General features: G+C 41.8%; 1 protein-coding gene across 1 annotated transcript; it reads right to left on the minus strand.

The window, feature by feature from the left end:
- Nucleotides 1-27272: 27272 nt before the first annotated feature.
- LOC148044606 (vitamin D3 hydroxylase-associated protein-like) lies at nucleotides 27273-53656 on the minus strand. Its single transcript, XM_087720798.1, has 15 exons — nucleotides 53426-53656; nucleotides 51640-51753; nucleotides 49614-49757; nucleotides 49172-49302; nucleotides 47036-47242; nucleotides 45414-45451; nucleotides 42884-43008; nucleotides 41634-41759; nucleotides 39935-40032; nucleotides 35280-35379; nucleotides 33574-33617; nucleotides 32714-32753; nucleotides 32406-32514; nucleotides 31340-31485; nucleotides 27273-27775 (listed from the first exon to the last, which is right to left on the minus strand). Exons 1-15 carry the CDS (start codon nucleotides 53654-53656, stop codon nucleotides 27641-27643), a joined length of 1788 nt encoding a protein of 595 aa, XP_087576924.1. The 3' UTR covers nucleotides 27273-27640.
- Nucleotides 53657-72089: the final 18433 nt, after the last annotated feature.

Consider the following 72089-nt stretch of genomic DNA (forward strand, 5'->3'; position numbering starts at 1 on the left):
TCTTCCCGGCAGGCCACACATACCATTCACTCTAGGGTGAGGGGCAGATCCAGGCCCCCTCCACTTCTGTTTCTGCACTCAGTGGAGGGGGCTCCAGGTCACACCACCAGTCCTATCATGTTCACCCAACAAACATTCTACTCAGGCGCACCTCACAGTAGTCATTAAAAATACAATACAATGATAAAAATAATTAAATTAATTAAATTAAAAGTGGGCACATTCACTCTCACAGTCGTACTATCATACACTCAGCACACTAGTTAAAATGCCGTTCTTGGGCTTCCGGGGAGGGACCTGTTGCTGTCGGCAGCTTAACAGAGCTGCCCCCAGAGTTCTGGTTCGTTATCTACTCAATATCAAGAAGATAACTCTTTTTTCAGACAAGAAAAAAGCAGTGAGGAATCTCAGCTGGTAAGAATCTTCTTTGAAGTTCACAGTTTGTTTCTTTTTGGGCTGTGGACGGAGGGGGAGGATCAACCCAAAGCTGAGTCATTCAACTCCGACCTGAACTTCGCAGCTGTTATTTACAGCACAAGACAGGAACCCCTCCCCCTTAGGACAATCTTTAGAAAACAGACTATTGAAAATCAATACGAGCAAAGACCAAACTTGTGAACTTAAAATTTTTTCCCTATCTGAAATACCAGCTTCAATGTTATAAAAATCTCTTTTGTTTAATTGTCTTCAAAATGGCATTTACAGCTTCTGCATTTGTTATCTCCGGCTTCCTGGTACAGAATTAAAGGAATAACTTCTTATAATCTAATTAGATCTACTCCCTTAAAGCCTTCAAAGGCTCTTTGTTGTTGATACAGAGACATTCCAAACATTCCAAACGGACTTTCTCTTTTGAAAACCTCCGTAAAACCCTTTGTAAAAAAAAAAAAAAAAAGGGTGGGTGGAGGAATTTCTTTTTCTCCAAACAGCACAGTGGATTAGCAATTTAGAATAAATAATTAAAAGCAAAATATAATGGCATCCAAATCAACCTCTGTGAAATTACTTCCGAAAACGTCTCCCATACCAGGCACAAAGGTGCAGCCCCCACCATCTATGCCCCCTAGTGGAGACGTACTAACAAAAGAATTTTTCTTGGAAATGTTCAAAGAATCCAGAGAACAGAACTTAGAAATGTTTAGAGAGTCCAGAGAACAGAATCTAGAAATGCTTAGAGAGTTCAAAGATGAAATAAGGAATGAGATGGAAGTTCTATATGACAAATTCGATACTAGGGTCACTAAAATGAATGATAATATGATGGGAATTGTAAATGTGATAACAGAATATATTTCTGGAATGGAAGATAATTTAGAAATTCTCAATGAAGCTAAAAATAACCTGATATCCAAAACTGAAGTGGTGGAACAAAAAATTGATAATGCTGAAAAACAAATTATTATGATACAGTATAAGCAGATGGAACTTGCATTAAGAGTGAGGGGGCTGCGTGAAGAAAAGCAGGAGAACTTAAAGCAAATGTTTTCTGAAGCTTTTGACCGTTTGGTGGGAAAACCGGGATCCAATTTTGATTGGCAGATTGACAAGACTTTTCGTGTTAACTCGTGGGCGGCAAAACAAAGGCAACTTCCCCGAGATGTGGTAATATACTTTGTTACAAGAGAATCTAGAAATATAATATTACAGGAGTCTTATAATACTAAGCTTCAAATTGGTGGACAGGATCTGATTGTTTTGAAAGAAATACCACCTCAGATGCTAAGATCCAGAAGAGATTATGCTTTTCTGGTGGAAGAGCTCAGAAAGCATCAGATACAGTACAGATGGGATGCCGCATTCGATATTATAGTTACAATGGACAAACAAAGATATCGTCTCAGTTCTGTATGGAAAGCTCGTGATTTCTATCATAAGATTCTGAAGATGGGATACCCTGAATCTTCGGGATATGGTGAAAAACCACGAGACGAACAAGATAAACAGCAAACCACACAACCATCAGATAAAATGTATCATCTCCCTCTCCCGGAGGGGCAAGGAGTCAAGGAAAAAAGATCCAACCGTATGACCACCAGACAAACGGATAAACAAACTACCATGCAACAATCTCAACAATCGTTGGCCACTGATCAAGGAGCTACTGCAACAAGCTCAGAAGCTGTGGGAGGAGCCAAACCAAAGGTGAGACAGGCCTTGCGGGAGGCTCTAAAAAAGCTTCAGGCAACCAAAAATGACAACTAAGATTTTGACATGGAATGTTAACGGACTGAACTCTCCACAGAAAAGAAAGAAAATATTTCATTATCTCAAACAGTTTAAGAATGACATAATTTGTTTGCAAGAAACTCATATCAAATCAACCGATCAAAAATATTTGTTTAACCCCAAACTGGGCCAACATTTTGCGACCTCAGCCATGGAAAAGAAAAACGGCATAGTAGTATATTTAAGAAAAGACATTAAAGCTGAGCTAATTGAAGCAGATCTCTTCGGAAGATATATTGCATTAGATTTAATCTTAGAAGGGAAAAAGACGTTACTTTTGGGAATTTATGCTCCTAACCAACAACAAGATGGATTTTATAGAAATCTCCATGCTAAATTAGTACAGTGGGACTTTGAGTCTTGTATATTATTGGGTGACTGGAATGGCGTGATTGACACCAAAAGAGATAAGAAGACATCTCGCCCGAACACCAAATTCCGAGCTAAGTTACCCAAACCCTTTTTTGACATGCTGGACGACTTTGAATTGCGAGACGCTTGGCGCGAGAGGCATGCAAAAGAATATGACTTTACCTTTTTTTCCAATAGACATCAATCTCTTTTAAGGATTGATTTTATACTAATTACAAATGATTTACTTTGCAGGGTGAAGAAGACAAAGATTATGGCGAGAGTTCTTTCAGATCATAACCCAGTCTGGATGGAATTGGGAAGGGTAGCCCAGGCAAGAAGGTCCTGGAGGTTGAATGAAAACTTATTTAGATATGAAAAGTATGTTAATGATTGTAAAAAATTGCTATCGGAATATTTTGTTCTCAATATGAATAAGGGTACATCTATGGAATATGTATGGGATGCAAGCAAAGCGTATATGAGAGGAGTATTAATGAATATAAACAAAATACATAGACACAAACAAGGGCAAAAACGAAAAGAATTGGAAGAGGAAATTAAAGGGAAAGAGTCAGAATTAACATTGAACCCAGGAGATACAAAGATTAGGGAAACAATTGCTATATTAAAATCTCAGTTTGATATGCTGATCTCTGACCAGGTAGCCACCAGTTTATTATATGCTAAACATAATACTTTCTGCAATGCAAATAAACCCGGTAGGTGGTTGGCTTATCAGATTAGAAAAAAAAGGAAAGCTCGAAATGTATCCAAATTGTGTTACAGAGGGAAGGAAGTGTTTCAACAGGAAGAGATTCAAAAGGTATTTCGGGAATTTTTTACAGAGTTGTATAAAGGGGATAAAATTAAGGACGTAGATATAGACAAATACTTAGATAAAGAGAAAATTCCCCTAGTTAGAGAAGAACATAGGCATAAGCTGAATCAACCTATAACCTCTGGGGAAATTTTGCAGGCAATTAAACAATTAAAGTTAGGGAAAGCACCAGGCACAGATGGTTTAACAGCTGTTTATTATAAAAATTTACAGTTAGAAATGGTAGAACCCCTCAGAGAACTATTCAATAAAATTCAATCGGGAGGGAAAGTGCCCCCCTCGTGGAAGACTGCGTTCATATCGTTGATACCCAAAGAAGACCAAGACCTTACCCAACCAAAAAACTATAGACCTATTTCATTACTCAATGTAGATTATAAAATTTTTACTAAAATATTAGCAAATGGGCTAATGGTGGTAATTCAACAATTGATACATACCGATCAAACTGGTTTTATACAGGGCAGACAGATGAAGAACAACGTTAGATTAATTATTAACGCTTTAGAATACCTGGGAAAGAACAATCAAATTCCAGCCGCATTCATATTTTTGGATGCGGAGAAAGCCTTTGATCGAGTTAATTGGCAATTCCTGCTGAAGACATTGCAAAAAATGCAGATAGGAGATGGCTTTTTACGGTCAATTGGTGCAATATATCAGCAGCAAACAGCCCAGATCATTGTCAATGGAAGTCTGACAGACTCCTTTCAAATTGAAAAAGGTACAAGACAGGGCTGTCCTCTGTCCCCATTATTGTTTATTATAACTTTGGAAATACTGTTGAATAAGATACGGGGCTTGGGCGGTCTAAAAGGGATTAAAATTAGACAGCAAGAATATAGAGTCCGTGCATTTGCGGATGATCTGGTCATAGTATTGGAACAACCGCAGGAATCTAGTAGGGTATTATTGAACACGATCAATCAATATGGTCAAGTCTCGGGATTTAAAATAAATCTAGGAAAAACTAAAATATTAGCTATAAATATGACTATCAAACAGAAGGAAGAACTGGGGGCGTTGCTAAGATGTGAGGTAGTTAAAAAAGTTAAATATCTTGGAGTTAATATTTTAATCTCAAATGGGAAATTATATAAGCATAATTATGAACCACTTTGGCATAGTATACAGTTGGAGTTGAAAAGGTGGGAAAAACTGCATTTGTCCTTGCTGGGTAGAATAGCGGCAGTAAAAATGAACATTTTACCAAAAATTTTATTTCTTTTTCAAATGTTACCAATACTTAAAAGAGATGTGAATCTTTCAGAATGGCAGAAGGGTATTAACAAATTTGTGTGGGCAGGAAAGAAGCCGAGGGTAAAGATGAAAATAATGCAAGATGCACGTGAAAGAGGAGGATTGAAATTACCTAACTTAAAATTATACTATGATGCAGTGGCATTATCTGCAATTAGTGACTGGACTCATCTAACTAATGACAGAATTTTGAATATCGAGGGATATGACTTGTTATATGGTTGGCATGCTTACCTGTTATTTAACAAAAAAATGGATAAGAAATTTAAAAATCATATCTTAAGAAATGCTTTATTGCGGGTTTGGAAAAAATATCAACATAAACTAAATGATAAAGTGCCCATGTGGGCAATTCCTAGACATGCAATTGAAAATATGAATATAGAACAAAAACACGATAGAACCACCTATAGACAACTTCTTATCTCAGAAAGAGGGGTGATGCAACTAAAATCTTTAGAGGTACTTAAAGAAGAGAAGGTAGTTCAAACGTGGTTTCAGTATGGTCAACTACAGGCTAGGTGGAAAACAGATCAAAAAATTGGCTTTGTAAAAGTTGAGGATAATTTGTTTAAACAAATAAAAGATCAAAGCTCAATGCACATAAAGAGGATATATAATGTACTAATACAGATGGATTCTGAAACGGAACTGATTAAGGATTGTATGATAAAATGGGCTCAGAATATCGAGGAACCAATAATGCTTGAAACATGGGAAAGAATCTGGGTAAGAAATGTGAAATTTACACAAGCACAAAACTTGAGAGAAAATTTTTATAAGATGTTTTATAGATGGCACCTAGATCCTAAAAAGCTTGCCTCTATGTATCCAAATGTTCAACCTAAATGTTGGAGATGTGGTTTCTGTGATGCTACATATTTTCATATATGGTGGACATGTCGTAATGTCAAGGCATTTTGGATAAAAATATGGTGGATCCTGCAAAACATCCTCAAAAGAAGGATAAAATTCACCCCCTAGTTGTTCCTACTGGGTATATGTATTGACTTTACAGCAGCAGAGACTAATTTGGTTCTGTACTTAATAACGGCAGCAAGACTCTTGGTGGCGCAGTATTGGAAGAAGAAAGATTTACCTACAATTCAAGAATGGACTTTGAAAGTTATGAACTTAGCCGAAATGGCCAAAATTTCAGCATATCTCAAAGAACATTCAAACAAGAGATATAAACGAGACTGGAAAAAATGGATTGATTACATAAAAAGTAAATATGGGACTAAGAAACTCCAGATAGCTTATGCTTAGTATCAGTAACAATTTAAATTGTTTAAAATTTGGGTAACAGTAAGGAGCTGAGTTCAATGTAGAGATATTTTAGACTGTGATTGTCCAAAAGTTATACCACGTATGGTCTTTGGGAAGTCGGGGGGAGGGAAGGGAGGTGGGGATTTGGGGGGAGGGGGGAGGGGGGAAATACAATATGTGTTAAATTCCATGATTGCATTTGTATACTGTGGCTTTTCAATGTTAGTGCGAAAATAGAACAAACCGAATATACTGGAAGATAATAGAAATATACCGAAGGAAAGAGTCGAGTGAAAGAAGAAGGAGGGTGGAGAGGGTGAGAGAGAGGAGGAGGAGAAGGGAGGGAGGGAATGGATTAGAGGGAGTGACAGGGTTAGGGTTAGAAAGAAGGGGAGGGGAAGTAGGCGTAGAGGGGTGTGTGAGAAGGAAGAATGAAAGTTGGAGGGGGTTGAAAGAGGGTGTATGGTGGGCCAAGGTGGTATATTGGGTTTGTATTGTAGAGGGCATTTTCTATATAAGTGAAGGCCGTGTTTATTACTCAATGTTATATGCCCTGATCAAGCACAGTAAATATGTGATTGTATAGAATGAAAACATAATAAAATATATATATACAGAGAAAAAAAAAAGGAAAAAAAAATGCCGTTCTTGAGGCTGCAAAACAAAGGCGGTCCAGGCGGTCCAAAACAAAGGTGGTTACCTACATGAGTTCTAGGATTAGGGGGGGTTCAGAAATCCTCCTCGCCTCCTCTCCTCTCAATCACCCTTTCCATTTTAAAGTCCTAAATTAGATTCTCCTTTTCACTTGTGCTTTATTAGTGTATACAAAATATATTTTGTTGAGGCGGAGCCTGGATGCCGTGACGAGACAATGTGCGATCTCAAAGCTCTGAGATCGCACTCGATACTTTTATTGCTGGGGGGTTCTAAGAGATGGTGAATAGGAAGATTACATCTTGCTGATCTCAGGGATATCGCAAAATCTCTGAGAAAAGCAGGTTTAAAGTCTTCGGCTGGCAGTAAAAATTCCAGTCTTTCAAGGCTGACAAAGTCAGGGCAATTTGGAGAAGAAATGTTTAACTGGTAAGAAACTTTTATTGTTTAAAGAAAAACGGACTGCCTAAAAAATCTTAAAACTAACTTAAATCAAAGAATAGAAGAACTTAGCGGCGATTTTGATCTTTCTAATGGTTTTGGACAGTGGTTATCTTACTTTTTAAATGTTATTTACATGGATTGATTCTAAGTAAACCTTTTCAAATGGATGGATTACTCTAACATTTCTTCTGACTCTCCGTAAGCTAATTGACTACAAATTGACTGTTTACATCTTGGAACTTTTATTGCTTGGCTGTTCTGGGTTGTAGGATTGTACAGCTGTTCCCTTTGTAGTCTGCTTTCAATTGCGAATCAGTCTTGCTGAGCTTTTAAGAAAAAATACAACTGCATATAAACATGGCGTCTCTCCAAGTGATACTTTCAGCTTTGAAGAGGGTGTTTGATACAGAGGAAAGAATTCAGAGAAAATTGGATTATTTGGTGTTTTGGGCAACAAATTGTGAGGAAAAAATTGAGGATGTTTACTAAATGCAAAATAAGAAGATGGAAATCCAAAAAATGGAAATGGAAAACAGAGATAAAGAATTTGAGCTTGTTGATATTCGTTACAATTGGTTTATTTCTGAGGGAGGAAAGAATGGAATATTTGAAGAGGAGTTAAATGGAGAGAAAATTTACTTCAAAGGACAGGACATAGAAGGAGAAGAAAATACTAAAGAATTTATGGATTATGAAATACTATTTGCAAAATATTTGATAACACTGCTGAGAAGTAAAGACAAGCTGATAAAGGAAACAAAAGGTGGGCGTCAACATTATATGAGAGATACTATAAACAAGAAGGTGCAAAGATCATTTCGTACAAACTTGTTTAAAAAGATGTTTGGAGAATTGGATCCACAAATGGCAGTAGATATAAGACTGTTCTGTTATTGGAGAGATACAGGTTGATAGATGGAAGAGTATAATTCAAAATTAGCTAAACTTGGTAATAGGTATAATTAAATAAAAATTGATAACGATAGTAATGTATACAATGTTAAGTTGTTATGATAAGTAATAATTGGATATGAGAAGGGAAGTTTAGAAATATTTTTGGACTATATATAAAGATTATTAATAGCAATAATAATTATAATAAAAAACAAAACTATATAGAGTTAAGTTTTAACTAATAAGGGGAAAATGTTATGATATAGAAATGTTATGAATGCAAAATAATAGTTAAACATCCATAATAGTTAAATAAAGAAAGGATAATGATAATAAATTATATACATGGAGGATTAGAAAATTTTGGTATTAAATATTATGGATGTTTAGCTAAAACAGAATATGAGGACTTAATGTTAATGGAGGATTTTACAAATAAGTAAATGAAATGCCAGCATGTGGATGTCAGAACCTTTCCATTAGGTAATTAGGAAAGAAGACCACGAGACTCCATGAATAGAAATCAAGTGTACTTTTACTAATTATAAATGATTAAAGGCATAGCGAAGCGAAGTCTGATCATTTAGGCGCGAAAGCGATTGATATATAGAATAGCCCATTCCCCACCCCTTGGCATCACAGTTACAGTCCAATCATAATTCTCCCAAGTGTCAGGTGTGAGATAACTTCAAAAGGCAACACGAAGATGGAATGTCGGTGCCGTTAGTCCTGGCGGGAATCTCCTACGCATGCATAGTCCAACAGGCAGCTGAGCTCCAGAAACTTCCTCCAGCACAATTAGTAATCCCTCCCAAATACCATGCCCTCCCTCCCCGTTTCATGGCAGCCGAAGCAACAGCAAAGCAGAGGCTGACATCCATCCGTCCTCCGGAAAAAGGGGTTCAGGCCTGGAAAACGACAAAACACAAACAAACAGACGAACAACAAAAACAGAAGAGAAAAAGAGGGGGGGAGAAAAAGTCAAGGCTTGTCAGGATAAGCAGAATAAAACTGTCGAAGCAGTCGGGGAGCACAGACATGGGACTTGTCCACCCATTCGGTATGAGATGGAGGAAAATGCTTCCAAGCGACTAGGTACTGTATCCGATTCCGCCGCCGTCGAGAGTCCAATATTTCACGAACCTCAAAGTGTCGTTCACCATCAATCAACAGGGGGGCAGGTGGTGGGTCCACAGGCGGACGTAAAGAGGAGACACGAACTGGTTTAATGAGGTTAACGTGGAAAACTGGATAAACACGGTTGAGATGTTTGGGTAGCTGCAAATGAACCGAAACAGGATTGATGACCTTGATGATGGGAAATGGGCCCACGTACTTAGGCCCCAATTTCTTAGACTTTTGTGTAGTTTGAAGGAACTTCGTGGACAAATAAACCTGGTCACCCACTTTGTACTGGTAAGGTTGCGCACGCTTCTTATCAGCCTGTTTCTTATGAGCACGATGCACAGCATCCAAAGTACTAAGTGCCAAAGGCCAAACATGGCTCAATCGCTCACTCCATTCAGAGACAGAAGAAACTTGTGGCTGCTCAAGGGGAATTACAGGAATAGGAACAAAGTCCTGACCAAACACAACACGAAAAGGAGTGAACCCAGTGCTGCTATGGACAGAATTATTATAGGCCACTTCAGCGTGCGGCAACAAGTCCACCCAATCATCTTGTTGATAATTGATGAAACAACGTAAATATTGTTCCAGAACAGAATTAGTCCTCTCGCAAGCCCCATTAGTCTGAGGGTGGTGGGCGGAGCTTAGACCCTGGGCGGAGCCAATGCGCTTAAGAAATTCCTTCCAGAAAACGGAAGTGAACTGGACACCTCTATCGGAAATGATGCGATCAGGCACCCCATGCAAACGGTAAATGTGAGAAATGAAGAGCTTAGCAAGTGCCTTCGCAGAAGGAATCTTGTGGCATGGAATAAAATGAACTTGTTTTGAAAATAAGTCAGTAACCACCCATATGACGGTGTGTCCCTGGCTCTCGGGAAGTTCGACAATAAAGTCCATAGAAATCTCCTTCCAAGGGGCAACAGGGCGGGCTACAGATTGGAGTAGGCCTTGTGGTTTCCCTGGTGGCCGTTTAGCGGCTGCACAGACTGGACAACTGGCCACATAAAGTTCAATGTCTTTTTTCAAAGAGGGCCACCAAAACTGCCTCTTCACCAAATGCAGCGTCTTCACAAATCCAAAGTGACCCGCCAACTTGGAATCGTGAGCCCGTTGGAGAACAACGAGACGAAGAGAGGCAGGGACGTAAAGTTTAGCCCCAATCCACGGTAAATTGTCCCTCATTGTGCATTCACCCTGATGCTGTTGGAACCAGTCATCCTGGGGAAGGGCCCGTTTGAGGTCAGAAAGGAAATCTTGAGGCACTTCTACTTTCGAGCGTGCCTGCTGCTGAGTGACAACCGGAGCAGCAAGGCTGGACGCGGGAACTACGGGTTGAACAATACTCAGCTTAGAGCAGTTGTACTGAGGGAGCCTGGACAAAGCATCAGCCATGAAATTCTTCCCTCCCGGGATGTACTTGAGTGTGAAATTGAAACGATTGAAATGCTGAGCCCAGCGCATCTGCTTAGGGGAGAGGCGTCTTGGAGTCCTCAACGCCTCTAAGTTTTTATGGTCAGTCCACACCTCAAACGGGTGCTTAGCACCCTCTAGAAAGTGGCGCCACGTGGCCAAAGTCCAACGCACTGCAAATGCTTCTTTCTCCCAGATTGCCCAACGCCTTTCTGTGTCCGTGAGCTTACGGGAGGTGTATGCGCATGGTTGCAAATTACCTTGGTCGTTGGCCTGAAGCAAGACGGCCCCAACTGCCACGTCGCTGGCATCAGCTTGAACGACGAAAGGCTTGTCCATGTCCGGATGCTTCAGAACTGGTTCCGCCGCAAAGAGTCATTTCAACTTCTCAAAAGCAGCCTGACACTCCATGGTCCAATCCAGCAGCTTGCTAGGCTTAGGTTTAGGCCCACCTTTGGACTTCAACAAGTTAGTGATGGGAAGCACAATTTTGGCAAAAGAAGAGATGAACTGACAATAGAAATTGGCAAAACCCAAAAATTTCTGCAATTGTCTGCGTGTACAGGGCGCCTCCCACTCAGTGACCGCCTTCACCTTAGCGGGGTCCATCTCAATACCAGCGGGGGAGATACAATACCCCAGGTAGTCAATCTTCTCCTGGTGAAATTCACACTTGGACAACTTGGCATACAGTTCAGCAGCCCGGAGCTTTTTCAGGACAGTGCGGACCAATGTGACGTGTTCGTCATAAGTTTGAGTGTAAATAAGAATATCGTCCAAATATACGATAACGCCTTTGTAAAGATGGTCATGCAAAATCTCATTAATTAATTGCATGAAGACTGCAGGCGCCCCCTGCAGGCCAAAGGGCATCACCCGGAACTGGAAACAACCGAGGGGGCAGTTGAAAGCCGTCTTCCACTCATCCCCCTCCTTAATGCAGACTCTATAGTACGCTTCTCTGAGGTCCAATTTAGTGAAAATGCGGCCCTTTCCCTATTGGGCCAGCATGTCCTTCATCAACGGTAACGGGTAGAGGTTTTGAGCTGAGATACCATTCAGGTTTTTGAAATTAACACATAATCTCAGGGAGCCATCTTTCTTCTCTCTGAACAATAAGGGTGCAGCTACCTTGGGTCGTGCTGGCTCGATGAAACCCCTTTCCAAGTTTTTATCAATGAATTTTCTCATTTCCTCCATCTCCCTAGGGGACATTGAATATATTTGGGGCTTTGGAAGCTTAACCCCCGGCAAAATATCGATGGAGCAATCAGTAGGTCTGTGGGGCGGAAGCTTATCTGAAGATTTTTCACTAAAAACTCCTTTCAGGTCCCAATACTCTTTTGGAATCTTTTCTTCCCCAATTCTCTCCTGGCCCCTGGCGGCCAATGCGGGGCTGAAGCCAGCAGGCTCTGGGGTATCGCCCTCCCTGTCTGGAGCTGTGCTGGTGCAAATGCGCAGCCACCCCTCCCTCCAATTAATGCAAGGGTTCCATTTACGAAGCCAGGGGAGGCCCAAAATCAGGGGTCTGTCCATTCCAGGAGCCACAATAAAAGAGATCAATTCTACGTGGGTGCCCATTTTCATCTCTAGAGGTTCAGTATAGAAATGGGCTGGGCCACCCCCTGCAATGGATCCATCGATTTGGCAAAACACAATAGGGGTTTTCAAAGTTCTTAATTTCAGGCCCAGTTTCTCCACCATTGCAGGATTGATCATACATCTCGAACAGCCTGAGTCAAGGAGGGCAGGAAGCTGTTCTGACACCCCATTGGGTGGTACCCTTAATTCTATTGGGATCAACATGGGGCCTTTATTTGAACTCACCCAGCGAGGCGAGGCGTCGTCATCGGAGTCATCAGAGGAGCTGGGGGTGACATCCGCTTCTTCCTCCACCTCCTGTCTGAAGCGCTGGGGGGTGTTATCAGCAGCGAAAGCAGCCTCTTTCTTCTTCTCTGGGGCCTTGTTCGTCTTCCCTTCCCTCTTGGCAGGGGGCGGGGCGGTTGCAGGAAGTTTAACGCGGCAATCTGTGGCGCTGTGACCTCTCCTCCCGCAACGGAAACTTGTGAGCGGCTTGCCCTTGCCGGTGGAGCTTTCCTTTCCCTCACTCCTGATTCGGAAAGGGGGCTTTTGAGCTGGGGGTGGTGGTGATCTTCCTGCTTTCTCCTCTCTTGCACGTTGAAGTCTAATCAAATCAAGCTCAAGGTCTGCTGCATTTTCATACCAAGCTGTAACTCACTTGGGAAGGTGTCTGTTAACGCATTGTTGGTAAATGTCCTCATTTAATCCTAATGCAAACTGGTCCAAAAGGGCATCTTGAGACCAGCCTCTCATATAACAAGAAAGCTGCTGAAACTCCTGAATATATTGAGCCACCGGTCTATCTCCCTGCTTGAGGGCCATAAATTTCATCTTTCCCCGTTTCTCAATTAGAGGGTCATCAAATCGTCTTTTAAACGCAGTCATAAAAGCATCAAAATTCCTCAGGAGGGGGGAATTGCTTTGGTGCAAGCTGGTCATCCATTCGGCCGCCTCTTCCTCCAAAGCAAGTAACACCATTCACACTTTCATTTCATCTGTTTCTAAATCGGGCCCATAAATTTCCATATAGTTCCAAATTTGTATAACAAAGAGACCCAGCTTCTTGGAATTCCCGTCATATTTTACAGGTAAGGGAGGGACTTTTGCCATTCTGCGTCTTCTGGAGGGCCCCCCTACTCTGGCAGCCGCCCTGGCTGGGGGGGGGGAGAAGCTGTTTCTGGGTTTGTTTGCTCCCATCCTCCCTCGGCCCCTTCACCCTCCCTAAATTTTTGCATAGAGTACCTTTGTTCAAAGTCTTCCATTTGGTCTCTTTCTCGGGGTTTCCGTTCGGGCAAGGTTTCTTCCAAGTCGGCTGGCTTTGCCCTTTGTTTTCTCCTAGTAACTCCAGCATCCCAACTTTTGCTGTCCTCTTTTTGCCCCACACTTAGGGACCATCGGGGGGGAATCGCAGGGTCCGCTATTCCTAGGCCAGCCATTCTCCCAGGTAATGATGGGTCTGCAGTTTCCCTTTCAATCTCATCTTCATCGCTTGCTCACAAAGACATCTTCCTCGTTCCTTCTTGTAAGTACACCCCCCACGGAAGGTTGAGATCTCCTGGTGGGGTGTGAGTGAGACTTCGCTTACTGTCAGAACCTCTCCATTAGGTAATTAGGAAAGAAGACCACGAGACTCCATGAATAGAAATCAAGTGTACTTTTACTAATTATAAATGATTAAAGGCATAGCGAAGCAAAGTCTGATCATTTAGGCGCGAAAGCGATTGATATATAGAATAGCCCATTCCCCACCCCTTGGCATCACAGTTACAGTCCAATCATAATTCTCCCAAGTGTCAGGTGTGAGAAAACTTCAAAAGGCATCACGAAGATGGAATGTTGGTGCCGTTAGTCCTGGCGGGAATCTCCTACGCATGCGTAGTCCGACAGGCAGCTGAGCTCCAGAAACTTCCTCCAGCACAATTAGTAATCCCTCCCAAATACCATGCCCTCCCTCCCCATTTCATGGCAGCCGAAGCAACAGCAAAGCAGAGGCTGACAGTGGCTTTGTATTGAATCTTGGTATACTTAAGGATGAAGGATGTTTAAATAACTGTAGTCAAATAAAAGTGGAGGTATGATGATGTTAATATAGTAAATATTTGAGTTAAGATATTTGAATTAATATGAATTATATTTGATGACGATGGAAGAGATGCACAAAAGCTTTTTGTAACCAGCTGATATACTTTCTACAATACCGTATATACTCGAGTATAAGCCGAGTTTTTCAGCCCACTTTTTGGGCTGAAAAAAGCCGCCTCGGCTTATACTCGAGTCTACAACTGGATCCGGCAGTGCTGTTGCCTGTTGGAGGAGGAGGAGGCGAACCAGCCTGCCACCGCCAGCCACCGCCACCCCGCCGCTCTTCCCGCCCCCTTCCAAGCCCCACAGTCCAGCGGACGCAGCAGAAGCAGCCCCGGGGCTCCGCTGCCGCTCCCTGCATTTTGTGGACGGGGTCTCGCAGGAAGGAATCCCCTCTCCAAGGGATCCCTGTCCAGAAAATGCGGGGAGCGGCAGCGGAGCCCTGGGGCTGCTTCTGCTCCGTCCGCTCCTCTCTGCTCTCCTGTCGCCAGCTGGTGGGGCTGACCCTGATCCATAAACACTGCCGAATTCAGCCTCGGATCTTTGTCCGGACCTCTTTCTGGTCCGCCTCTGAAGTCCATATTCTCCATAGTCTCTCGAACTGCTCCCCCCCACCTCCAGTTTCTTCCTAGTTTGATCCCACGCGCCCGCTGACCTAGGAACCGCATACCTCCCAGCAGTTTTTTCAGGCTGCTCCCAGATGGGACGGGAGGGGGATTGTATTAGCCAAAGGGGGGAAAGCGAGCGAGCGAGCAAAGCAGTGGGAGGGGGAAAGGATCCCTGTGAAGCCCTGCGGCCAAGGAGCGCTGCCTGCTTTTAAAGAAAACCTGGAAGGGGAAGAGGGCGGGTTTTTTCCCCCTCCCTTTTTCTTTTCGTTCCCGTGGCTCAGCCTCTCCTTTCCTTGGGGCCGCTGACCTAGGAACCGCATACCAGCAGTTTTTTCAGGCTGCTCCCAGATGGGAAGGGAGGGGGATTGTAAACCCCTTCCACACTCTGGCTCCTTTTCTTTCCTCCAGAGTTCGGGCTCTCTTTCTTTCTTTCTTTGAAAGAGAAGCCCAAATTAGCCAAAGGGGGGAAAGCGAGCGAGCAAGCGAAGCAGTGGGAGGGGGAAAGGATCCCTGTGAAGCCCTGCGGCCAAGGAGCGCTGCCTGCTTTTAAAGAAAACCTGGAAGGGGAAGAGGGCGGGTTTTTCCCCCTCCCTTTTTCTTTTCGTTCCCGTGGCTCAGCCTCTCCTTTCCTTGGGGCCGCTGACCTAGGAACCGCATACCAGCAGTTTTTTCAGGCTGCTCCCAGATGGGAAGGGAGGGGGATTGTAAACCCCTTCCACACTCTGGCTCCTTTTCTTTCCTCCAGAGTTCGGGCTCTCTTTCTTTCTTTCTTTGAAAGAGAAGCCCAAATTAGCCAAAGGGGGGAAAGCGAGCGAGCGAGCGAAGCAGTGGGAGGGGGAAAGGTCCCTGTGAAGCCCTGCGGCCAAGGAGCGCTGCCTGCTTTTAAAGAAAACCTGGAAGGGGAAGAGGGCGGGTTTTTTCCCCTCAGTTGTGAGGGCAATGCTGCTCGCGACTTTCCCCTAAATGTTGGAGAAAACTTTTCACCGCTGTCCTCCTCAGCTCATTTGGGAAGGACGATTGTAACAGGTTGAGATTTCCTTTCAAAACAAAACAAAACCAACCCCTCCCCCGGTCCCAATGTTTCAAACAACCCCCTTTCCTGCTGGGAAGAGCCCAGCCAACCCCCCCCCCGTCCCTTCCCATTCGAAAGGGAAGCTCATATCACCTTCTAGAGAAAGTGGCAAATGCCCTCCGTGACTTCCTTGGTTTTTCTCCGGGCTCTGCTCTTCGGCATTGCCCTTGGGGAAAACTGCCGCGGTTTGTTTCCTTGAATATATTAACAGGCGCGTGGAAAGCAACTAAGCCAAGGAGCGTACGTAGTCCAGCCAAGCGAGTCTAGTTTCCTGTGGTCCCTTGCTCGCTCGCTTTCCCCCCTTTGGCTAATTTGGGCTTCTCTTTCAAAGAAAGAAAAAAAGAAAGAAAGAAAGAGAGCCTGAACTCTGGAAGAGGAGGAGCCAGGGTGTAGAAGGGGTTTACAATCCCCCTCCCTTCCCATCTGGGAGCAGCCTGAAAAACTGCTGCCGCGCCACGCCTGCGCCCCAAACAGAGCTGGGTCCAATCAGCCTTTCCCCCCCTTTTTATGCCCTGTCTCAGACGTGCAGGCGCGCATGCTGTGAACTTGCCTACTTAGACGTCTAGGTTGCTGCTTGCACTCTTGTATTTTCCCTTCCTCTTACGTGCCCTCCTTGGTGCAGCGGGCTAACGCTGGTGAAAGGAGTGGGGTGGACACAACTGGTAAATTATAAACCACAGATTTTAATCCTATTTAATTTTTAATGGTATCAAATTTAGCTATAAAGAAGAGAGAAAGAAAGAGGGAGTGTGTGCACAGGAGTGTGGATTTTCTAAAAACCCCATTGAATCCAGAGGAGGGAAGAAAGAAAGAAAGAAGAAGTGTGTGCACAGGAGTGTGGATTTTCTAAAAATCCCATTGAATCCAGAGGAGGGAAGAGAGAAAGAAAGAAGGAGTGTATGAGGGTGGGAGATTTCCTAAACCCCATTGAATCCAGAGGAGGGAAGAAAGAAAGAAAGAAGAAGTGTGTGCACAGGAGTGGGGATTTTCTAAAAATCCCATTGAATCCAGAGGAGGGAAGAGAGAAAGAAAGAAGGAGTGTATGAGGGTGGGAGATTTCCTAAACCCCATTGAATCCAGAGGAGGAGTGTGTGTGCATTTGTGTGTGTGTGTGTGTGTGTGTGTGTGTGTGAGAGAGAGAGAGAGAGAGAGAGAGAGAGAGAGAGAGAGAGAGAGAGAGAGAGAGAGAGAGAGAGAGAGAGAGAGAGAGAGAGAGAGAGAGAGAGAGAGAGAGAGAGAGACTATCACTGTGTTGTAGCTTATGATTCTTGATGAATGTATTTTATTTTATTTTATTTATGTACACCTAAGACAAATTCCTTGGGGGTTCCAATCAGGCTGCTCTATGCAAACAGTCATGTCATCACTTTCTATAATATCAGCCTGCATTAGGCCTCAAAAGATACGGTACCCGAACAAGTCTTTTTTTTTTTTTTATCCTGTTAGAAATGGATCCCAGTACTTCTACCGGTAATCCTCGACCAAAACAAAAACGCAGGTCATTCGAAGCTGGTTTCAAACTTAAGGTTGTGTCAAGAGCAGAAGAAAGCAATAACAGTATTGCAAGTAGGGAATTTTGTGTTGATGAAAAACAAGTGAGGGAATGGCAGAAAAAGAAAGCTGACTTGGAAAAGATTCCAAAGTCAAAAAAAGCTCAACGTGGTTTAACAACTTCATATGGGGCTCTAGAGACTGAATTGTATGAATGGGTTATGGAGTGTCGTCAAAATGGTTACTGTGTAACACGCATGGGAATTCGCTTACGTGCCCTTCAAATGGCACAAGATGACAAATTTAAAGCACCAGGCATTGAAAAATTTGTTGCGTCAGCAGGATGGTGTACCCGCTTCATGAATAGGTTTTCCCTATGTTTGCGGCAAAGAACAAAGATTTCACAGAAGTTGCCAAAAGACCTTGATGAAAAAGTGATGTCATTCCATTCATTCATCATAAAACAAAGAAGGATCCATAACTATGACCTGGGAGATATTGGAAATATGGATGAAACACCTATGACCTTTGATCTTCCAAGCAACAGAACTGTGGCAAGTTTGGGAGACAAAACTATTTTTCTCAGAACCACAGGAAATGAAAAAAACCATTTCACAGTTGTTCTGTCATGTTTGGCTAATGGAACTAAGCTGCGGCCTGTCATTATTTTTAAAAGAAAGACCTTGCCTAAAAAGGTCAAATTCCCACCACGAATTACAGTGCGCGCACATATTAAAGGCTGGATGGATGAAGACGGAACAAAAAAATGGCTGGAAGAAATTTGGAAAGAACGACCAGGAGCAGCCTTAAAGAAAAAACCATCATTGCTAGTTTGGGATATGTTCAGAGCCCACACATCTGATGACATAAAAAAATGGCAAAATCTTCTCAAGTTACTTTGGCCGTTATTCCAGGTGGGCTTACATCTGTATTGCAACCGCTAGATGTGTGTTTAAATAAACCTTTTAAAGACCGTGTGAGAAAGATGTGGCATGAATGGATGTCATCTGGTCAAGCCCGACTGACAAAAGGTGGAAATCTGATGAAGCCCGACATAGAATTGATAGCAAAGTGGGTTCGTGATGCATGGGAAGAGATTCCGGAGGACATGGTGCGACACGCCTTCAAGAAATGTGGCATTAGTAATGCTATGGATGGCAGTGAAGACAGCGCTTTGTATGAGAACGACAGCTCTGATGGTGATGACTGCGAACTCAGTGATGATGACAATGTCTATGCTGATAACCTCACACTAGCTAATGCTGAAGCTCTGTTTGGACATACAGATGATGAGGAGGAATCCAGTTTTGAAGGATTTTAACTCTTATGTTTTAGCTTGGTTGCTGAATGAGCTAAGGTTTTTGTACATTTAAAGTTATTGTTGATACCATATTGTTTTTATTGACCCTCTTTTCCACTTACAGAGCTAGTTATTTATTTATAAATAAATAATATTTATTTATTCAAAAACATTATTGGTATCTATTTTTATTTTTGAAATTTACTGGTAGCTGCTGCATTTCCCACCCTAGGCTTATACTCGAGTCAATAACTTTTCCAGCTTTTTGGGGTAAAATTAGGTGCCTCGGCTTATATTCGGGTCGGCTTATACTCGAGTATATACGGTATATGTTTGTTTTGAAAATAAATAAATTAAAAAAAACTTTATACATACATACATACATACATACACATATATATATATATATATATATATATATATATATATATATATATATATATATATATATATATATATATATATATATATATATATATATATATATATATATAATGTTTTTATTTGTGCTGATAAATAAATAAAGGAAGACTAGTAAAATAAAAACACAAATATAACAAAGGCAACAGTAAAAATATTGGGTTTCTGTCTGGATGGACTCTTGTGACGAGCCTAATGACAGAGAGTGGAAGTGTGACCTTCCTCCCACACTTGGGCATACCAGGGGTTGTGACTTTAAGTATATATATATATATATATATATATATATATATATATATATATATATATATATATATATATATATATATATATATATATATATATATATATATATATATATATATATATATATATATATATATATATATATATATATATATATATATATATATATATATATATATATATATATATATATATATATATATATGTTATATTTGTGCTGATAAATAAATAAAGGGAGACTAGTAGAGATCTATTTCAAGCTATTTAGCTCTCATCAGCTAGCCATACCCTAGCTGATGAGAGCTAAATAGCTTGAAATAGATCTATACTAGTCTGAATTTGAATTTGAATTGAATTTGAATTTATTAAAATTTATAGGCCGCCCTTTTCCCTGAGGGGACTCAGGGCGGCTCACAATCACAAGGGAGGGAAGTGCAACATCAAAAACAAAACAAAATGTGAACAAAGAAAAAAATAGTAAAACGCAACTTTCGTTCAACAATCAAACACTCGGGCGGGTGAATTAGGAACCTATCCCCAGGCCTGCTGGGAGAGCCAGATCTTGAGGGCTGCGCGGAAGGTCTGGACGGTGGTGAGGGTACGGATCTCAGCGGGGAGATCGTTCCACAGGGTCGGAGCTGCAACAGAAAAGGCTCTCCTCCGTGTAGTCGCCAGTCGGCATTGACTGGCAGATGGGATTCGGAGGAGGCCCAGTCTGTGCGATCGAATTGGACGAAGGGAGGTAATCGGCAGGAGGCGGTCTCTCAAGTACCCAGATCCACTACCATGGAGTGCTTTAAAGGTGGTCATCAGTACCCTGAAGCGCACCCGGAGACCAACAGGTAGCCAGTGCAGCTCGCGGAGGACAGGTGTAACGTGGGCGAACCGCGGTGCGCCCACTATCACTCGCGCGGCTGCATTCTGGACTAACTGTAGTCGCCGGATGCACTTCAAGGGCAACCCCATGTAGAGCCCATTGCAGTATTCCAGCCTAGAGATCACAAGGGCTCGAGTGACTGTTGTGAGAGCCTCCCGGTCTAGGTAGGGCCGCAACTGGCGGACCAGGCGAACCTGGGCAAATGCCCCCCTGGTCACAGCTGACAGTTGGTGGTCAAAAGTCAGCTGTGGGTCCAGGAGGACTCCTAAGTTGCGGACCCTAGTCTCCCTTTATTTATTTATCAGCACAAATATAACAAATGTAACAAAAAGGCAACAGTAAAAAATATTGGGTTTCTGTCTGGATGGTCTCTTGTGACGAGCCAAAGGATAGAGAATGGAAGTGTGATCTTCCTCCCATATTTGGGCATACCAGGGGAACCAGCCTCCCTTGGGTTTGTGGAATAATCAACTTCAGCATCAATGAGCTTTTCCGAAAGTAAATGACATATATGTAAATGCTCTACAATAAACTGTCTCCACCCATCTCTTGTATTCTTTGGAGGGGAGAGATTGGGGTAAACACAGTTCAGTGATGCTGCGCAACACATTTTTGCTGATGAATGCAGCCAATAATAAGGTAGTTTTATGTATCATTAATTCTTTTAGCATCCAAAACAATAGGTTTTTTTGAGTGCAGATAATGCAGTAATCACTCACAATTGCCAATAGAATTATCGGCATTCAGCTGTGTAAAACAACAGCTAGAATATGAGTTTTTAGTCTTTAAACGGCAGCAAAAGGAAATAAACTCCCCCTACTCTTTTAACACTCACATTAAATGCAAAGCTTCATCAAAGCCAAATCCCATGGGTTAATGTCTGGCCTTCAAACATTGGACAGTGTAACAAGCCACAGTTCAAACCATTTTGGTGCAAAATAGCAGAGCTTGTATATTTTTGAACTGCTACCCCTTGTTTTCTACTAAAAAGGAATTCTTTGAGATTGACAAGCAATATAGTGTAGCTTTGTCCAATTTGATGCCATCCAATGGTGGATTTCAACTCTTGTCATGTCAATCAATATGAACTACATGTATCCCTTTCACTGACTTCTATACTGTAGATGAACAGATACAAATACCTGAGATTAATACCTCGTACTAATCTCAAAATAGAGCACAAGCCAAGACAGCATTGCTATCAAAGCTTTTCAGCTACGGTACTTCAGTTTAGATCAATATGACAATATGATACCTCTTGTACTTGGCCAAATCTGCATTCTGATTCAAAGATAATGGGCTTTGCTGCAGTAAGACTACTATAATAAGCATAAAGAGAGTGTCTTTGCCCCAGACACTAGATCGAGCAAGTCTTTCATGATGTTCAACCCAAATTATTTATAGGGGAAAACATCCTTGCTAACAATAGGGCCACCAATCAATATGTGTCTTAAAGAGTTCTAGGTGTAGAAAAGTTTCTCCAGGAGCCACACTAGATTTCAGAGAATGAATAATAAATTTGATTTCTGAAACTAACACTGGAGACCATGTGTAGTTTGATGAAAAGAAGGACTAGGGGTGACATGATAGCATGTCAAGCCCCCAAGTAACATGTGCCAAAAATGAAGTCCAAGGCTACCATCTTCCTTTTCAAATCCATTTATTAGGAACACATTAAATTGGCAAGGACTGGCGTAATTCCAACTCTGAACCTGATCTGGAATTACACCCAATAAAAACAAAAGTCACGAAGCCGTGACTTTAACCACCTTCTTGAACTGGCTTGAACTGGTGTTTACATTCTCCCCCCCCCCCCCGCACTGGATCAGCTTTAGCCACTCTCAGACTCTGGACCTCATGCCCTCCCCTCCCCTTTTGCATTTTACACTTTCCGGACCTACGAAGGAGGAGAGGGACTGGAAATTCCCCCCCCCCATACCAACACCAGCTTTGGCTTTGACCTGCACAAATCCACTCGGGCGGAAACTAAGAACTGCGCAATTTTACCGGGGTGAAGTATGTGTGTTTGGTATGAATGATGATGAATGTGCCCACTTTTAATTTAAATTAATTAATTTTATATTATTATGTTTGTAACACTGTATTTTTAAACTGACTATTGTGGGGATTGCATGAGTAAGTGACTGTGGAATGTATGAGAGGATTGGGAGTGCAACCTGGTGCCTCCTCCACTGAGTGCTGAAGCAGAAGTGGTAGGGGGCCCAGGCCTACCTCTCGTCCTAGAATGAATGATATGAATGGCCTGCTGGGGAGAACGGAGGCTACGGGAGGGGAAGTGGGTCTACGGGTGTGGGGATGGGCCGGCTCATTCTGGTCATTGTTGGGAGAGGCAGGTTTGATGGGAGCTATAGGGCTAGCCATTACCAGGGAAGGAGGGTTCGCCAGGTCACAGCGATCCCTCCTTCTGGCCCTATTAGCTCCACTCCAGGACCATATGGTGAGAGTTGTCAGGGCCCTGGTTTCAAGCTGCTGTTGCTAAATGCCAGGTCTGTGGTTCACAAAGCTCCCCTCGTCCGGGACCTAATATTCGATGAGGGGGCAGACCTGGCATGTATTACTGAGACCTGGCTGGGCCATGAGGGAGGAGTCCCCCTCACTGAAATGTGCCCAGAAGGGTTTCAGGTGCTACATCAGCCACAACAACAGAGAAGGGGTGGGGGAGTGGCAGTCATCATCCGAGAGTCCCTAGTTCCTCGTAGGATCCCTGCTCCGGTGATATTCATCCAAATATTAGGAAAACAGTGAGGAGGCAAGTGGGGTGGCCGATTCAGTAGAAATATTTCAGAGGATTTATATGAAAATTTCATTCTAAATAATTGGAAGAGTTATCTCCAAGAACTAATTCCAGTCCTTGTTAGCCCAACTCTGCCTTGGCAAGAGTACTCAGTCCTCCTGATGTCCGCTCTTTAGTCTTGCAGGAACAGGATCAAAATTAATCATTTCCTCATTTGTAGTTGCCCATTTCTCCTGGAGTGCTATGAAGTCAAGATTAAAGAAGAACTTTAATCCGGGACCTAATTTTAGACGAGAGGGCAGACCTGGCATGTATTACTGAAACCTGGCTGGGCCCACAGGGAGGAGTCCCCCTCACAGAGATGTGCCCAGAGGGTTTTCAGGTGCTTCATCAGCCGCGACCCCAGTGAAGGGGTGGGGGAGTGGCCATTGTTATCCGAGAGTCTCTAGTACCTTGTAGGATCCCTGCTCCAGAGCTTGTCGGGTGTGAGTCCTTGCTGGTGAAGTTGGACCTCAAGGGTCAAGTGGGCTTGCTGTTAACGTACATGCCTCCTAACAGCGTTGCAGCAGCCCTCCCCTCGCTCCTCGAGTCAGTAGCTGAGCTGGCAGTTGAGTTCCCCAGGCTTATGGTTCTGGGGGATTTCAATCTACCTTCGCTCGGTGAAAACTCTGATGGAGCGCAGGAGTTCATGGCTTCCATGACAGCCATGGGCTTGACCCAAGTAATTCAGGGCCTGACTCACTCAGCGGGTCACATGCTCGACCTCGTATTCCTCTCGGAGCTGTGGAGTTGTGATCTTGGTTTGAGGGGTAATGAGATCTTGCCCCTGTCATGGTCGGACCACTGCCTACTGAGGCTTGACTTTCGGAGACCAAACCCCCACTGTAGGGAGGAGGAACCGATTAGGTGGTTCCACCCCAGGCACCTTATGGACCCTTTGGGCTTTCAGACGGAGCTTGGAGTTATTCCTGATACCCTCGTCCGCAGTCCGGTGGAGACTCTGGTTGCTGCCTGGAATTCAGCAGCGACAGAGGCTCTTAACCGGATTGCGCCTTTACGGCCGATCCGAGGCAGTGGATCCAGGAGGGCCCCTTGGTTTACCGAGGAACTCCTGGAGATGAAGCGCCGAAAGAGACGCCTAGAGCAACGATGGAGATCCAGTAAGTCCGAGTCAGACCGAGTGCTTTTAACATCTAGAATCAGAGCTTACCTTCGGGCAATTAGGATGACAAAAAGGACACACATTGCCTCTTTGATTGCTTCCGCTGAGTCACGCCCAGCCGCCTTGTTCAGGATAACCCGTTCCCTCCTAAACAGGAGGGATACGAGCGATCCTTTGCAAGGCAGAGCTGAGGATTATGTCCAATTCCTCGCGGATAAAGTTGCTCGGCTTCGGACGGACCTGGACTCCAATTGCACAGAGCCAGCCGAGGCACCAGGGGAGAATCTGGAAGGACATCACTGGATTAATTTTCAAGCTGTTACCCCTGAGGACGTGGACAAGGCCATGGGAGCTGTAAGTGCCTCCACATGTGTACTGGACCCGTGCCCCTCCTGGCTGGTCGCTAACAGCAGGGAGGTGACATGGGGCTGGATCCAGGCGGTTGTTACCGCCTCCCTTCGGGAGGGGTTCTTTGCCCCCACTCTAAAGGCGGCGGTGGTGATACCCCTTCTGAAGAAGCCATCTTTGGATCCAGCCGTGTTAAACAACTATCGTCCAGTCTCCAACCTCCCCTTTGTAGGGAAGGTTGTTGAGAAAGTGGTAGCCTTTCAGCTCCGGCGGTCCTTGGAGGAAACCGATTATCTAGATCCCTTCCAGTCGGGATTTAGGCCTGGCTACAGCACGGAAACCGCTTTGGTCGCATTGATCGATGATCTCTGGAGAGCCAGGGATGGAGGTTATGCCTCCGTCCTAGTGCTCCTTGACCTCTCAGCGGCCTTCAATACCATCGACCATGGTATCCTTCTGCGACAACTGCAGGAGGTGGGGGTGGGAGGCACTGTCCTACGGTGGTTCTCCTCTTACCTCTCGGACAGGTCGCAGTCGGTGTTGGTCGGAGGGCAGAGATCGACCCCTAGGCCCCTGAATTATGGGGTGCCGCAGGGTTCGATCCTGTCCCCCCTCCTGTTTAATATCTACATGAAGCCGCTGGGTGAGATCATTCGACGGCACGGGATAAAATACCATCAGTATGCGGACGCTACGCAGCTGTATCTGTCTGCCCCGTGCCAACTCAATGAAGCAGTTGACGTGATGTGCTAGTGCCTTGAGGCTGTTAGGGCCTGGATGGGGGTTAACAAGCTTGTTCTCAATCCGGATAAGACCGAGTGGCTGGTGTGTTTCCCTCCTACTAATTGGCCAAGTTTTCCATCTCTCAGGCTGGGGTGTCAAACAGTACGCCCCTCAGACAGGGTTCGCAATTTGGGAGTCCTCCTGGACCCACAGCTGACTTTTGAACACCACTTGTCAGCTGTGACCAGGGGGGCATTTGCCCAGGTTCGCCTGGTGCACCAGTTGCGTCCCTACCTGAACCGGGAGGCCCTCACAACAGTCACTCGTGCCCTTGTGACCTCTAGACTGGACTACTGCAACGTGCTCTACATGGGGCAGCCCTTGAAGAGCATTCGGAAACTTCAGCTTGTCCAGAATGCAGCCGCGCGAGCGATCGTGGGTGCACCTCGGTTCACCCACGTAACACCTATCCTCCGCGAGCTGCACTGGCTGCCTATTGGTCTGCAGATACGCTTCAAGGCGCTAGTCGTCACTTATAAAGCCCTTCATGGTATTGGACCTGGGTACTTGAGAGACCGCCTGCTGCCAATTACCTCCACTAGACCAATTAGATCCCACAGATTAGGCCTCCTCCGAATTCCATCCGCCGGCCAGTGTCGACTGGCGACTACCCGGAGGAGAGCCTTCTCTGTGGCTGCTCCGACCCTTTGGAACGAACTCCCCGTGGAGATTCGAACCCTCACCACCCTCCAGGCCTTCTGCAAAGCCGTTAAAACCTGGCTGTTCCAACAGGCCTGGGGCTAAAGAGCTGTTGCCCCTGTCTCGAATGGTATGACTGTTGTGTGTTTTTAAATTATGTATTGTTATGTTTCATTTTTTATTTTTTGTCTGTACCCCCCCTTCTCTGATTTGATTTGTTAGCCACCCTGAGTCCCCTTCAGGGGAAAAGGGCAGCATATAAATATAATAAAATGTAAATGTAAATGTAAATGTAAACTTCACCAGTCCCCATCTGTTACTTTGTTCTTCCAACCAGCAATATTCCAAGTCAGTAAGTGGATTGAACCCTTGCACTTAATATTAATGAGGGTGGTTGTCAGCACCTCTTCATTGAATAATTAGGAAAGAAAACCACGAGAGTCCATTGATAGAAATCAAGTGTACTTTTACTAATTATAAATGATTAGAAGCGTAGCAAAGCGAAGTCTGATTATTTAGGCGCGAAAGCGAATGATATATAAAATAACCCATTCCCCACCCCTTGGCATCCCAGTTACAGTCCAATCATAATTCTCCTAAGTGTCAGGTGTGAGATAACTTCGAAAGGCATCACCAAGATGGAATGTCGGTGCCGTTGGCCTTGGCGGGAACCTCCTCCGCATGTGTAGTCCGACAGGCAGCAGAACTCCAGAATCTTCCTCCAGCACAATTAGTAAACCCTTCCCAAATACCATGCCCTCCCTCCCCGTTTCAATGGCAGCTGAAGCAGCAGCAAAGCAGAGGCTGACAGTGGTTGGGAGAGTATTGGAATTGGAACATGAATTTTTCAGTCATTCAGTAGAAGTGATATTACCCCAAATTTAAAAAGACCCAAGTGCTACTGAATTCTTGGAAGCCTGCCATTCAGCCAGATCAGCCATCAATAGACACATAGAGATAAACCAACTTTACCCACCATTCAAAAGAGACAACTAAGAAGGAAACAAAAAGACCAGAATACATCCTCTCTAGCAGCGTATCCCCAAATAAGCAAGGAGTAACACTTCACAAACAATAAAGCAGAAAACAATACCCTAATCAAAGAACTACCAGCACTAGCAGGAAAGGCTACTCTAAATTGCTTAATAGGAGGCAGATCTCACATTCACTGTCACTGATGATGTTACCTAGTCAGGTAATGAAATGTCTGGAGGCAAACAACCAAGAGAACCCCAAGGATTCCACAAATAGGATTTAAATAACATCTCATACTGGAGCAGTATTGAACCTTCTGCATATAAAACTAACTGATAAAAGATCCCCTCTAGAAGAAAAAAAAATCTTGAAGTGAAACCTTCGGAACTCATATAGCCTTCCTCTCTAACTTAGAACCATTGGCCTCCACAAATCAAGCAAAGACGGCTAACCAATATACAGTTTGATCTTGGTATACTTTATATTGCAAGAAAAGTTCTCTAATTTCATTATCTTTTTCTATGCAGTACAGATGAAGGACAGGAATATGGTAGAAGACAGAAAGCATTAATGTCCACCCAGCCATCTCCCATAACGGTGTACGAGTAGAAAGAGAAATGCCTCAACTGGGCACATAAAATACAAAAAAAAGAGGACCAGTCTTTCACAGCAATTTGCAGAGGTGGATCATTCGTACAAAAGGTGACCCCTTTGACAGAACAATGAATATTCTGGGATAAAACTTGTGCTAGAGATTCCTTGATATTCTATCATTTTTATAAGTCCAGCTGCATCTTTGATCTGCAAATTGCTTATCAGGTTCAGATGACTTTCTTATGTTGCACTTTGTTGGACAGCATCTCTACTTCTTTCATGAAGCGAAGGCATAATTCCTCCTGCCATGGTAAAGCTACACATTGAACTGCCACAGGAAGACCAACAGCACCTTCTACTGCCTGAAAGAGATAGTGAAATAGCAAAAGCATTCAGATAGCGCAGGTCCAAATGTCCAAGCATTTTTTAATGTTGCAAAGTGATCTTGAACAAATATGTTTCTTGTCTCAGGTAAGTTTTCAAAGGACTGCAACTTTTACTTTTCAGATTCCTAGTTGAGATTATTAATAAAACTGTTTGCACCATGTGATTCTTTCTCTTGTATGCCTTCATACAACTGCTGTCTTGGAAGCCAATCACCCCAAAGATGTAAATTATAAGAGATAAAAGACTTAAGTGCCTACATAGAAAAGTGAAAACTCACACTAACTCTTAACCTTAAACAACCATCTTTAGTTTGATGACCAGAATAAGTAACCTGTTAACCAAATATTTGTTGCCTCCTGCCCCCTCAAATTCATTAGATTTATTTAAAATGGATTTAAATCATTTTTTTGGCCAAGATTTAATCCTGGCCTTGAAGGAAATATAGAAAAATATCCTTCCCTAAAATGTAATGGTTATAATCCTGGATTCTTAGATTTAGCCTTTATTTCCTTCCAATTCTCAACTTGCTTGATTTTTTCCCCTCTCTTAAAAACAAGACAAGAATATACATACATTCTACACCTGAAAATAGATCTGCTCTCAGAAGATTCTCTTCATAGCTTTCCTCTGGAATTTTTCAGAGTAATTGTTGTTTATCGAGATCAGGGGTGTCAAACTCATGTTGTCACGGCAGTGTCACATGACGTATTGGGACTTTTTCCTCCTTCTAAACCGGGCATGGGCATGGCCAGAGCGTGACTCATCCGACCCATAGGCTGGGAGTTTGACAGCCCTAGATTGATGACATTTTTGGGATTCAGGATCAATACTTTATGCCAGGGGTGTCAAACTCAATTTCATTGAGGGTCGCATCAGTTGTGTTTGACCTTGGATGTATGTGTAGTGTATGACTGGGGTGGTGGTGATCATGGTAGATGTGGCCATGGTGGACATTTGACACAGGCTCAAGATGCATTTTGCCCCTTCTCTTCTTTTTTTCCAGAGGTTTTTTTTTTACTATAACCATTTTCCTATCTCTTCTACCAGATATTACCGGCAAACATTTATTACTTATTATTCATACTCCACTAAACTTTTTATTTCTAAATTTACACCACATTGTTTAATAATAAATTGTGTATCAAGCATTAAAGTTTATTTATAATATTGTATTTTTATTATTCAACTAATAATAGAAATACAATAGCATAAATAACATGATAATACAAGAACTAAGAGCAGTGGTAAATTTTCAGGATAATAAATAGAAATGGCTGTCAATTATAGATTGTTGATTATAGATTAAATGTTTAGGTTTAGGTTTAGGTTTAATTTTATTTGTATGCCGCCCTTTTCCCTGAAGGGACTCAGGGCGGCTCACAACTCAAAAAGGGAAGGGAAAATACAAACAAAGTAACAGAAACACAAAAACCATACATAGTTAAAAACACAACAATCGTACCATTCGGACTGGGGCAGCGAGTCTTTAGCCCCAGGCCTGTCAGAACAGCCAGGTTTTAAGGGCTATGCGAAAGGCCTGGAGGGTGGTGAGGGTACAAATCTCCACGGGGAGTTCGTTCCAGAGGGTCGGAGCAGCCACAGAGAAGGCTCTCCTCCGGGTAGTCGCCAGTCGACACTGGCCGGCTGATGGAATTCGGAGGAGGCCTAGTCTGTGGGATCTAATTGGTCTAGTGGAGGTAATTGGCAGTAGGCGGTCTCTCAAGTACCCAGGTCCAATACCATGGAGGGCTTTATAGGTAACGACTAGCACCTTGAAGCGTACCCGGAGACCAACAGGCAGCCAGTGCAGCTCGCGGAGGATAGGTGTTACGTGGGTGAACCGAGGTGCACCCACGATCGCTCGCGCGGCTGCATTCTGGACAAGCTGAAGTTTCCGAATGCTCTTCAAGGGCTGCCCCATGTAGAGCACGTTGCAGTAATCCAGTCTGGAGGTCACAAGGGCGCGAGTGACTGTTGTGAGAGCCTCCCGGTTCAGGTAGGGACGCAACTGGTGCACCAGGCGAACCTGGGCAAATGCCCCCCTGGTCACAGCTGACAAATGGTGTTCAAAAGTCAGCTGTGGGTCCAGGAGGACTCCCAAGTTGCGGACCCTGTCTGAGGGGCGTACTGTTTGACCCCCCAGCCTGAGAGGTGGAACACTTGGCCAATTAGTAGGATGAACCTACAGCATGTAAAATCTGGCATTAAACTGTAGTATTAACTTAGGATGTTGCTTGTTTTCTATCCAGATCAAGCACTTACTTGAGCCACATAATTGTAATCCAGTCCAATCCAATCCTCCTACAGCACTCTGCTGGCCAAAAATGGGCTGTGTGGAGGTCACATGTGCCCCCCAACCCATTTTGGTCAGCAGAGGCACTTCAGACCGATTCTTTGATATATCCAGGCCAGCCTTGTGGGCCAGATTTGAGCACTCCACAGGCCGGATCTGGCCCATGAGCCTTGAGTTTGACACTCCAGCTTTATTAATAAATAATAATAATAATAATGTCAATGTATTTTTCAGCAATATTAAGTCAATGTCAGGCAATATGCTCAAATTATTGTTTTTGGCAAACTCCTGTAAGTTCTACTACTTTGGAAGCAATATAGTTCATCTACACATGCAAGAAAAAAAATCTACAATCATCATGAATATTTAGTGGTTGACAAGCACTGGGAAAATCAGGAAATCCCAGCAGTTCAAATGAATATAAATGCTTATTGCAAGTTTAAGTTGTCTACAAGAATCTGAACTACTAACAGTCAAAGCAAATTGGTGGCAGATAAAAGTCAATGGAACTCAAGATGGGCTGGACTCTTGTGGGCATGAAGGGACTCAAGAATGATGGTGAGTTTGACCCACACTACCTCAGGCTCAGGCAAGTCATCTTCTACAGTTGTAATATATTTTCATGCCATAATGTCCTCATGTACATTATTCATCCATACTCATCCCTTTTTGGGAAAATTACTTATAAAAGAATTGCTAAATAAGATGTTATTAGATCATATATATCCTTAATTTAAACTCTATTGTTACCAATTTTGGGTAATAATAGATTAATTCATTAGAATTTAAGAAAGTTTGTTGTTGTTAGTTGCAAAGTCGTATCTGACCCATCACGACCCCATGGACAATGTTCCTCCAGGCCTTCCTGTCCTCTCCCATTCTCTGGAGTCCATTTAAGCTCATGCTTACTACTTCAGTGACTCCATCTAGCCACCTCATTCTCTGTCATTGCCTTCTTCTTTTGCCCTCAATCTTTCCCAGCATTAAGCTCTTTTCCAGTGAGTCCTTCTTCTCATTAGGTGGCCAATGTATTTGAGTTTCATCTTCAGGATCTGGCTTTCAGGGTTGATCTCCTCTAGCACTGACTGGTTTGGAAATTTTAGTTAACCGTATTTATTTATCCAATGGCATCATATAATTATCAAAAACTAATATTAATTCTTTTGTGAAATCAAATGACTTCATGATCTCAAATATTATCGATCCACAAATATTTCTGTAACACCTCTCCTGAGTTCATACAAACCTTTTTCAGGATCCTATCCCAGAAATCACCATAGATTCCCTGGTGTTGTGCCATCTCTTCTTCATCTGCTTCTGTAACTGTGGTGACTGGTACAACTCCAGCAGGGAAGTTCAAAGCATTGTACAGCATGGTATTAGAGACAGCAGCTAGGAAAGTGAACACACAGAATAAAATGTTAGGTGAAATTAGATACCTTCTCCAGGGATGGGCTGCTGGGGGTTTGCAGGGGTTCAGGAGAACCTCTAGCTAAGATTCTGTGCAGTTCGGAGAACCCCCAAATCCAACTCCTGGCTGGCCTCACCCATCCCATCCTGCCCCTCCCAGGAGTCCCCATGCAGCCTGTTTTGGATGTAGGTAAGGGCAGGGCATGCACGGAGGCTTGGGGAGGGCAAAAAGCAAACCTATTGAAGTTCAGAAAGTTCTAAACTACAGTTTAATGCCAGAACTTCAGGTCAGTAATGGGCCTGTTTCTGACCTCCAGAGGGCCTCCGGGGCCTGGGGAGGCCATTTTCACCTTCCGGGAAGCTCGAGGAAAGCCTCCAGACACACACACACACCCCTGTGGTGCAGGAGGCTGACTAAGCCATACCCACCATGGCCAGGCCCACCCACCAACAGACAGAGAACCCCTTGCTAAAATTTTGAAGTCCACTCCTGACCTTCTCCCCTCCCCTTGGAGCCCCCTTCCCAAATCCTTCTACTGGCATAATTTAGTTAAGATAGAATTGACCAACTTTCTAAGATTGGATTGTTCCATTTTTTTTCTTGGTTTTGAAAGTGTACAGTGAGCAACGATGCTGTGGTCAGCTATACTAGTCATCCCATGGACAGAAAAATTATCCTGAAACCAAATTTTCAATCTCTGTGTGAGAATTACGTATTCCCACATAAGAATTGTGAAAATTTCTAGATGATATTATTCTGCTAAGAGAATGGCAAAACCACTCTCTTTGGAAACAACCCTTGTTCATCTACCTGTAAAAGATTAATTGTTGGTGGATGCTCCTGAAATATGATATTTTTTAATGTAATGAAAAGGTATACATTATGCCACAGTAAGGCTTACCAAGTAATTTTGAAGAATATCCAGGAAAGAAGGCGGGACCCAGAACTGGGCACAGGACAACATCAAGCTTCTTTTTTCTCCAGTGCTCAATAAACTTTTTCTGATAGACCTGAGCCCAAACAGCAATAGTAGTTAAAGTCCTGACAAAATCTAGACTTGATAAAGTGTAGCTGAGTAGCTAGAAATGTGTTGAAAGCTAGCAAAGGGTGTTGCCAGATAGGATATATACCATCAACATGATCTATCTTATTGGAAGATTATTGGAGGGTTTGATTTTTAAATGTTATTATCACAACAAATGCTTTTACCATCAATTCTTTATGGATCTTCCATACATCCTTCACATTCCTGAAAGACAGAATATGTAATATAGAAGCCAAACCTTCTTAAAATAGAACAGATTGCAATTCTGCTGAATAATCAAGATGATCATGTGTGTGCCTGAAACAAGACAGGTCTGGGGCGATATAGATAATCATTTTGAAGAAACAAGATCAGAAGAATATTGACGCTTTTGAGTTCTGATGCTGGAGAAAACTCTTGTGCACAGCCAAAAAAACAAACCAATGGAACATCAAACCAATCAATCCAGAGTTCTCATTAGAGGTACAAATAACCAGGCTCAAATTATCCTATTTCGGACATGTTATGAGAAACCTGGCAAAGGCGATAATGCTGGGAAAAGTGGAAGGAAAAACAGAAGAGGATGACCAAATGAATGGACTCAGTTACAATGACAATGGGCACAATGTTGGAACTTCTGAAAGACCAAGTCAGGGACAGATTATTATGGAGAAAGTCTATCTACATGGTTGCTAGGAATTGAAAATGACTTGATGGCACACAATCAATGAGATAATCACATATTTTCTCAATTTCATCATAATTGGTGGAACATCAAAATCTTATCTAATGAAATGGCTAAGTTGCCATATCAAATGGCACATCATAATGCAAAAAGTACCTCATTTTTTTAAAAAAAATACTTGGGCACAGTGCATAAGTAATGAACTTAATTATATTAATCCTAAAAACCGTACGACTGCTTTGTTTTGTCTAGTGCAAACTCTTAAAGTTCAATCCCAGTAAGAAATTGAAGGGGTCCAAATATAAAGCTTTTATAGTGTCTCATTTTGGCACATTTGTAGTAATATAATGCTGCCATTACCTCACTCCACACAACGCATTCAGCTGCCCAGCCATTCGGGGAAACTTGAAAAAAAACAGTATTGAGTGTAAATCCCAGATTCATTAGCATTTCGTTTAAAAATTATACAGATTTTTTTTAAAAAAACGGTATCTCTGATCTGTAAGGTCTGGTGAAGATACACAACATTATGTCTGTAGAATTGCAATTTCACCTCTAATTTAAAGAGAGCATTATGTGCAAGTCCTGAGAAGCAGGTATTCCAACCAGACAGACCTGCTGGCTATCAGAGCACTAATCAAACTAGTGATACAGGAAATAAGAGGCCATGTAACTGTAGGGTTTTTGCAACAATTCAGAAACAGCCCAGGACCACTTCACTCTCACTAATTCTTGGTTTGGGCAGATAAGTTGATAATGGCATTTTCCCCCTAACACTGCAGCTCTGCAGGGAGTATGCATAGGCCATTTCCCATTAGTGAGAATTTATATCTCCCTTCTGGTGTCTTACTTCTATGTCAAGCTGTAGCTCCCCACATACATGTCCATCATTCTTGTATCCCAGTCCACCTGTCTCCCATTCACCCACCCACCCTAATATGTAAGGGGGTAATAAAAATCTGTTTTCTTTTCCTTGAACAATTAATCAGTGGAACGACCTGCCTCCAGAAGTTGTGGGTGCTCCAACACTGGAGGTTTTAAAGAAGAGATTGGACAATGATTTGTCTGAAATGGTATAAGGGTTTTCTGCCTGAGCTGGGGCTTGGACTAGAAGACCTCCAAGGTCCCTTCCAACTTTGTTATTCTGTACAGAGTGAAGATTTTCATCTTTCTGGGACAGGATACTGCCTGCCTGATATTCTTTGCACTCTGTTTGTCAGATGAATGGATTCTCTACATGTTCTCATCATTTTGAGGCTTGAGGTGGTATAGACAATCAGCAGCAGCTTCAAAATGTTTTGAGATAAAGTGGAATGGAAATGATAATACAGAGATCCTGTGAAGGGCCTATAAGAATGCCTAAAGTAAGGAGTAAATACTCCATATCTTGAAGTACACAGATCTTTTGCCAGAACTCTTCAATTACCTACACCTAACTCCTACTCTGTTCCAAAATTGCAGTTTGACTATGCAAACTATAGTCTACCTTAATTGCTTGGGAAATTCCTTCCAGAGATCTACTAGTTTGAGAGATGGCTATCCTATTATTTACGTGGCACCTGCTCTTTTGGTTATTTATCAATTAAATTCATTTTTATGACTGCCCAACTCACAAACTTGGTTTTGGGCAGCTAATAACATGTTAAAATAATAATATTTTTTAAAAAATCATTGCCAAAGGATATGGATGGACTTAGGATGATAAAAATTGGCAGAGCTGCCATTTATCTATAGGCAATCAATTCAAATCATTTTAATTACCAAAAGGAACTTCATGAATGTGTTAGGGAAATGGTCAGTTGAACATTTGCTCCAGAATATATTCAATTTAAAATTTATATTTCCCATGGTTAACGCTGTTCACTGGAGTACTGAGGCATTGCTTCATATTGCTCCTTTGGGGCATGTGATGTCACAAGGAACACAGAAGGGGTGTGGGGTTTGCGTTGTAATTTATCAATTCCATCAGTCTAACCCCTCCCCCCTCCCCCCTCCCCCACATACACCCAATGCTGATGTTCACAATTGACCCCCATACACACCTATCTAAGATAGCTAAGACTCACCCCGAGCTTGATGAACTTGGCCAAAACTTTCTTCACCAAATTTGGGATTTTAAAGATTTTCACCTGATCTTTCAAAGCTGGATCCACTATATCTTTTTGACTGACAGGCAATAGAGAAGGAAAGCAAGATTGGAAATTATCTTTGTATATAAATGTATTTACCACAATCATTTATTCTAGAAAGAAGCTATGTTGACCATTTTACAGAGGAAATTGGACACTAAAGTTATCAAGGGCTGTTCTAGAACAGACAAGCAATCTTTGCCCTTCTCCCCAACATTTGCTTAAAACCTATGGCACACTATGTGGAAATTGCATAGTCATGCAAGTAGCAATATACTTTCCACTTAATAAGAAAAGGTATTTTTTTATTTTTTTTAGTATTTTATTAGGATTTATAGGCGGCCCTTTTCCCTGAGGGGACTCAGGGCGCCTTACAATCATAGGGAAGGGGGTGAAATGCAAAAACAAACAATATGTGAATAAAATAAAATGATAAAAACACAACTTGCATTCAACACTCAACACTCGGGCGGGGTGAAATTGGAAACCTATCCCCAGGCCTGTTGGGATAGCCAGGTCTTAAGGGCTGTGCGGAAGGCCTGGACGGTGGTGAGGGTGCGTATCTCGACGGGGAGGTCGTTCCACAGGGTCGGAGCTGCAACAGAAAAGGCTCTCCTCCATGTAGTCGCCAGTCGGCATTGACTGGCGGATGGAATTCGGAGGAGGCCCAGTCTGTGCGATCTAATCGGTCGAAGGGAGGTAATCGGCAGAAGGCGGTCTCTCAAGTACTCAGATCCATTACCATGGAGTGCTTTGAAGGTGGTCATCAACACCCTGAAGCGCACCCGGAGATCAACAGGTAGCCAGTGCAGCTCGCGGAGGATGGGTGTTATGTGGGCGAACCGCAGTGCGCCCACTATCACTCGCGCGGAAGCATTCTGAACTAACTGCAGTCGCCGGATGCACTTCATCATACTAGAGCCAAGGTGGCGCAGTGGTTAAATGCAGCACTGCAGGCTACTGCTAGATCAGCAGGTCAGCGGTTCAAATCTCACCGGCTCAGGGTTGACTCAGCCTTCCATCCTTCCGAGGTGGGTAAAATGAGGACCCAGATTGTTGGGGGCAATATGCTGACTCTCTGTAAACCGCTTAGAGAGGCCTGAAAGGCCTATGAAGCGGTATATAAGTCTACTGCTATTGCTATTGCTATTCATGGGCAGCCCCATGTAGAGCACATTGCAGTATTCCAGCCTAGAGATCACAAGGGCTCGAGTGACTGTTGCGAGAGCCTCCCGTTCCAGGTAGGGTCGCAACTGGCGGACCAGGCGAACCTGGGCAAAAGCCCCCCTGGTCACAGCCGACAAATGATGGTCAAAAGTCAGCTGTGGATCCAGGAGGACTCCTAAGTTACGAACCCTATCTGAGGGGTATAGAATTTGACCCCCCAGCCTGAGTGATGGTATATTAGCCAAATTGTTGGGAGGGAAACACAACAGCCACTCGGTCTTGTCTGGGTTGAGTACCAGTTTGTTAGCACTCATCCAGTTCTTAACGGCCTCAAGACCCCGGTTCATCATGTCCACCGCTTCATTGAGTTGGCATGGGGCGGACAGATACAGTTGCGTATCGTCCGCATATTGATGGTATTTTATCCCGTGCCTCCGAATGATCTCGCCCAGCGGTTTCATGTATATGTTAAATAGTAGGGGGGATAAGACCGAACCCTGCGGCACCCCATATGTTAGGGGCCTCAGGGACGATCTCTGCCCCCCAACCAACACCGACTGCGACCTGTCCGAGAGGTAGGAGGAGAACTACTGCAGGACAGTGCCTCCCACCCCCACCTCCCGGAGTCGTCGCAGAAGGATACCATGGTCGATGGTATCGAAAGCCGCTGAGAGGTCAAGGAAAACCAGGATGGATGCATGGCCTCCATCTCTGGCCCTCCAGAGATCATCGGTCAATGCGACCAAAGCGGTTTCTGTGCTGTAACCAGGTCTGAAGCCGGACTGGAAGGGGTCAAGATAACTAGCTTCCTCCAAGGCCCGTTGAAGCTGGAAGGCCACCACCTTCTCAACAACCTTCCCAACAAAGGGGAGGTTGGAGACAGGACGATAGTTGTTTAAAATGGCTGGATCCAAGGATGGTTTCTTCAGGAGGGGTCTCACCACCGCCGTTTTAAGTGCGGCGGGGAAGTGCCCCTCCTGAAGAGAGGCGGTCACGACCGCCTGGATCCAGCCACGTGTCACCTCACTGCTGTTGGCAACCAGCCAGGAGGGACATAGGTCCAGAATACAGGTGGAGGCACTCACAGCTCGAATGGCCTTGTCCACATCCCCAGAGGCAACATCCTGAAACTCAACCCAGAGATGGTTTGCCAAGTAATCCTCCTGTGTCTCGGCTGGATCTACCGCGGTGGAGTCCAAGTCCGACCGAAACCGAGCAACTTTGTCCGCCAAGAACTGGGCATAGTCCTCAGCCCTACCCTGTAGGGGGTCTCCCGCATCCCTCCTATTAAGGTGAATTCATTGATATAATAAAGAAAATGGTAATGATGATGATATTACCATCATCTTCTGGAAAACAATGACCTTACATTAATATGTGGTTGAATGAGAACACGGTGATGTTGAGCAGTGTCCTTATTTGCTGCTTAAATGTTCTTTAGCATTCTCAACAAACTACTTTAAGGTGACCAGACGTCCCGCTTTTGGCAGGACAGTCATGATTTCTAACAATTTGTCCCGTGTCCTGCTGCGTTTTTAAAAAGTCCGGATTTTTCAGGTGGGCGAGCTGTGATGCGGGCAAAAGAAAGCATTTTAATGAGTGGGGTGCATGCTGGGAGGAAACTCTCCTCTCCTCCCTCCATGCACCCCACTGATTAAAGTGTTTTCTTTCCCCCGCCCGAGCTCTGATGCAGGCGAAAGAAAAGTGCTTTGTCCCCCCCCCCCCAGCTCTGATGCGGGCGAAAGAAAAGTGCTTTCTTTCCCCCCCCCCCCAGCTCGGATGCGGGCGAAAGAAAAGTGCTTTCTCCCCCCCCAGCTCTGATGGGGGTGAAAGAAAAGTGCTTTCTTTCCCCCCCCCAGCTCAGATGCGGGCGAAAGAAAAGTGCTTTCTTCCCCCCCCCCCCCCAGCAAATATGTGGGGAAAATAAAAGTGTTTTCTCCACCACCCCCAGCTCTGATGCGGGCAAAAGAAAAGTGCTTTCTTTCCCCCACCCGAGCTCTGATGCGGGCGAAAGAAAAGTGCTTTCTTTCGCCCGCATCAGAGCTCGTGCGGGTGAAAGAAAGAGCTTCACCCCACTGATTAAAGTAATTTATTTCCCCCGCCCGAGCTCTGGGGCGGGCGAAAGAAAAGTGCTTTCTTTCCCCCCCCAGCTCTGATGTGGGCGAAAGAAAAGTGCTTTCTTCCCCCCCCCCCCAGCTCTGATGCGGGCGAAAGAAAAGTGCTTTCTTTCACTCGCATCAGAGCTCAGGCGGGCAAAAGAAAGAGCTTTACCCCACTGATTAAAGTAATTTCTTTCACCCGCAGGCCCCAACAATGCTGTCAAGATTAAGATCTCTTGAATTAGATTCCGGCTGATGCGGTGGGCAGCGCGGATTGCAGCAGGGACAGCTGCAAATTGCAGCCCGATTGCACCAGGGGCTGCGCTGGCGGGGACAGGCGGGGGGATGGGACTTGGAGTCCTACGATCTTGGCGAGTGGGGATTCCTGCGATGGGATTTGGAGTCCTAAGACACTGGCCATTGGGGGCTGCTGCGATGGGATTTGGAGTCTGATGCCCCTAGCGATTGGGGGTTCCTGCAAGGAGATGCAGGAATAGGGGGAAGGGGTCTGCACAAATCCCCCCAATCCCCTTCTTTAGAAGAGCCGGAAGCATTAGGGGAGGGGGCTTTGCACATCCCCCCTCCCCCGAAGCCCAGCACCAGCTTACAGCAGCCCCAGATCTCCAGTGGCATCGGATTCCAGCTCCGATCCCAGTCCTCTGCACATGCTCAGAGGCCAGGGTGATGCTTGCAAAGGAGAGATGCGAGAGGCGCTGGGATTGGTTAGAATCAGATGAAGCTTGGCTTTGGAAAGGGGGGGGATAAGCGAAAGTGAAAGCCCCAGAGAGTGACGCAACCAAGAAGAGTTTTGCAGTGTTCCACGGCCTTCCCCCCTCGGGAAAGGAGGGTTGGGATCACAGGGACCTGACTCTATTCGCTTTGGATGTGCATCATAATGTTGTAAGCCACCCGGAGTTACCTGTGTGTGAGGTGGGCTGCCCTAAGCATTTGCGTGTGTGCGCTGGAGAGAGAGAGAGTGAAAAAGAGAGGGAGAAATAATTATATTAATTAGATAGATCAGTGTTTCTCCACCTTGGAGACTTGAAAGTGTGTGGACTTCAACTCCCAGAATTCTGGGAGTTGAAGTCCACATACTTTTAAGTCTTCAAGGTGGAGAAACACTGAGATAGATGATAATGAGATGAGGGAGGGAGAGGGAGAGAGGGAGAGAGAGAGAGAGAGAGGATATGTATAATTAAGGTGACCAGACGTCCCTAGCGAGGCCGCGGGCTGGCAGTAACCGCCGCGGCCTAGCTCCCCCCTCCCCCCCGGTCAATGGTGTCCCTCTTTACCAATCTGAAAATCTGGTCACCTTAAATTACTTACAACAAGGCCAAAAAACTTGAGCCTCCATCTGCAAAAGCACCTTTCAGATAAATTTCATTGACAGCATATTCCACAGAAGGTGGGTCGAAGGGAACTAGCTGCAAATAACAAAGGGGGGTTTCAGTTAAATCTCGAAGGTGCCAAGTAAATACAAGTCTATATTAACTATTTTCCTGCATACTATTTGTCCACTCCATATGGCTTTCTCTGTACAGGCAGACACACACACACACACACACAGGGCTCCTCGTTGTGGTTGTTAGTGCTATTCACCTGATCTTCAGCTGACAAAAAGTGCCAGCTGGCTGATCTGTCTTCCTAGCCTGCTATTGGAAGGATGTCACCAAATGCTGATCTCCAATTAAGAGCAAATTAAGGAAAGGGATTGGATGTTTTCTTCTGTCAGCCACCCAAAAGCTGGCAAGGAAGCATCCACCAGTTACTCTTCATAACTGACTTGGATTTGGACCAGAGAAAAGCAAAGTATTTTAAAAAAAAATAGACCAGAGGATGTAATCAACTGTTAGAAGTTGCTCCAGGATTTTTCCAAACTTCTGGCAACTGATTACAAGGCTGTGAGGAGTGTCAAGAGGAGGAGGGGAGAAAAGCTCTCGGGTATGCTGAGACACTAGAAGAAGAGAACTGTGTACAGTCCCAGAGAGAGGATTCCCAAGATAGTCAGAACTGGCAGATCAAATCTCCCTTCTTTTCGCACCCCATTTAGTTGGGATGGAGGGAGATGGCTCTTTACCCATCAGGTTTCTTAGCCCCTAATTATCTCATCCTGAGAGCTGATTCTACAGGTCTCCAGGGCTTGAAGGGAAGGGCAGGAGATATAGGGCACCTAAACTACCAGCACTTGTCTGAAAATCAGCTGAGTGGCTGTAGAGGGGATATTACACAATGATATGCATGATATCCCACTTTAGCACCTGGTTCCATTGGCAGCTTTTTTTCCATTTTTAAATATGGGCTTTTGATGTTTTAACTGCTTTTGAACATGGTTGTTCTGCTAATTCAGAAGAGCACTAAGCCTATGTTTAAAAGCAACCCATTAAGAGTGGATAGGTGTGGATTTGCTTGCTCCTATGGGAAAGCTCCCTCCCCAATCACTTTTCAACTGCCCCTTTCCCACATGAACATCAAGCTTTTCTAAAACAAGGGTTTAGTGCTCTTATAAAATAGCAATAAATCCCTGGTCAACATCAGCCTGCACAACTGCACCATGGAAGCCTATCAGCCCCACTACACAGTTGCTATTCATAGTTAATTAGTAAGAGGCCACTTTTGGCCCAGCCAAATGAATGTTCAGGAGAGCACATCATTCTGCACAAAAACTAAGATGTCTGGTTTATTGGGTGCTTAAGGGGCCAATTTAAGTTGAATGTGACATTACTGTGACTCAGTTGATAAAATGAAGACAGCATCACCAGGATACAGTAGAAAAAGGGGGCCACAGAATCATGTTTACACTGTAGCTAGGTGGTTGTAACATCCCAAGCCATATTGCCTTCCAATTTGTTCCCCTTCTATATTTTATTTTTTTCTTTATTTATCAAACATCACTAAGGAGCATATGCCTTTCTCTTAGCTTTGCCAAAAGCCACCTCTCCATATAGAAGCTCTCTGACTATTCTGTATCAAACTATTTTACATGCATATAAGTTGTCTAGTAAATAGTAGTAGCAAAGATACACACTGAATGACCAGCTTCCTGAAGAAGGTTCCTGGTTTTATGCACAGCCCTTCTCATGCATGGTGGAAGCAAGAAATAGTCATCTGTGTCATAATACCCAATCCGTAGAGGTGTAGAGCTTGAATAAATCTAGAAGGAAAAAAAAACCTCTTGGTTACTAACATTAATGGATTAAGAGCTACAGCATGAACTCTGTGGTGGCACTTTTGTTAATCACATTATTGTGATTGTCATTGTTGTGATTGGAACTTGGCATGTAGAAGCTCACAGAGTTGTAAGCTCTGGTTTGGGTGGTAGGGTACTTAGAACAATGGACGAGACTTTTAAATATATTTCAGCAAATTAACAGGAATTGACCATGACGATAATTCTCAGGTGGCACTACATTCTTCTTAAATTTAAGTGAAATAATTTTAATCTAATTAAATATAATGCAATTTTAATGTAATTTTAATATGTGATTTTTCTGGAAGGTGTTGACAGGGTGATAAGCAAGTTGGCACATATTACTAGCTTTGATGATAGTGCGCAATTAGCTGTACATTTCATTGAAACTTTCTGAAGAAATTTAAAAATCTCACAATCTTTACAATGAAGCCTGCCGTGAGTTAACCTTTCAGTAATATACATAAGTAGATGCAATATTAACAAATTGATTTGATGTCTTTCATTAGTTGCCAGCTTTGTTACTGTGAAATGTTTAAAAATCAAGCACCTCTTTGACATTCCTAGTGGAAGAAATGGCTCCAATTGAAAGTACGATAAAGGAGGACTTTCTCAAACTGGTGACTATTTATTAACTATGTTAATAATGTTTTCCCCAGGACAAGTTAAATAGATTTGTCCTTTACTCACATGTATGTGTGTAGATATATATATATTCCCAAAATTGTTCTTTTTTATTTTCCATTTGGTTTTGGTTTTGGAGAGGTTTATTTTTAGTGTGAATAGGGTTCTAATCCTAATAGGGTGTGTGTGTGTGTGTGTGTGTGTGTGTGTGTGTGTGTGTGTGTGTGTGTTATATTATCTATATATATATTATCACATATATTATCTATATAATAGATAAGTAGGTAGGTAGGTTGGTAGGTAGATGATTGATGGATGGATGGATGGATAGATAGATAGATAGATAGATAGATAGACAGACAGACAGACAGACAGACAGACAGACATGGCATCTTTTTTATTTGTTCAGCAAAGGTCCTATACATACACACACACACACACACATATATCCTTTTTTTATTTACCTCTTCATTGAATGGCATAGGTGGTACAGTGGGATCCAGCTGGAACATGTAATCACATAAGAGAGCCTTCATGCATAGAGCAAGACTATCCACATCCTTTGCCATTGGTCCTATTGTTCCTAAAACTTGTGAAGATGAATATGTGCATCAAGTAATAGTAGATAGCTAATCCAGTTTTGGATGTATTGATCAAAAGCAAAATACGTGTCGGAAGAAGGCGGGGTTTAGCAGTGAGAAGACGGAGTTTCAGGCTATTCCTGAAATTCCCCTATTCCGAAGGAATTTGGACGGGTCATTGGACCCTAGCTGTCCCGTAAAAGACAGTGAAAGGTGAGGGGAGATCCAGTGACCTCAGAGACGATCGCCAAGTCTCTGGGGGGCGTGGAATTAACCCCTCCTGCCAACTCCTTTTGGATTAGCTATATGCTAACCGAAACTGCAGGTTGCCCCTAAGAATGGTATGAATGGATTCAACTGGTAAGCTGATTTTATTACTCAAAGAGAGACGGTCCGCACTAAAATTTAAGCTAATTGGAACCAAAGAACAGAAGAATCTAGCGGCGAATTGGTCTTTTTTAAAAATGGATTTATGGCTGGTGGTTACTCTATTTCTTAAACGCTTTAAGGAATTCTTCAACATCTCCCCCTGACTCTTTCTAAGTGGGCTGTAAAACTAACGATCTGACACTTTTATTGCTTGGCTGTGTTGGTCTAAGATCAGATAAGATCGCACAGTTCCCAGCGTATTTTTACTTGCAAATATCTTAGAGTCTTTAACTACGACACAACATGGCGTCAAATTATATTTCCAAGGGCTCACTTCATACACTTTTTTCTGCATTTCGAAAACTGTTTGATTCTTATCAAAGATTTGAAAAAAAATTGGATTATTTGACATTAAAACTTGAAGGAAAAGGTGAGAACGCTGAATGTTTGGATGTTCCTGAAACACAAATGAAAAATGTGAGAAATGACGTCTGTTCTATCTCGGAGGAAGGAAGAAACGCTATGCTGGAAAGGAGGAGAGCTAAAGAAACTACACTTTATGAAACATCATTGGCAGATTCCATAATTCCACCTTCGAGAATTAAAGTTAATTTGAAAAGTTTAACTAGCTTGGGACAACATTATTATTTCATCAGAGACAATCTGAGCAAAAAGGTGCGAAGATATCCCTGTTTGGACTTGCTTATAAAAGCATTTGGTAAATCTATTCATCGAATGGCAATAGGACTGAGAAGGTTTTGCTATTGGAGAGACATAGGCTGACAGATGGAAGAATACAACTTAAAATTAGCTAAATCTAATTACTTTTATTTGTAATAGATATAGCTGAATAATAACTGATATTGATAGTAATGTATATAATGTGGAGTTGATATGATACATAATAATTGGATATGAGAAAGGAAGGTTAGAAATACTTTTGGACTATATATAAAGGTTATTAACTACAATAATTACCACTATTAAAAAATAAAATAAAATATATACAGTTAAATATTAATTAATATGGGGAAAATGTTATGATATATGATATAACTACATAAAGAAGGGAGAATGATAATAAACTACACTGCATGGAAGATGGACTTTTTGGTATTAAATATTATGGATGCTCAGCTAAAATAGGATATGAGGATTTGATGTTAATAGAGGATTTTGCAAACAAGTAAATGAAATGTCAGCATGTGGTTATGGACTAAATCTTTGGCATAGTTAAGGTTGAAGGATGTTTAAATAACTGTAGTTAACTAAAAGTGGAGGTATAATGATGGCAATATGGTAAACATTTGAGTCAAGATTTTTGAATTAATATGAATTAATGGAAGAGATGCACCAAAACATGTTGTAACCAGCTGATATACTTTTTTTTAATATAATATATACCTGTGTTGTTTTTTCTTTTTTTTTCTTTTTTTTCTTTTTCTTTTTTCTTTTTTCTTCCCTGCCTTGTCCTTTGTTCTTTTTGTCTTTTTTGTCTTTTTTGTTGGTCTCTCTTTTCCCCCCCCCCCCACTGGTCTGGGCATGTATTGTTTAAGAGTATTATTATTATTAATATTTTAAAATAATAATTACAGTCAAATGAAAATGGATATATGACGATGGTGATATGTATGAATATCTGAGTTAAAACACTTGAGTTAACATGAGTTATGTTTGTTGACTGTGGAGGAGATGTACGAAAGTTTATTTGTGATCGACTGATACACTTTCTATAGCATGTAAAGAAGGATGTTGTACTTGTTTTAAATTAAAAATTATTATTTTTTAATAATAATAATTAAAAAAAGCAAAATACGTGTCAAATTAAGATCACAACTTTGATGATCATGGTTTTGTTTAAATTGCTCTACATTCTTTTTTTCTGAAAAATCATGTTATATTTCCACATTTCGTGTTAATATTTATATTTCAATCATTATCCACCCAATATCCATTGTTCTTCAGCTCAGACAGTCATTTTTTACACTAATTCAGAACTGATCTCTCACTCTTTCCCACTTTCCACAAAAAAGATGATATTTACTTAACATAAGATGAAAAGGCTCCTTCACTCCAGAAACACTGCAAAACAGAGACACATAAAAGGCAGACAATTCAAATGTATAACATACATTCACAAATAGCTTTTTGGAGGACATTATCAACTGAATCATCACTCAGTGTCAAATGTGAGTGGGTGTTCTTGTACAAGACACAGTTGCTTATATCTGTTTGCATCTGTGTATGACCTTTGTTTAGAGCAATGTTTTTCTGCAACTAAGTTTAGCGCTTGGTTTCCTTAGAATGAAAGCATTTGCTTTCTCACATTTACACTGGATGTTTCTAGCAGCCTAGAGCCCTGGTGGCAAACCTATGGCCCTCTCTGTGGCATGCGCCTGTCGCCCCAGCACAATACGCCATAGGGCAGGTGTCAGCAAGCCGTGGGCGCTTTCGTCCCTCCACTGTGGCTCCTTTTCAGGTGATCTCACCATGGGCTGGTCCCGCCCCTTGCCCTACCCTCCCAGTCACCCCAAAAAAGTCTTTGAGGGTTGAATGCCAAAAGGCACAGATTTCCTCCACCTTTTGCATTCCCACCCACGCTGAAGTGAACCAAACAGACCAGGTCTCCCTCCCCGCTAGGTGGCCCTGCCAAGCCCTGCTCGCAAACTCCACTGAGCGCATCTCCAAATGTGCAGCTCGTGCTTCCCTCCCAGCCAGCACCAGCACCACAGTGGCAATGGTGGGGAAGGTGTATGCCCTGCCTGCTCTACTCTCACCAGTCAGAGGTGGGGCTCTGCACCGCTGCCCCACAGCAAGGAAGAGAGAGGGAGAGAGAGAAAGAGAAAAACGATATTACAAAAGTTTTTCTTTTTTATTGTTGCTAAATTTCAAAAGCAGGGAAAAAAATGAAGGGGGCCTAAAAGTGCATTTATCACATTTTTCTTAGAACGATTAGCTGAACTTCTGCCTTGCTTATCATTATTTTAGGTACTGTGTTTTTTCGGAGTATAAGATGTACCTTTTCCTCTCCTAAAACAGTGTGGAAATGTTGGTGGGTCTTATGCACCTAATACAGCCATTTTTGGCCTCCCAAAGGCCCCCCCCCCAAAAAATACGGCAGTAAAACATTATTCAGATTAACTTGCAGTGTTGGCACTTTGCGATAAGTAAGTGGGTTTTGGGTTGTAGTTTGGGCACTCAATCTCTAAAAGTTTCACCATCAGTGTCCTAGGGCAGTGGTCTCCAACCTTGGCAACTTTAAGACCTGTGGACTTCAACTCCCAGAGTTCCTCAGCCAGCTGGCTGAGGAACTCTGGGAGTTGAAGTCCACAGGTCTTAAAGTTGCCAAGGTTGGAGACCACTGCCCTAGGGGATGTTCCTTTCCTAGGGGAAAGTCTAAATCAGAGTCCATGATATCTTTACTAAAATTTGTGAACATTGATCAGCTATTTCATAATTTCTCCAAGATCACCAAGATCTCCAACAGGTTTTTCAACAGAAATTAAATGTCAGGGGTTTATTTTTAGATATTTTATAATCACAGCATTCTAACACCAGCAGGTTATTCTGATAGATGATTTCTGAGGTCTTTTCCAACTCTACAATTCTACATTTTATCAAAGTGTGATAATCGGTTGCATAGTCTATGATAACTTTAGTACTTACCTCAATCTACCTGCGGTTGGCTTCAGCCCACAAAGGCCACAGAAGCTGGAGGGTAGACGGATACTTCCCCCCAAATCTGATCCAAATCCCAAAATGGAACCTCCTCCAGCAATTAGAGCCCCTTCCCCTCCAGATGAGCCCCCAGGAGTCCTCCTATGATCCAAAGGATTTACAGTCTGCCCAAAAACTACATTGCTGCAGTCATAGCTGAAAGGTGATAGAAATACATCAGATTGTGGGGACACAATATTTAAAACATAAGAAATCTATAATCATGTGTCTTTTGAAGATAAGAGTTTTTAACTCAACTACAAAAATTTAAAAGTATTCATCTCAGTGGAACTTTTCTTATTGCATTATGAGTCTGGTCCCTAATTCTGATATTTTAAATAATGTTCTACTCTAAAGTACTCATATATCAAAAAGATTCATCTGATTTTTCAGATTTATCAGATTATAATATATTTGAGGCAGAAAGCAAGAATCCTAAGGGTATCTGAGTAATTGGGCGGCCTATAAATTTATTAAACAGTTAAACAGTTAAACTAAAGAGAGAGAAAAGCCTGAACCAACCCCCATCCCCAATTTCAACCAAAAGCCAGCTCTTACAACACAAAACATTCCTACCACATGTTCTGACAGCTGAATATAAAGGTTTCTGGGTTCTTATTATTTAAGTGGATATATAGTAATTATAATTATATTTCTTAGGATCACTGTGATTCTGGAAATTTTCTTGATAAGCCAAGCAAAACAACAACAAAAATGTTCAACCTGGGTTACTTTTTCTTCACCAAGTTTTGAAGAAAAATACTACAGTACGTATGACAAACGGCCATAGATATTTGGCACTTGAGAGTTCCTTTAAGGCAGTGATGGCGAATGGAGCGGGCACATGTGGGCATAGCATGAAGTACCAAAAAGGAAGCACTTTGCTGAAAGGGAACACTGATTTTAGAAAAGGGAGCACTTCACATGTGTCTGGGCTGCAACCAGGAAGAGGAGCTGCCCAAGGGGCATGTGCGCATGCGCACACACCAATCAGTTGGTTGGTGTGCATGCTCACACCAGTGGTGAAATTCATTTTTTTTGCTGCCGGTTCTGAGGGCGTGGCTTGGTGGGTGTGGCTTGGTGGGCATGGCAGGGGAAGGATACTGCAAAATTTCCATTCCCACCCCACTCTGGGGCCAGCCAGAGGTTGCATTAGCTGGTTCTCCGAACTACTCAAAATGTCCGCTACCGATTCTCCAGAGCCTGTCAAAATGTGCTGGATTTCACCCCTGGCTCATGCCGAAAAATGAAAGACCAGCTCTTCCAGTTTCCAGCACTGTCACATGCACAAAGGCCAGCTGATCATCACAGGTGCATGTGCACCAGAAACTCGGAAGAGGAACAAGAGATGCCACACATGCCAGGGGACATGTCTCCGCATGTCTCTTCGAGTACGCATGCCATAGGTTCGCCATCACAGCTTTAAGGCTTTTCTCCACTTCTCCAGTGGGGTGCTTTTCTCCTGTATTCAAGATGAGAGGAGAACACACTACCTTGAGAAACACCTGGATATGACTGGTATGCCCTGGTATGGGTATACCAGTGCCTGCTGGGAGCACCTGATACCGTTTCACCCGCCCTCCTGACCTCCTTTCCTGTATTTGAGATGATTGGGACTTTCATGCATGCGCACAGTGCATACAGTGCCTGCGTGATGCTCTGCCAAGCAGCTGGAGCGCCATGGGTGGTAAGAAAGCATGCGCATGCTGCATGTGTGCATGTGGTGAATGTCCTGTCCCGTTGCACTGTACCGGTTGCACCAGGATCCGGAACCCACTACTGACCTGTTCCTACAGTATACCTCTCGCTGTGCCTCCAAAATGAGATCAACAAAATTGCCATCAACACATGATTATATTGACGCCTTTTAGTTAAGACTTAGATCTAAACCAGAGACTGTGGTTCCATAAATGCAACCATTACCGATTATTCAAAAATAGGAAGCCATGACTAATAAAAGCCAAGAAAAATTGTGAACCAATAACAAACAGGTGTATGTTTTTACAACTTCACAATAAGGAGATAAGGTTTATCAATACACAGCAGTGATCAGTAGCTATAAAAACTACTGGCATGAAAACTTACTTGAATAAAGATTGTGGCACATTGGTGAATACAAATGGATTTGCTCCCTGCTTCTTTAATACCTTGACCAATACACTGTCTTCTTCTTCCACATCAAGAAAATGAGAAAAGCCACAAGTTGTCAAATGGCCCTAAAGATGAAGGAAATATTAAGGAAACAGTTGTAGATCAGCTATTTATCTTAACCTCTAATACAAACTGGGTGAGACCAGGCTTAATAGCAGTGACTGTGAGAGGGATCTTGGAGTTTTAGTGGACAACCAGCTAAACATGAGCCAGTAGTGTGCAGCGGCAGCCAAAAAAGCCAATGCAATCCTAAATTGCATTAACATAGGGATGCAATCAAGATCAAGTGAGGAACTAATACCGCTCTATAAAGCCCTAGCAGTTGCTTCTTGTCCACCATTTCCTGAAAACCAAGATATCACAGCAATGGAATCACCTTGTATGCAATGTGATCCTTGATGCTGACAGGTACCCCATACAATAAACCTTTTTCTTCCTGGTTTTTCAGTTGCTGAAGAAATGGCTCACATTCTGGAATAAAATGGCGCACACAGTTCACTTCCTTGGTGACCGTTAAAGCCTTTTTAGGAAAACAATAGACAGACAATTCAGGGAAAATAATTAGAAGTGGAACAATGTGCTTGCTTCCGTTAATTACTCCCTATTCCTGATCCACGATTCCCAGAAAAAAAAGATCTACCAAGTCTGCAGTTTCACTTTCAATATCTTGTATCGCTTTACTAAGATCAGTCTATTAAACTATTATTATAGTAAAAGACAAACCATGGATTCTAATCAACATTATTGTAGTGTTTATTAAAAAATGATGTAAGTATTTCCTCCCCACCCACCCCTCACAGGAAGATAGAGGAGGAACAAATGCAAAATTCTATGGCAGCATGATACCACTAGGGGGTGCAGATTGACCTCCAAAAACATTTTAGAAAAAATATCATTTTACTATTTTTTCCCCTAAATTTGTTGGTTTTACTATAAAAAAAAATTCAATAAATAATTTTAAAAATTACTTCCACCAAGACATAAACATATACATACATGCATGCATGCATGCATGCATGCATGCATACATACATACATACATACATATACACACACCGTGTTTTCCCAAAAATAAGACAGGGTCAGCATTTGGCCTTATTTTCGGGAGATCTTATTATTTTTGAGGTGCGGGAGATGCTGAGTGTAGTCACCTCATGACTGCTGCTGTGTTGCAATATTTTCAGGGAGGGATTATTTGGGGGGAGGGATTATTTTAGCACATGTGCTCAAAAGCCAGATTGGCCTTATTATCTGGGGAGGTATTATTTATCCAGAAAACAGAGTACATACATAGTAGTACATATACACGGACACATTCATTTTTTAACAGAAGAATTTAATGTTCTGGCAAAACTATGCTTTACTAAGAAAATATTGTAGATTATCAAGAAAGTAAAGAGGCTATACTTTGAGATATAATACTAAAATAACCTTTATTGTCACTTTTTTCCTATGAACACACTGGCATACCTTAAAAAATCTGTTGCCCACTCTCAAAAGAAAATAAATATATAACTATACGCATATGTGCATATACATATGCAACATGTAATTATGGAAATTGTGTACACAAAATAAAAATAAATAAACTGGAGCAATGTTTAACTAATACTAGTACAATGTGCATACATATGTGCCTGCACATATATGCAGACATACACTCTCCCCATGCATTTTTGGTAGGGAATAAATTAAGTAAGGGTCTGGCAAGTTTTGCAGACTGAGGGGAATATTTGGAATTTATGGGCATTTTCACCAAATGATAGCTATAGCCTTTTGTGGCATGTTAGAAAGCATCCATTTTCTATTGTTGTTACAATATTCAAAGCCATTTTGTATTGCCACTTGAATATTTTCGTTCCTATTTTTATTATCTATTTTTAATCCCAACTGCCACCTTGAGTCATCTGCAATTAGGAAGTTTTATAAATTGAATCGATAGTAAATTGCAAATGAATAGGGAACGTTGATCTGTTGTATCAACTTTCAGCTTTTCCTTCATTTTCATTATTTCAAATTACTTTGATTTAAAAAAAAGACAGGATAGGAAGATTGAAGGGTTGCCAAGTGCTGCTGGGCATACTTTTTGTTTTCTTTATTTATCTCAGGAGCATCTTCAAATCGTAGACATACAATGCTCAACACGGAACAAGTAAAATAAGTATAAAATAGGCCTGAAAGAAATAGCCCGCTTACAAAGTATGTAAAATAAATAGAATTAAAACTAAATGACATTTGCCAGTATTGGGCAACATAGACAGCATTTTCCATCATCAACGTGAGGTCTTCCTCTGTCATGTTGAAGAGACATTTTGTGCACTGTAGCATATATGAGATGGGCATACTGATGCATATAAACAATATTTCTTTCTGTATTTATGTTCTGTTTCAACTATGTTCACCTTTTCCATGTAGGTGTAGAGGACAACATCTGGGGACAACATGTCTTCTTTCAGCTTCTTAACCAGTTCTACCAGAGGTAGAGAAAGGATATCATCACTTGGTAACCCAGGATTCTGTAATAAAAAGGCACAGTACAACACTTCCCATAGATTTGATAGAGCAAATCTGAGAGGTATGGCAGAGGGATTTATTAGTTGTTGTTAGCAAGCCAGGAACCATAAAAATAATGGGTCAGATCAGGACACTGAAAAACTGGGGAAGTTTCTTCACTTTGAAAAAGGATGAAAAAGTGTGGGGTGGGGGGACCAAGATAGTCACATTGCCTTTTGGAAAAGCACCTTTGGGACAACCACGACTTGGATTTATTTATTTATTTAGTTATTTATTTATTTATTTATTGTTTGTTTGTTTGTTTGTTTGTTTGTCAAACATGTAAAAAAATAACAGGTGTAAGTATAAACATGATTATGAATACAGGAAATGGATATGAATAAGTGGGGACAGTAGGATGAGGACGGTAGGCACGCTGGTGCGCTTATGCATGCCCCTTACAGAACTCTTAGGAATAGGGTGCGGTCAACAGTAGACAGCCTTAGGTTAAAATTATGGGGGTTTGGGGAATGTAACAACGGAGTCAGGTAGTGCATTCCAGGCATTGACCACTCTGTTGCTGAAGTTGTATTTTCTGCGGTTTACCTTGAGTTTGGAGCGGTTTACCTTGAGTTTGTATCTATTGTGTGCTCGTGTATTATTGTGGTTGAAGCTGAAGTAGTCATTGACAAGTAGGACATTGTAACAGATAATTTTGTGTACTACGCTTAGGTTAGACCATAGGTGGCGTAGTTATAGGTTCTCTAAGCCCAAAATTTCAAGCCTGGTGGCATAGGGTATTCTGTTGTGAGTAGATGAGTGGAGTACTCTTCTCGTGAAATACCTCTGGAAATTGAGAATCTCCATAGACATCAGGATGAATTACCTAATTTCATTGACATTGCATTAAAATTATTACAAGGTAGATGCTTATTTTTACAGACATGTATTTGATTGTTTCCCCCTTTTATCCATTTACCGTTACCATTGCATGACATTTTTGGATGGGACTTGTTCCAAGTTTTTCATGGGCCTTGTCAGACCTTTAAAGATCCAACTTCTGCACCTCTGCTATAGAATGTAGGTGCCGCAAATCATTTGAGACATTTTTTCTGTTCTACTTGACCAAAACTTTCATTTTGTGTCTACTAAGATGATAAACTAAGTTGTGACAGTAGAAAACCACACATGGATCTCACCCTTAATATGGACAGCAAAGCTGCCACTTAATTCAGTAGCAATCCTTTTGGTTAAAGTTCTATTTAAAAGTAAAGTTCATCCCATGAAAATTTTCAGATGTCCCTCTCACCCTTGTGTAGTCATGAAATATCCTTCAGTTTTATTTAAAAGAGAGATGGTGACCAAACCCAACCTTAATAAACAAGCGCCAAACAACAGGGAAATAGCAGAAATCAGAATTTGGATGCACAGAATTCATCTGTAATTATTTGCTAAAATTCTGTCTTATCCATTAGCATATTATTCCTCCTGTAAACTCTTGTAAACTTCCTGAAATCTGCAGGAAAAAAAATATCATATCTAAATACATTTAAATACACATGTACACAAACATTATATATAATAAGTAACTGTAATAAGTACTTATGTAAGTAGAAATAATACAAGTTATAAATACTTATACAAGTATTTTTACAAGTACTTATACTATACAAGAAATAGTTAGGAAATATGTACCTGGCTTTTAAATGTTTGCACTGATTTTTCCATTTCTATCAAGCCATGATCCCTTTGCCTTCTTGTTTCTTCTATTTGTTTTTTAATCCTTTTCCGGCCTAACCATTTCAGTATCAAATAACCTGCAGTTGAACCACAGATCAGAACCACAGCAGTATGAAGATGGATTTTATCCCAAGGCCAGGATGGCTCCAACCATTCTTGGAGTGTAGTGGAAGCTTCGTGCAGCATTCTGGAACCAAATCTATGGACAATTTTTGAATACTCTGAAATGCAGAGGAAAGCTCATATAAAGTCTGAGTCCATTACAACAAGATATATAGCATTGGCTTCTTCAAGTCCTAACATGTTATAAGTAATGTCCTGTTTGTGTTTGATTATCACGTCCCCGTCCTTGAAACATGCTAAAGTATTTCAGGAGAATGCAAAGCATCTCTCCACTTAGTTGAGAAGATGCCTCTGGACAAAAGGTGTCCCTTTGCTGCATATATGTAATTTTGAGCTTAACCTGGAGCTAACACAATCTCTGTGAATAACAATAATTAACAAGAATACCAAGAACAATATGGGTGAACTTTGGTCAGGAACGCATAGATGTTCAAAAGTAGCCACAAAGAACTTAATAGTCTTCAGATAGCATGACAGGATAAGAAGTATCAATGTGGATAAACATAGACAAAAAAGCTTCTGTTAAGATAATGATGATTTAATAGCTCACCAGCTGCTGTAAGGCTGTAAACTGAGATGATGAAATGAGAATAAGTCAACAGGGTTACTGGCACTTTAAAAAGCTGTCTATATAAGAGAGGCCCTGTGAGAGGCCCTGTGAGGGTACACACACACACGCATGTGCGCGCACCTTGTAGATAAATCACTGTTTTGAAAGACAAAACTTCTGTGTACTGTATTTTGTTCCTGGGTTGTCTTAAATAGTACTCACACTGTGCACTCTCTGACAGCTTCAGAGAAGGAAGATGCTAATGGCTGAAGGGAAAGGACCAGAAATTTAATCTAAAACTGATATATGAACCAACTGCTTATTTGGGGGGAGTCAAAAGAAAGACCCTCAAAGATGACCTTACCTAACCCTGATATGAAAAGATAGTTAGAGCTTTTTGATAAACATCAATGTTTATGGAGACCGTCAGATTTCTCAGATAACATTCTGTGAACCCTGAGCAAAACATGCTTGGCTACTGGTATCATCACTTCTAAGAAGATTAAAAAATTGTCAAACATGTCATACTAAGGAAGTTGCTTACCTGGATGTTATCAGTCACAGCTTTCTGCCCCCTGTTTTCACTGAGTTTGTGAGCTCACCTCTTATTTTGCATTGATCACCTTAAAAGATCAGAATAGATTGTATGGTTACAGAGTAGTTAGAGATAAACATGCTCAGGAGTCTGGATTAGGTCAAGAGTTTTGTCATAGTATGCGATAAAAATCGTAAGATGACTTCAACTAATATCTGAACTTCAAAAACTCACTTCAGATTTGAATTCCAAAGACAAATTCCTTGTGTGTCCAATCACACTTGGCCAATAAAGAATTCTATTCTATTCTATTCTATTCTACTCTACTCTATTCTATTTCTAAATAAGCCATATCACTGAGAGAACACACCTATGCAAATCATCATGTTGAGCTTCTAATCCCACAATTTACTTGTCAGGCCTGCAGTTATATTCCTTTTAGGATTTTTGGCCTGCCACACTCTCTTATTATTTTCCTATGCTGTTTCATTAGTGTAGTAATTGGGAGTGGGAATAGAAAGGAGTAGAATTGTGGAATCTGTTGTTGTCATTCCTTTCTAGAAGCCAAGGTCATCTTTTGTCTCTGCACCTCTGCACCTGACCAGAACCAGCTGGGTGGAGATGCCAGCGTGACCAAAGAAAATTGGACCATGTGATGGATTTTTGGGTGTGGGGATAAGATCATGAATTTTCAACTGGATGGAATCCCAGGAAGTTTTCAGATTTGGGATTCCACAGTTCATTGCCAACATGTCTGTCTTATTAAATTGGAACTTTAAGGATAGCTCTGCCTTGGACTCTGATTTAATTCTGCATGATATTTGGAACACTGACATTACCCTTTTACAGTATTGATTGGAATTATACATAAAATTCCAAACACAGCCACACCGCAGACCTTCTCATTCTTTGTTAAATAATAACTAGTGTGGGATTTAACTTTTTCAAAAATTTGAATAAATAAGTTAGATAGGCAAGCATGTGTTTTTCGTTTTACTACATATCTAAATGTCTGTTTTTTGTGAAACATCCCTGTAATGTTTTTGCTTGCTTGGTTTCCATAAATTCATGATATTAAAAAAAATAGCAGTTGATCAATAAGGGTTTGGATTACTATTATTTTAGAAAACTCAATAAATTACATGCTGAAGGCTTTTGGCTCCTCATCTCTAGCACATTCCTGTGTGTGAAAAAACTAGCATTCCTAATCCTGGGGAAAGTAAGTTCATACACATTTAGGCTTAATTATGAGTATCTTCATCCCCAAGCCAACCTTTTACTCTTGCTTTTTGTTCAATATCAAAAGCATTGTTTTCCGTATCAGTGATTTCCATAATATAGTCAGTATATACTGTAAAAGTATAGGTGATCATATATTCTAATGCTGTTTGATCCCTAAATAATATTTCACAAGAGATGTTCTACAGTCCTCTTCTGGTGGAAAACCTGAAAAGCAGTCAAAATAGTAAATACAGCATAATGATCATGTAGTACAGAAGCCCAGAATAACGTTTTAAGTTTTCTTCAGTGTTGCATTCATGAGTTCAGTTCAGAAACCTAGTGGGTTATTTGAAATATGTAGTTGTCTATGAATTTTTAATGAATCACAAACTGTGCCATAATATTTGAAACAAAGGCACAGCCCTTATTTCTGATCAATGCTTAGACAATCCTAAATCTACAAAAGACTTCCTGATATAATTTCTGCAGCAATATATCATTTGGTGATACATTCCAACAAACCAGAAAATCCATTGACTATACCCAAAAATAACTGATATCTTCAGATGTTTGTCCATATGATCCAAATATACCACAGTTCATGGTCCCATTAACCTATTGCTTGTAAATATGGAGAATATGGTATTATTCCAAGTGCTGCAATGTCAGCCCCACTAGATAGACCAGGCCAGGAAATCAACTCTACAGGAATACTAAAATTGTTTCACTTCTCATCCAAGAAGCTTCTTTAGCTTCAGCTTTCAGAGCTGAAGAAACTTCTTGGATGACAAGTGAAACATCTTCAAAGAAAAGTCAGAAAGTCCGGTTGTCTCTTGAAGAACCACCTTTGGGTATCTTGACCTGACTGATGACCTGGGTGACTGAGGATCTTCATAGATACTTTTACTGAGATTGGCTATAGTAACAGAATCTTGTAAGTTTGATTGTGCTGTGTTTCCTCCCCTTATTACTCCAGGTTGTCTATTAGAGTCACTTCTGAATATAATCTCATTACTCTGAACTTAAACAGTATTTTGTTCTTTTTGTCTAAGCAAATGTTATCACATGTTTTCATCAAGGTTATTTTTATTATTCTTAGCGTGCAAACAAAAGATGCAATTTTGCACTTTTCACCTTCTCCAAGAGGTTTCTTCTCCTCCAAAAAGCCAGATTAGCGTAGTGGTTAAGATATCAGGCTGGAAACTGGCAGACCATGAGGTATTCTTAAGGAACCCAAGGCCAGCTGGGGGACCCTGGACCAGTCACTCACATTCAGCCTTAGAAACAAGGCAATGCCAAACAACATATGAAACGTTGCCAAGAAAATTGCAGGGATTTGACTTCTGATGACTTCTTGTACCACACTGACTCAAAGACATCAAATCAAAGATAATAATAATAAAACCAAACCCACTATTCTCCAAATTTGTTCCTTAAACTGTCTAAGCCCACCTCAAGAATTTCCAGAATTCCTGGATACACTTCATTTACAACACTTAAGAAACCTCTCTAATGCGGATGTAAAAGGCTTGCTTTCCAAAATAATTTGTTGTATCTGAGTAAGTGTAAACCCAGTTAATATAATGGTGATTTCTGCCAGATTGAATCTTAAACACTTCTCTGAACAAGAGCAAGATATTTACATATAGTTGAATGCACAGTTTTCAAAGAAAATTATTGGGGCTGTGGCCATATGTCTCTATAAAGCCCCAAAGTCTATCAAATTTCCTCTTGTTGTCATGGTCCCTCATCTTTGAACAGGGCCAAAAGCCTTAAGAAATGTAGTGAACTCACCATGACTTAAATACATTCCAACAATAGTTTGCATACTTTGTAGGTTTGCTCTAAAAGTTGACCCTAAATGTGTCTTTCTTTTCAACAATCTTTGAGCATCTGCAGAGGTGATTTCTATGTTGGGGTGAACAGTTATCTTTTCTTGCAATGAAATGGCCTAGTGAAAGGTTATATATTCAACTCTTCTTTCTAATGGTTTGTGTGAAAGAAAAATCAGGAATTTGAGTATTAATAAATGTTTTAGCCTGGAGCTCTTACACATACGTACTTCTAGGCTGCATAAATAGAGGGATAGAATCAAGATCCCATGAAGAGTTAATACCATTTTATAATGCCTTGGTAAGGCCGCACTTGGAATACTGCATTCAATTTTGGCTGCCACAATGTAAAAAAGATGTGGAGACTCTTGAAAGAGTGCAGAGAAGAGCAACAAAGATGAGGCTAAACATATGAACATTGCAGGAACTGGGTATGTCTAGTTTAATGAAAAGAAGGATTAGCAGAGACATGATAGCAGTGTCCCAATATCTCAGGGATTGCCACAAAGAAGAGGAAGTCAAGCTATTCTTCAAAGCACTTGAGGATAGAACAGGAAGCAATGGGTGGAAACTAATCAAAGAGAGAAGCAATTTAAAACTAAGGAGAAATTTTCTGACAGTTAGAACAATTAATCAGTGGAACAACTTGCCTCCAGAAGTTGTGAATGCTCCAACACTGGAAGTTTTTAAGATGATATTGAATAACCATTTTTCTGACGTGATATAGGGCTTCCTGCCTAAGCAGGGGGTTGGACTAGAAGACCTCCAAGGTCCATTCTAACTCTATAGTCAGAGAATAAATTGTAGTAGCAAATATTTACCTAGGAGGAAGCAGTTTCATCATTGTACTAAACTGTTAGAGTTAGATGTAAGAGGAAATGGGCTCAGCCATTGGAGCACGGGGAACGTTTTGTAGTTACATAGTGCAAAGCTGACTCACTTATATTTGTTTTTGGGGTTTTCTCTGTAATCAGTCAAATATTACTTTCTTATTGTTCAATTATAAATGCAGCCTATTTCTTTGTATCAGGGCCTTGCCCATGGGATTTGACTAAACATGTTCATATGTGCAAGAAACTTTGTCATTAAGCAATATGATCATAAAGTGAAAACTCACTTGACTGACAACTTATGACATCTGTTCTTCTTGCAGTCATTAGGCAAATGACCCACAGTCATTAAACACCAGATAATTTGAATATGACTTGCAATTACCTGCTGGATTCCCATTGACTTTTTTTGTGGGAAGCTGGCAATGAAGGTTGCAAATGATGATCACATGACTATGGGATGCTGCAACTATTGTAAATATGTGCCAGTTGCCAAGCACCCAAATTGCTATCACTGAGCGCAGAAACACGGCAATGGCTACAACTCAGGGCGGGGGGGGGGGGATCTCCTTTTTAAATGCCATTGTAATTTTGAAAAATAGTTGAACAAGTAGTCAATAAGATCTTTCCTGTATCATCTAGTTTGGCCTGTAAAACACAATTTTATTTCCTAACCTTTAAACTGACAACATAATAAAGAATTTTTCACCAAATCCTATTTTTCTTTTAGGGTCAGAAAGAAAGATGTTCTAATCTCTTCTAATAGAATTGAGATTTCAGATATAAAATTAATTTAAGAAACTTAAGCAGGCAAGTTTCCTTAAAGTTGCAAATGTATCCTACCTAACTCTAAAACAACAACCTCAATCTCTTTATACTTCAACTGATTTAATATCAGCCCTAATGCTAACTGACCCAAGGGGTTTGTTTATATCTCCAAATTTGGCTACAACTGGTCTAATTCAAGCTTCTGTTTTAGCCTTTCTGATAGCCTTTACATACATCCATTTAATGTGCCAGGTTTATTTTGTACTACTCAAGGTAGCATGCAGAATGCTCCTGTCAAGTTTCCCACAAAAACAACCCTGAGGGATGGGTTGGTCTCAGTGACATGCGGTGAGGTTTATGGCTGGTGAGGCACTGACATACCCCCTTCCCTCTCTCACTCACTCTCTCTCAAACAAACACACACACACACACAAACACAAAAGTTGGATTGGATAGCTTTTCCAATGGCTTGAAAGCAGCTCCTCCACCATCTCCCCCCCATTCCCCTGCTGCCTTCCCCAAACACCTCCCCCATTGCAAATGCAGCCTGCTGTCTGGGTGGGAAATGCCTGGAATGGAATAAAGCCCACCCACTCACCTCCTGCTGGCAGGAGAGGGGAGAGGAGAGGCAGAGAAGCCGGAGGGAAGCCAATCTGAGCCTTCCAAAAGAAAGAGGCTGGGGGAAAGTGTGTGTACTACAGCATGGCTCTTTGCCTGGCTTCCTTCCTCCTCCTGTGGTCTCCTCAGTGTTCGCTTGTGCTCTACCTCCTCAAGTGTAGTTTGATTGCAGGCAGAGCCACATTGACTTTTCAAACTTGTAATCAGTGAAGCTGGGCTGGATTTTTATATAGTTTTATCCAGCTGTTTGTGTGTGAGAAAGAAATGGATCGGGGCTTGGGGAGGAAGTCATTACACTTGGGGAGGGAGAGCACCAGCAAGGAGACCACAGGAGGAGGCAGGAAGCCAGGCAAAGAGCCATGCTGTAGCACACACACTTTCCCCCAGCCCTGGAAGGATCCACTATGTAAAAATCCAGCCCAGCTTCACTGATTACAGGTTTGAAAAGGCAACATGGCTCTGCCTGCAATTAAACTACACTTGGGGAGGGAGAGCACAAGTGAGTCAGGGTTCTTCCCTCCAGCTTTTGCCCAAAGCCCTGCACCAGGAGGATGACGTTTGAATCTCCCCTCCCTCTGACCCACACATACCTTTTCCAGAGGACTTAAAACTCTGCTCTTGCCTCGGGTCCTCTGAAGAAGCCCCGCCCAAATGAGCACCCGCTACTATGAGGCAGGAGAACTGCGTGCCTCATCTAGTCTGAATTTTTAGGTGTTTTATGATCGCACAGCACAGGAAACATGTTTCACCCATAGCGATCATAAAACTCCTAAAAAGTCTGACTAAGTGAGGCATGCAGTTCTCCTGCCTCATAGTAGAGGGTGCTTTTTTAGAGCCTTTTTTAAACAGTTAAGCAGAGTCATCCACGGTGAGGCAGCAACTAGCTCAGCTTTTTCCTTTTACATTTTTTTCTTTTCATGAGAGCGGTGAGGCTGTGCCTCACTTGCCTCACCTGACTGCAGGTCACTGGTTGGGCTACAAGATGCTGTGCAGAGTTGTAAAACCAGATTTCAAACAAGTCAAAAGAATTGTGACCTTTGCTACGTGTTTGAAGAACAGTATTCCTGTAAGTCAAGGTTGGATCTGCCAAGTACCTGGCAATTTATAGCCAGAAATTAATTTTTTTTCAAAGGCTGAAACAAATGTTACTAACTTAGCTTGCAAACACAGGAGGCAGATTGCCCCCTTAGTACTAAAAACTGTAACTAAGCATCCTCAGATCTAAGGGTATGCAGCTTACCTTAAAAAAAAAATCACTGAAGACTTTCCCAACCTTGACAACTTTCAAATGCGTTAAAATATTCATGACTGGGAGAGACATGGGAACAAAGTCAGCCAATGAATTGGCACAGCAAAAGGCCAGCCAATGGGAGCTTAAACAGATCTGAGTCTGTGCAGAGAATTGAAACAGAAACTTAAGAAGAAAGCAATCTGCTACTCTAAGAAGTAAAATAGCAGTCTGTCTGGGCTTGTCTGCTGAAATGAAGCTAACTGCTTGTGTTTGCCTGTAATTCTCCTGCCTTGTGTTTCCTTGGGAGAACCACCTGTTGGTATTATACACTTATTCATCTATTCTTATGTATATAAAGAAGTTAATGACTCCCGCTGCATCAGTTATCTGTCTGTGCTTCTGGATTTGAATTTATGCAACAAACTCTGACAAAATGTTTGACTTCAACTCTCAGACTGAGAAACACTGGCTTAGTGTATTAAGTGGCTTAGCTAACTTGTAATATAAAATGATCACAAAGTTCTTAGAAGAAACTATCCAAAACTCTTACATCCAGCTACATTCTAAGAAGGAGGCCAAAGGATCTTGCTGGCAGTTCCAACACCAAGAGAGGCAGAAAGGAGGTGGGGAGCAAAAATGATGATTTTAAACTTTTCAAAAATAAGTTTGTTAGATTTTCTACTAATAATGTTCTTCTGCAAACAATAAAAGTTTTTCTTGTAGTCCTATATTCTAACACATATTTCAGCAATGAAGCATGAAAACTATATCAAAAACAAAAACAATACCTTTCACTTCCCCATCCTCATATTCTCCAAGTATCAATTCTTTTCTTCTCTGGAGCTGCAAGGTTACTTTTCAAGATATCCTGTATCTAAACTACTGATTTTCCCATGGTCCCAAATCACTCAGTGCACTGTAATTAATTACCAATTCAACAAAGATATGCTAGTTGCGAGCCTGCACCCTGGAGACGCCGCTGACTGTGCAAAGTGGTGCTCAATGATCCGAAAAGCAGACCCTGTGCACCTGCAGGAATATGAGAAGAGGAAGAGGAAGAACAAGAAGAACAAGAAAAACAAGAACAAGAAGATAATTGCAGTGAATTACTGCACCTCTTAAGTTCAAAACTCGTAATGTCCACATTTCTCCTTTGTTCAGGTTCCTCAATGTCACTGGGAACTTTCCAATAGATTCCAGAAGGTTTCAAGGTCATTTCACCTTCTGGTGTTTAGTTTCTGTTCAACTCTTCATTCTGTAATCCTTCTCATTCCACCCTTTAGGATATCTGATCTTTGTCAAAAATAGATTCTACATAAGAGAATATTGACACGGTCTGCAAATTCAACCAAGTCAAGGACAGGGTTTCAACAGCTGCAGTCTCTTCTGCAACCCCTCAGCTCAGACACAGAAACATTTGATCCTGTGAGGACCAGGCTGTGTTTCTCAACTTTGGCAGCTTTGAGTTGTTGGCTGGGGATTTCTGGAAGTTGAAGTCCACCTATCTTAAAGTTGACAGGTTTAAGAAACTCTGCTCTAATGCCTTCTTCCTACCAAGCACTGATTCTTTGGATAGCCTGTTGTGCAAGGCAACCAAGCCACCCTCATTTGTGTTATCAGTATCAGGACGGCAATAACAATCACTGCAGACAGTAACAAGGCAGACATTCAGTCTAGGAAACCAAACACAGTCCAGGAATTACATTAGAAGACATTTTCTGTGCAAGATTGAGGAATGCAGCAAATGTCCGCTAAAGAATCTGTCAGGTAATGACGATTTAATAGCTGCCAGCTGATGTAAGGTTATAATTTGAAAGCTGATGCAATGAGGATGATTCAGCAATATATGGTATCACCTCTTTAAGACTCTGGTGGGGTCTACACAAGGCATTTCTCCTTTAAAAGGTGTCTATATATAAGTGGCCATTAGAGGATGTTTCTCTCTCTCAGTGCGTATTCAGTTCTCTGTAGTGAATGGTAAGGGAATTTATCTCCTGAATGTATATGCCTGTATATAGTTGTATATAAACCACTATTAATTGTCTTAAGGCTCTGTGTGCTGTGTTATTGCTACTGGGTTTATCACATAATATTAGTCACACTGCCAAAACTCTGACAGAATCAGTTGTTGAAACTACATTTTTCGGGCTGGGAAAGGTGTGCTTGCTCTTTAGAGAAAAGATTATCTTTTCTAAAAATGTTTTCGTTCAAATGCACTTCTTCCCTGTGCAAAGTGGTGATCATCTAGCTCCATTTTGTTGCACATGATGTTCTGCACCATTTATACCCATTGTAGAATAAGGAATCTTTTTAAATGCAAAACCAGAGCAAAGTCAGTGAACAGCATCTAACAATAGCTGGAGGCTGCTGATATATTTTAAAATCTTTACCTTACTCAATAATAGGCTGATAATCATCATCATCATCATCATCATCATCATCATCATCATCATCATCATCCGGGTTGGCACCATGTCCAAGAATTTTACAAGATACATCAATAAATTGCAACTTCCTTCAATGACACCAGTGGAGCTGCAAAAAACTGCGCTACTCGGAACATCTTATATTTTAAGAAAGTACTTGGATGATACCTAGGATGCTGGCAGCAACCCCTATCAACCATTAGCACCAGTCACTGGTATTTGTAATCCATTTTTGAATGATCAGTTGGCTGAGTTTCAAGTTTAATTAATAAAGTATATATATAATAATAATAATAAAATGTTTAGTGAAGTTGAACTTGAGGAAATTCAGGCAAATTGCAAAACCAAAAAAACAATATCACAAGCAGAAATAACTGATATTCAAGATACAACTAAAGACATTATAGTAGAACTCCCAGAAGAAGCTCTCGGGGAGGAAATAACACCACCACCACTAGAACCAGTTATCACTGAACCAACTGATGAACTAACTCAAAAACAAAAAGAATTGAAGGATAAGATCATGGAGCATTTTCTGCTTAATGAGGAAAAGCAACGTTTACCATCACTAAAAACTGTGCCTAAGAAACCTTTGGCCCCTATCATGAAAATGGTTAATGCAGTGTTTTCAACAATTGAATCGGGATCCATCTTGGAAACGAACCAGTTAATGTACAGTGCAGCTGTAATAGTCACTAATGAACTAGGCATTAAAATCAAAGTACTTAGTCACACAACAGAAAAAGCATCAAAGCCAAAGTGGAAAATCCGATTAGAACAAAAAGTCAAAAAATTAAGGGCAGATGCTAGTAACTTAAAGAACATGCATGAGCAACGGCTTAAAAACAACAAAATCATAGATTGGCTAATCAGAAGATATAGATTGGATACAAGAAACATCAATGAAGCTGTAGAGATTGTAAAACAGCAGATAACAGTAACAGCTAGAAAAATTGAAAGATATGAGGCACGAATCATCCAATATAAACAAAATCAGCAATTTTGATCAGACCAACGGTGTTTTTATCAAAGTCTTAATGTGAATGGTGACACCAAAAGTGAAAAACCAGAAAAGCAGGCCACAGTTGAATTCTGGAAAGAATTGTGGGAAAATGCAAAGGACTACAATAAGGAAGCAAAGTGGATACATGACTTTGAGAAAAGCATTGGCAACAAACAAATGCAAGTATTAGAAATAATAACTGAGATGGTCAAAAATCGAGTTAAAAAGGTAAAGAATTGGACATCACCTGGAAAGGACCAATTACATGGTTTCTGGCTCAAATATCTGACCAGTTTACATGCAATATTGGCCAGGCAACTGAATGAAATTTTACAAAAGGGCCAAATTGATGAATGGTTGACAACTGGAAAAACATACTTGATTCAAAAAGATGCAACTAAAGGAACAACATCTGAAAACTACAGACCAATAACATGCTTGCCAACAACCTTCAAATTACTCACAGGCATTATTGCAGATAACATGATGGATTATTTGGAAACAAACAACATCTTGCCAGTAGAGCAAAAAGGCAACAAAACAAGGAGCAGGGGCACAAAAGATCAGCTCCTAATTGATAAAATGATATTATAAAATTGTAAGAACAGAAAAACGAACTTGAATATGGTCTGGATTGATTACAAAAAGGCATTTGACTCACTGCCACATAGTTGGATCATAAAATGCTTAGAAACAACTGGCATTAGCAAAAATATTACTTCCTTTACTGAAAAGGCGATGAAACAATGGAGAACTCAGTTGGCAGTAGGGAATGAGATCTATGGAATGGTTAATATCAAGTGAGGAATCTTCCAGGGTGATTCACTTTCACCTCTTTTCTTCATCATCGCAATGATCCAACTATCAGTAATCTTTAAAAAAATGAAATTAGGCTACCAAACAGCCAAAGAAGCTGAAAAAATTTCGCATTTACTATATATGGATGATTTGAAACTCTATGGAAAGTCAGAAATAGAAATCCAATCATTGACAAACACAGTCCGAGTATTCAGCACCGATATTTCAATGCAGTTTGGCATGGAAAAATGCACCACTGTATCCATAAAAAGGGGCAAAATCACTGCATGTGAGGGAATTGAAATGCCAAATGGCCAACTAATTAAATGCAATGAAAATGAAGCCTACAAATACTTAGGCATTCTTCAGTTGGATAACATCAAACATGGAGAAGTAAAAACTATTTTTTTAAAATAATCTTTATTGGTTATATATTTTTTTAAAGAATAAAACATACAAATACAAATACAATTTTAAACATACAACCCCCCCCCCATGGTGACAGTCATTCACAGCCCAACTTTTTCCCCCCTTCCTCATTGTTTAGTCTCTAAGCAGTATCTTCTTGTTACAAAGTTCAGGGATCTATTACAATACCCATGTTCACTTTTAGTTCTGATGGAATGAAATTGAAAAAGAGTTAATATTTTGTATGAACACTAGAGGGAGCCAAGAGAGAGTTTTAGAAGAGAACTTTGTAATCATTTAATTGGTTAAAGAAAAACAATGTTAGAAGTTGATTGGTTAAATGTCATAATTCTATATAAGGTAATAGTTAGGGCGTTACTGTCGCTGACTGGTTTGTGACCGCCCCGATCAGGCTAGCTGATATGGGAGTAGGAGGAGTTAGGGAGGGTATAACTGCTGTCTCACTTTCATTGTGGGTGTGGCTCTCCTTTGTGACTCAGGTGAAGTCAGGGTGAGACCCACCAACGCTTTGCAAACCGTTTTCAAATTAGCTTTGATTTTTGATAATAAAGAGAATTTTATTACTCTACTCCGAACCTCGTCTCCAGAATTCTTTTAAATTCTGCAAACAAATAGGGGGCTCGTGTCCGGGATCCAATCTGCGTTGGGGCTCTGAGGGGTCCCCCTCAGGTGCACCCCTTTCCTTTTTTGAGAGGAGGGGAGCCACCCAGAGGACTACGTAGCTTTTGGAAGCCCGTAAAAATTGTGTCATAGACGAACAGTAGGAGGGGAGTGAATAAAATAAGAAAAAGCCTGAAGACAGACCGGATAACTCCTGCGCGCGGACCCTGGTGAGTACTGGTTTTGAAAACACCAGAGCACAAGACCCAGGGCGGTCAGGGAGTGTGTGAATGTGAGAACTGGCAGCGGGGCTGGGTATAAGTCCTTTTGAGGATGGAGTGAGTGATGGGGATATTGTAAATATCCGGAGACGGTGACGTGTGGAATTGAAAAGAGCTGCTGGGAGGGACACAGAAGCACACACTTAAGGGAGGGCTACCTACCCATATAAGAGATGGGGGGAAATACAAGTTCAGCTGAGAAAGGAACACAGTGTGTAAAGAAAATTAGAAAGAATCCTAAGCTTAAAATTGACCCGAATGGCCCATTGGGCCAAATGCTGGCTGGATGGGGGTCCCCACCTTATAATCGGGAAATTTTGAGATTAGGATTGACTAAAGAAAATATGGTAAATTTATGCTGTTTTATTTGGTGGCAAGATGATAATGTTGAGTGGCCGCGGGACGGCTCTATGAATTTCTTTAAATGCCGTAATCTATATGATTATGTGAAACAGAAAAAGTGTAAACATTTGGACAATGAGTTGGATTATGCTCTGCTCTGGAACCCGGACCTTTGGCCATCAGAACGTATTCTGATGGTGAAGCCCGGAGAGCAGGAAGAAGAGGAAGAAACCCCAAAAAGGGATTTGTTGAAAAATATCCCTCCTCCAGTTCATATCCAAAATCCCCCACACCCGGCTAATGCAGTAACTCCCCCATTATATCCTGGAATGCAGGGAGGGATAAGCCAATTTACCCCAGGGCAGTGGCCTGATTCTCCGATGCCCGTATTAAGTCCACAGGGAGGGGAGAACCCAGTTTGGACTCCTAATTGCCACACACACCCCATCCCGTCCTTAATGCCATACTCTCCGGGGGTTGATGAGAAAACAGGATGTTCAAAGGACAAATTGGATAGTGCAAGGAAGAATTTAATAAACCAATTGGGTGAAGAGGAACAGGTTAAGCAATTTCCTCTAAGAGAGACCCCGAATGGAGTAAATGCCCAAGGGGCCCCAATTATAACATATGTACACGAACCGCTAAGGGCAACGGAGGTTCGGGCATTTAAAAAGGAAATGAAAAACTTCATTGAGGATCCATTAACAGCTAGCGATCAATTGGATTCCCTATTAGGACCTAACATATATACTTGGGAAGAAATACAAAATATAATGGGTATTTTGTTTAGCCCCGAAGAGAGAAATTTAATCAGAGTAGCCGCCATGGCAGTGTGGGAAAGAGAAAACCCTGTGGTGGCGGGAGGGAATCAAGATAGAGGAGATACTAAATATCCCCTGGTAAAGCCAAATTGGAATAATAATGAAGCGGAGGGGAGAAGAAACATGCAAGATTTAAGATCAATAATTATAAAGGGGATGAGGGAAGCAATACCAAGAACTCAAAACATGGCTAAAGCCATGGATATAGAGCAGGGAAAGGAAGAAGCACCAGCTACATTTTTGCAACGTCTCAAGGACGGAATGCGAAAGTATGCGGGGGCGGATCCTGACGATGCCCTAAATGTACAGATAGTTAAAATTCAATTTGTAACTAAAGCATGGCCAGACATTGCAAGGAAATTACAAAAGAGAGAGAATTGGGCTACAGAATCTTTAGAAGTTTTGTTAAAGGAAGCGCAGAAAATATATGTGAATAGGGAAGAGGAAAAAGTGAAAAGGGACGGACAGAGGACAAGTCGAATGTTGGCTATAGCAGTAAGGGGGGCTATGCAAACACAGCCCGAGCAAGGAAGGGGGCGGGGCTGGGTGCCACACGGACGAGGGAGAGACGATACCGGACTTAGAGGGAAGCTCGGAATGAGAGGCAGAGGCGGAGTTAACCGAGGAATGATGAGAAGGGGAACAATGGGAGAAAGAGGAACTTGCTTCCATTGTGGCAAGACAGGACATTTTAAGAGAGAATGTCCCACTCTGGCCGGGGAGGAGCAAATTAACCGATTGATGGAGGAAGATGAAGATATATATTAGGGAAGTCAGGGGCCCTTCATTAGGAGTTCCCGCCGGGAGCCCTTGATAAATTTGGAGGTGGGAACCCAGGAATATACCTTCTTAGTGGACACTGGAGCATCTCGCACCTCTATGTGTGTGATGCCAAAGGAGGGAAAAATTGATGATCAAGCAAAAATAAAAGTTAGTGGGGTAAAGGGGGAAGCTTTTAATGTAAAGCAGTTAGAACCAGTGAAAATAAGATATGGGAAAAATGAGATCCGGACTCTAAAATTATTGTATGTGCCTGAAGCAGGAATTAACATCATGGGAAGAGACCTGATGTCTGCCTTGGGAATTACAATAAGCTTTGACAAAAGTGAAACAGTTTATGTTCTAACAGAAGAGAAAGAACAAAAGATCGACCCTTTAGTGTGGGTGCAACCGGGAAATAGGGGCGGGTTAGAGATAGAGCCTCTAAAGATAAAATTGAAACCCAATAGTGAGGTAGTAAGCCAAAGACAGTATAATATTCCGATGGAAGGAAGAAAAGGTCTTCAACCAGTGATAGACCAACTAATAAACGACGGATTATTAGAAGGAACTATGTCACCTTACAATACCCCTATATTGCCTGTGAGAAAACCAGATGGTACTTACAGGATGGTGCAGGACCTGAGACTTTTAAATAAAATAGTAGAAACCAGACATCCGGTAGTCCCAAATCCCTATACTATCTTGAGCAAAATACCTGTAGAACACCGCTGGTTTAGTGTAATAGATTTAAAAGACGCTTTCTGGTCCTGTCCTTTAGACAAAGACAGTAGGGCTCTATTTGCATTTGAATGGGAGAACCCTTTCACTGGGAGGAAACAGCAGTATCAATGGACAGTGTTGCCTCAAGGGTTTACAGAATCTCCAAATTTGTTTGGACAAGTATTAGAACAGACCTTAGAAAAGTTTAAGTTACCAAAAGGAATAAACATGATCCAATATGTAGATGATCTTTTAGTGTCAGGCAAGAAGAAAATAGATACCGAGGAAGGAACAGTGGCTTTATTGAATTTTTTGGCCCAACAGGGTCTGAGAGTAAGTAAAGGGAAACTTCAGTTTGTAGAACCAGAAGTGAAATATTTGGGACATTTAATTAGTCAGGGCTCAAGAAAGATCAGTGCTGAAAGAATTCAAGGGATTATAGAACAACCAAGGCCTAAAACGCAAAAAGAGTTGAGAAAGTTTTTAGGATTAATTGGATATTGTAGGTTATGGATAGAAGATTATGCCAAATGGACCAAAGGATTATATGAACAGTTAACTCAAACAAAACCATTTAAAATTGGGTGGACCAAGGGGTTGGATGAGGACTTTCAGAGACTTAAGCACTTGTTAGTCAGTGCCCCAGTCTTAAGTCTTCCCAATTTAGAGAAACCATTTCACCTTTTTGCGTCAGTGGAAGGAGGGACAGCCCTGGGGATTTTGACACAAAGTTGGGCAGGGCAAAAGAAACCAGTAGCATATCTGTCCGAAAACCTTGACCCTGTAGCTCAAGGATGGCCCACATGTATTCAAGCCATAGCAGCAGTAGCGTTATTAGTAAAGAAGAGTGAGAAAATCACAATGGGAGGGGCGCTAATTGTAAGCAGCCCACATCAAGTGAGAACATTGTTGAAACAAAAAGCTGGGAGGTGGTTGACTGATTCAAGGTTGCTAAAATATGAGGGGATGTTACTGGATCATGCTGACTTAGTCCTGACAACTGACTCAGCATTGAATCCAGCCCAATTCCTCAATAAAACCAGTTCATCTGAAAGTGAAGAAATTGAACACTGGTGTAGTGAAATAGTAGATTTAGAAACAAAAATCAGGCCAGATTTACAGGATACCCCTTTGGAAAAAGGAGAAAGATGGTACATTGATGGTTCTTCACGAGTGGTAGAAGGGAAAAGACAAAATGGATACGCTATAATCCAGGAGGGCACATGGGCTCTTCTAGAAGGGGGGAGTTTGCCAAACCATTGGTCTGCACAGGCAGCCGAATTGTATGCCTTGAAAAGAGCTCTCATATTGGGGGAAAAATCAAATTTAACGATTTACACCGACTCTAAATATGCGTTTGGAGTGGTGCAGACCTTTGGGAAGATTTGGAGGGAAAGGGGATATGTGACAAGTCAGGGAAAGGACCTGATCCACCAGCAATTAATCGAGAAGGTGTTATCAGCCCTTGCCCTGCCCCATAGAATTGCTGTAGTGCATTTGAGAGCACACCGAAGGGGAGATGAGGTTGAGAAGAAGGGAAACAGGTTGGCAGACCAGGAAGCTAAAGAAGCTGGTATGAATGAAGTTATTGAACAAATTAAAATTATGATTCCCCATGTATTTGAAATGAAGGAGATACCAATTTTTAATGAGAAAGAGGAAAACAAAATTAAACAGATGGGGGGAACGAAAGATGAAGATGGGAAATGGTGGTTACCAGATGGGAGACAAATTCTCAATTACCCCCTCATGAGACAAATCTTTGAAAGACTACACGAGGGGAGTCATTGGGGAACTCAAGCCTTGATTGATGAAGTATTAAAAAAATATGCAGGAGTAAAAGTCTATACGGCAGCACAACAAGTAACTCAAAAATGTATAATTTGTCAAAGGGTAAATAGAAATCAATTAAGGGAAAAACAAAAGGGAGGGAGGCCTTTAGCGCTCTATCCTTTCCAAAATATACAAATAGACTTCACCGAAATGCCACAAGTGGGAAGATATAAATATTTGTTAGTTATTATAGATCATTTGACAGGATGGGTAGAAGCCTACCCATGTTTTGATGAAACTGCTAGAACTGTTGTTAGATTATTATTAGAACATATTATACCAAGATATGGGATTGTTCAGAGAGTTGATAGTGACCAGGGAAGACACTTCACGGGGAAAATTACTCAAGGAGTGGCTAACGTATTGGGAATAAAATGGGACTTACACAGTCCATGGCATCCGCCCTCTAGTGGGAAGGTGGAAAATATGAATGGAAAGATTAAAACAATGTTGACAAAATTGTATTTGGAAACAGGAGTGAATTGGATAAAAGCGTTGCCGATAGCCTTATTTAGAATAAGAACACAACCCAGGAGGGATGTGGGAGTCTCACCTTATGAAATGTTATTTGGAATGCCGCTAAGGAATGCTGGGATACGAATGGGGAATTTACCTAGTAAAGACAAAGGATTGATACAATACTTGCAAATACTGTCCCAGACTTTTGACTCTTTCAAGAAAGCGGGCTATTTAATACAGACTCCTCCATTGAGCTTCAAAGTACATTCCATTGAAGTGGGAGACCAGGTGTGGATAAAAACTTGGAAGGACGATTCCCTAAAGCCGAAGTGGGATGGACCATTCCTGGTGTTGCTGACCACAGACACTGCCATCCGGACGGAAGAAAAAGGCTGGACCCACTACACCAGAGCGAAGAGAGCCAACTTGGAGGAGTC

Source organism: Thamnophis sirtalis, unplaced genomic scaffold (genome assembly GCF_051295495.1).
Source record: "Thamnophis sirtalis isolate CommonGarterSnake01/CBP01778 unplaced genomic scaffold, rThaSir2_p1.2 scaffold_7, whole genome shotgun sequence".
NCBI lineage: Eukaryota > Metazoa > Chordata > Lepidosauria > Squamata > Natricidae > Thamnophis > Thamnophis sirtalis.

Bases quoted from the DNA above. Each gene is read 5' to 3' on its own strand.
- LOC148044606 (XM_087720798.1), bottom strand. From the start codon at position 53,656: ATGCTGCACGAAGCTTCCACTACACTCCAAGAATGGTTGGAGCCATCC. The intron at 49,758-51,639 runs GTGAACATAGTT...TTTCCTAAAAAG, and splicing joins TCTACACCTACATGGAAAAG to GCTTTAACGGTCACCAAGGA. The intron at 31,486-32,405 runs GTAAGCCTTACT...TCACTTTCCTAG, and splicing joins ATATTCTTCAAAATTACTTG to CTGCTGTCTCTAATACCATG.